Raw genomic sequence first — 72,089 nt, 5'->3', positions numbered from 1 at the left:
TTTAAATGTTAGAGCCAGAATGAATAATTTGACTGTCTGTTGCCTTTTGCATGCTGACGATGCTGTTCTTCTTGCCGATAGCAGAGAAGACCTGCAGGCGTTGGTGACAAAAGTGTATAATGTGTGCAAGAAAAGTGACTTATTGATGAATGTTAGCAAATCCAAGATTATGGTTTTTGAAAGAGAAGAATGCAGATCTGAATGTGAAATATTGGTAAACGGAGAGATTCTGGAACAGGTAGATGATTTCGTGTATTTGGGTAGTATGTTTTCTAGGGATGGAAAGATTGATAAAGATAAAGAAAGGAGAGTGAATGCTGGGAACAAAGTGAACGGTGCACTGAAATCAGTTATAGCAAATAAAAACCTATCAGCGGAAGCTAAACTGGCAGTGCACAACGGAGTCCTGGTTCCAACTCTAATGTATGGAAGTGAAACATGGAGTTGGCAAAAGAAGGATGAAAGTAGACTGAATGCAGTCGAAATGCGATCTCTCAGAAGAATGTGTAACAAAACGATGTATGATAGATGTGCGAATAGTGAAATAAGGAAGGAATGCAAAGCTGAGATAAGCATTATCGATAAAATTAAGAAAGGTGTGTTGAGATGGTTTGGACATGTAGAACGAATGAGTGAGGAAAGAACGGTAAAACAAATTTATGAGGCGAATGTTAGCGGGAAAAGAAGCAGAGGAAGACCGAGAAAAACATGGCACGATCAGGTATGCCAAATACTTGAAAGTGGTCAGGTTAGGAGTCGTAACAATCGGCGGGTATGTATGAGGGGATGCATGAACGTGGAAGAGGCGAAGAATGTTTGCAAGGACAGAGTGGTGTGGCGCTCTATTCTCTCTGCCTACCCCTGCGGGAAGCGGCGTGATGGTTAGTTAGTTAGTTAGTTAGTTAAAAACGTTCTCCTGAAAAATCAACTTTTTTTTTTATTTATGGCGTTCTTGAAAGGAGTGTATAATATTATATTTTTTTTAGTCCACTCCGAAACGGGGAAAGAAGTATATATCTTGAAATTAATCCTCTCCGAAAAGACTTAGTTTTAATAAACTAAAACCACGGCGAAACTGGGAAAGAAGTATATATTTTATAATTAATTAACACGTCGAAACGGGGAAAGAAGTTTATATTTTTAAATTAATCCACGTCGAAGACGAAATGGGGTAAGAAGTATATTTTGTTTAACAAATCCACGCCAAACGGGGAAAGAAGTATTTTTTTTAATTATTCCACGCAAAATATATATGAAAGAATTTTTGCATTTCATACATAACACATTTCATACATTTGCTTTGTTTTCCGCGTAAAAACTTAGAATCAACGTTTAAAAAAAAACTGCAAAAATTATATCATTGATTTCGAGTGTGAAAATTAACGTTTATAGAATATAAACGTTAATGTTCACACTTGATTTTATTAAAGTATCACAGAGATGAAGAATTCATCTCTGTTGATACTTTAATAAAATCAAGATAAAATTTTGTTATAGATAAATATTTTTTATTGGCCACCCCTATTTCCGAGTGTAATTCCATTTGTTCTCCGTATAAGCGATCACTTACCATTCTCCCCTCCCCACTCTTTCTACCCTCCTCCCCCCCCTCCCCCCATCCCCCGCCAGCCAGTCGGAAGAATAATGTGCATGAGTGTAGAAGTGGATAGAAACAAATTAGCATAATCTATTGTAATGTTCATACATTTATTTCACAGTCACGACGTATCGCTGGATATTGATTTATTATGTGTTCCAAAAGCAGACAATGTTGATACATTTATTTCATAGTCACAAAGTATCACATGATCTTCGTACATTTATTTCACAGTCACAAAGTATCACATGATCTTGGTACATTTATTTCACAATCAGAAGGTATCTCTTGATTTTAAATAAGAACTTATGCGTTTCAAAATCAAATAATCTTGATATATTCATTTCCTGTGACTGTTTACAAAGTATCTATCACGTGATCTTGGTACATTTATTTTACAATCACAAGGTATATCTTGATTTTGAATAAGTACCTACTTATGCGTTCCAAAATCAAATAATCTTGATACATTTATTTCACAGTCACAAAGTATCACATGATCTTCGTACATTTATTTCAGTAACAAAGTATCTCTTGATTTTGAATTATTATGTGTTTTAAAACCAAACAATGTTGATGTATTTCAAAATCACGAATATTGATTTATTATGTATTTGAAAACCAAAAAATGTTCATACATTTATTTCACAGTCACAAAGTATAGCTGAATTATGATTAATTATGTGTTTCAAAACCAAACAATCATACATTTATTTCACAGTCGTGACGTATCACTGGATATTGATTTAGTATGTGTTCCAAAATCAACGAAAATCTTGATACATTTATTTCCCAGTCACAAAGTATCCGTTAATTTTGATTTATTATCTATGAATCCAAAACCAAACGTGTCGGGTTGTGGTCCCGTGGTTAGTGTCGCGGACTGTTAAGTCAGAGTTTCTAGGTTTGAACCCACTCTACCACAATTTGATACCTATTTCTAATAATGAGCCGCTTAGGCTCACAGAAATATTATGAAATTGAAATATTTGTGCAAATAATAAAAACACAATTATATCAGTTAATTTAAAAAAAATTGATTTCAGTCACAAAGTATGATTGATATTGATTTATTATCTGTTTTCCATTTCCAAAAGTTTTTTTTCATATAAAATATAAAATTTCCTGAAATTATAGTTACACAGATTTCCTTTGGATTTTTATTACGACGTTGCATTTGAGTACACGGGTGTTTTTAAATATATATTTTTTAAAGATAAGTATAAACGTTCTTATGTATATGGCAGCGCCATCTGTTGAACGTAACAGCAACGTGAAACATTGATCACGGCGGAGAAAAATTATCAAAAAAATGCACTTATTTTTTTATTGTAACTGTTTCATAGATTATTAATATTTCCATTGCTTTAAAAGCGTTGTACTATTCGCAATACATATCGCTCACACCTTTCAATAACGTCATAAATAAAAAACCCTTGATTTTTCAGGAGAACGTTTTAAAAGTTTAAAAATATAATACAATGTATTAAAAATAAATATCAAGCCACTCATTGAACTTTTTAATGTGCAACAGATCTTTTTAGGTAAAACCTGAAGGTTTTTTCTCCATTCGAAAAATATTTAGTATTTAGAAAAAATAATTAAACAATACTTTTACTTCAAAATGCAAAAAAAAAAACACTATCTGCTCTGTAGCGGGTAAATATTAAGTTAAAAATATGCCTCTTTTGCTGATATATAGTACATTTTCTGGGCATTATGAAAACATGCACAACTGAAAATTGACGATTTTTGATTTATGACGTTCTTGAAAGGAGTGAGCGATGTTAGAAATTTGTCGTTTCCATTAAATTTATTCTCCATTTAACTAGACCGGGCCACAGCAACACAGGGTGCATGCTAAAAATTATCCTCGTTTTCTTGTAACCCAAAAAACACCCAAACATACAACCTTCCGGCTTTTGTTTTTAGTTACTATTAGTACGTGTAGAACTATGTGGAAACCGCTAATTCCATTTCCCCCCCCCCCCCTCTCCCTTATCTGTACGGCGGGGGCGAAGAGAAGTAGGTGGAGAGGATGGACTGGAATGGGGAGCTCTCGCGCTAATGACTTGTTCCCGCGGGAATACGTATCTCTTCTCATTGGCGGGAATGCCAAATATTGTAAGGGTAACGAAACTAAAAAGCCTTCAAACCTAGTATGTTATAAAAAAAAACTGTTTAATATGTTGTATTAGTCTAGTCGTTTTATATATTGCTCACTCCTTTCAAGAACGTCATAAATCAAAATACTTGATTTTTCAGGAGAACGTTTTTAAAATTTGGCGTTGTTGAAAGGAGTGAGCGATAAGTAAACATTTATTCTTCACATTCATAATCATTAATAATAATTTATTATTAGATTAAAACCAATATTTTTAGCCTTTCCACTTTTTTTATTTGACCAGCGACCGGGTTTCGTCGTTACCGACATCATCAGACTGGTGAGAGGCTATACAAATTGTTATGTTATTTATAAAAGAAGGCAGGAGTTGATAACCATGATTTGATATAATTTTATTGAGAAATTAATTTAATTTGAGTGAATTTAAGTATTGTATGATATTAAAAATATTTTTTATAAAGGTTTTATTGTATTGAAAGTACGATTTTATATAAAGTTATAATAGCTATTCTAGCTATTCCGTATTTGAAATAAAATATCATCATGCAAATTGACTACGTTTTAGTTAGAAAACGTTTGTATGGGAAAAAGAAAAGGGCTGTTTTAAGGGGTTTTCCGGCAATTATTCGAATTTTTCTCGCCGTAAAAACCATCCTTGAACTCCAACGAATATTTAAAAAAAAAATTGGCTAAATTGGTCCAGGCGTTGTTGAGTTATATATATATATATATATATATATATATATATATATATATATATATATATATATATATATATATATATATATATATAAATATATTTATATATATATATATATATATATATATATATATATATATATATATATATATATATATATATATATATATATATATATATATATATATATATATATATATATATATATATATATATATATATATATATATATATATATATATATATATATATATATATATATATATATATATATATATATATATATATATATAATTGGTTTGTCGGTGCAGCCCTATTTCGGCCACGTAGCAGCCAGTTCAGGAAAAAGAGTCGGCAATCATCGGAAAATCAACGCCATCTTTGGGTAACAGCTCAAATTCAATTTGCAACAAAATGGCGGCGCTCCAGCGAACAGCTGATTTCGTTTGCCTTCCTTATTCTTTTTATTATCTCTTTATTGCGGCTACCGTGTAGCACGAAACGATGTTTGGCTTTCGCGCAATTACAGACGGTCCTCGAAAAACAAGGAAACCGAAAAAAAACATATAACACATCAATAAATTATAAGTTAAAATAATAAAGTAAGACGAAAAGTCATAAAATGCAACTTTTTGAAAACAATAGAAATTCATTGAAATATGAATAGTAATAAACCCTTATCGCTCACTCCTTTCAACAACGTCATATATAAAAAAGCTTGATTTTTCAGGAGAACGTTTTTAAAGTTTAAAAATATAATACAATGTATCAAAAATAAATATCAAGCCACTTATTGAAATTTTTACTGTGCAACAGATCTTTTTAGGTAAAACCTGAAGGTTTTTCTCCATTTTAAAATATTTAGTTTATTTAAAAAAAATAATAAACAATACCTTTTCTTCAAAATGCAAAAACAAGACTTTCTGCCCTGTAGCGGGTGAATATTACGTTAAAAATATGCCGCTTTTGCTGGGATATAGTACATTTTCTGGGCATTCCGAAAACATGCACAACTGAAAATTGGCGATTTTTGATATATGACGTTATTAAAAGAAGTGAGTGATATGTAATTAACAATTGCCCGCCTCGGTCACCACTCTCGGCTATCGTGCTTGGGGTACTGGGCTCGATTCCCAGTGGCGGTAAAATAAATATAAGTGATTTTTTTTAAACTCTGATAATTATTCATTATTACCCTGGACTGGTAGCTGAAGCAGAGGGCAGATCACCTTTCCTACATGTGTTAACGATCAAGATAACACTGCGGTCATATGATGCAGTGCCCTATGCACCACAGGGTGCGGATAAGGCTTTAAATAAAAATTAAAATAATAATAATTTGATCAGGTATTATATTCACAACAATTTGTGTGTCCAAAACCTTATTCACATGACAAAAATTTCTCCTAAGTGGAGAAACCCAAATTTGTGAATAAGTATTTGGACACTACACTTAAATAAAATTTAGACCTAAAATTTTGTAAACTTAACATTATTTTAAAACAAACAATAGCAGCCTTACGCTTCAGGTGCCATTTCAGAGTAACCAATTAATTAATTATATTGTTTACACTAAATTTAAATAAAATTTAGACCTAAAATTTTGTAAACCCTAAATTATTTTAAACAAGCAATAGCAGCCTTACGCTTCAGGTGCCATTTCAGGGTAACAAACAAATTTATTATAAGTATTTTTTACAAAAAAATTAAATAAAATTTGGACCTAAGATTTTGTGAACTTTACATGACTTTAAAACAAAAATAGCAACCTTACGTTTCAGGCACCATTCCAAGGTAACAAATTAATTTATTATATTTTTTTACGTGGTTCCTTTTACAGCTTTATTTCAAAACAAAGAATAGCAGCATTACGTTTCAGGTGCCATTTCAGGGTAACAAATTTATTTATTAAGTAAGTATATATTTAACACTAAATTTAAACAAATTTTGGACCTAACATTTTGTGAACCTAACATGATTTAAAAACAAAAATAGCAACCTTACGTTTCAGGTGCCATCCCAAGGTAACAAATTAATTTATTTTATTTTTTACGTGGTTCCTTTTACAGCTTCAGTCTTAAATCTCCATATATCGGTGACTGATAGTATCATCTTTGACAACGATTTCCGCTAGAGCGAGACGCCGCTCTACAATCAGCGCGGTCCGGTATAGCGCCGTCCCGCTCTCGCTCGTGTATTGGATACGCAAACAGTTTAAAAGGCGTCTTTATATTCTTAATATAGGGCCGAACTGGAAACCAAAAATTTATAATAATAATAATAAAAGCCTCATCCGCACCCCAATGGTGCATAGGGCACTGCGTCATATAAACGCAGTGTTATCTTGATCGTTAACACATAAAGGAAAGGTGATCAGTCCTCCGCTTCAGGTACCAGTCCAGGGTACCTAATATTGAATAAATATTACAGCGAAAAAATCACTTATATATCTTTATTTCATGAAAGTTATTTTTAAAAAATATTTTTATTATATTTATTTGACCCTCTCCTGGGAATCGAACCCGGGACCTCCAGAACGGTAGCCGAGCGTGCTGACCATTACACTACGGATTACATTCTATCCTTATTTCACCGTTCGAACATCTATCATACATGGTTTTGCCGTACAATCGTCTGAGAGATCGCATTCTGACTGCATTCAGTCTACTATCGTTATTCTTTTGTCAACTCCATGCTTCGCTTCCATACATGTATTGTTATTAACACAATTTTTAGCGGTTTGTTTTTATCAATCCTGACCCTAATTGGTATACTCATCAGATTTATCCAATCGAACCCTTATCCGCACCCCAATGGTGCATAGGGCACTGCGTCATATAAACGCAGTGTTATCTTGATCTTTTACACATGAAGGAAAGGCGATCAGCCATCCGGATCATATTACTGTGAAAAAATCACCCCAATGGTGCATAGGGCACTGCATTATATAAACACAGTGTTATCTTGATAGTTAATACACTCAGGTACCAGTCCAGGATAATATTGAATAAATATTAGAGTGAAAAAATCACTTATATTTATTTGACCCCCCCGGGAATCGAACCCGGGACCTCCAGAACGGTATCCGAGCGCGCTGACCATTACACTATGGAGGTGAACATATACAATATATAAGTAATATAATCCGCACAGCGTCTATTTCAAATGCTAGAGTCTGCAGGTTAAAAAAAGACATACTACAATACATATATTATATGTAGTAGGTAGGTATGTCTCATTTTTTTAAAAGTTTTAATAAATAATGTGAATAAATATCTGAATCCGGTCCTGTGCGGTTGGCTGCAGCCGTCTCCGGGCTCTTTCTGATTGCTAATTGGGGCTCACAATGGGGGCTGCGTCTCCTCGTGCGGAGCCCCCTCCCCAAGGGGCTCTACCCACCCCGCGATCCCCTACCGGCAGCAATGTGAATTGTTATTCTTAATATGGAGTCAATCTACCACCGGACTGATCGACTACTCTACTAATTTGTATCTTTCTTTAAGGCCTTACTCGCAATGGTGGAATTTATTATGCGTCTGGCTTCGGTGGACACTTAACGCCCGATTTAAAAAAAATGATCAGAGTAATACATAGTAATAATAAGAATGAAATAATAATACATAGAGATTTGGATTTGAGGTCGTATATTTTATACTTATTTTTATTTTTAAAATACTCACCTACTTATTGAAAATCACGTCTTTCCACCTAAAGCCTGGTGGTGTCAAAAGTCTGCGTAATCGGAGGGCATGTATGACTAGATGTATGGATGTGTATGTCAGGACAGAAGAGTGTGGCGTTCCATCCTTTCTGCCTACCCCTGCGGGGAAACGGCGTGATGGTAGTAGTAATAGTAGTAGTATGTTTTTCCACGTCCGATTGTTTTAAAGCATGCATATTGGATATTTTTTGTTTTTTAAAAATTATATATAGAAGAATTTTATATATATAACTATATATATATATATATATAATATATATATATATATATATATATATATATATATATATATATATATATATATATATATATATATATATATATATATATATATATATATATATATATATATATATATATATATATATATATATATATATATATATATATATATATATATATATATATATATATATATATATATATATATATATATATATATATATATATATATAACGTGGTAATATTTTTCTTCGTAAATTGGGTGTAAATAATATGTAAAGTGGGTGTATAATAATAAAATAAACAATGTGTTGCTTTGTAATTAAAGTTTATAATTAAAGTTTATTCTTTATTAATCTTTACAATATTTTTCTATCTATCTATCTTATTCTGACAGTTCAGAATAATATATTTTTCTTTATATCTGATGTCTTTTGTTTTATTCAGTGCGACGCATGCGACATCTGGTGGTAGATCTGCTTTATGTAGGTACTATATGTAAGTACTTAATAAAATGTATAGGTAGGTACCTAGGTATTTTATTACATATATATATATATATATATATATATATATATATATATATATATATATATATATATATATATATATATACACATATATAAATGCTCTTTATCTTTCAATAACTCTTTCTTTTCAAAACCATGTATTTATTTCGAAGGAAAACTATTTTTTAAAATAAAAAACGATGTTTTAGTCTAAAAAAAACAATTAGGTACCCACGTCAAATATAACCTGGGCGTAAACGTATATACTTACATTTCATATGTCGCTTTATTTGCGAGTTCGCGGCAGCAACCATGGTTAATTTCAGTTAGATTTTTTTAATTAGAGTAGGATGGTTATAATCACGGGTAAAAATAATGTAAAAATCACCCCAAAATGAAGAAACCCAGATATATGAACAAGGATTTGATCACACCCAAATTTTCATTATTTTTATTTGTATTATTACCCTGGACTGGTACCTAAAGCGCTGGATTTTTTACCTTGCCTTCATTTCATTGATTGGATTACCTTGTCTTCATTTAATTAACGATCAACTTGACATTAAATCGAATTGATACAGTTCCCTATGCACCATCGAATTCGAAAAAGTATCAATAGTGGGTAATACTTCACCCTGCATTATTCACTTATTTCACCATTCGAACATCTATCATACAGTATTTTGCCCCTCATTCTTCTGAGCGATCGTATTTTAGTAATAATTATAATAATAATAACCACTATCAAAATGGGTGTAATTATCGTTAAATTTTTACTGAAAAAATAAAACACGGTAAAATAATAAAACAAATGTCCGTCTCCGTAGTGTAATGGTCAGCACGCTCGGCTACCGTTCTGGAGGACCCGGGTTCGATTCCCAGGGGGGGGGTAAAATAAATATGAGTGATTTTTTCACAGTAATATTTATTCAATATTACCCTGGACTGGTACCTGAAGCGGAGGGTTGATCACATTTCCTTCATGTGTAAACGATCAAGATAACACTGCGTTTATATGACACAGTGCCCTATGCATCATTGGGGTGCGGATAAGGGTTTTTATTTCCCATTTAACTAGACCGGGCCACAGCAACACAGGGTGCATGCTAAAAATTATCCCCGTTTTCTTGTAACCCAAAAAACACCCAAACATACAACCTTCCGACTTTTGCTTTTAGTAACTATTAGTACGTGTAGAACTATGTGGAAACCGGATAAGGGTTTTATTATTATTATTATAAAATAATAAAACACAAATGCTTTTCATGGATACGTTTTATTTATTTTTTTATACATACATCTTTTTCACAAATTCTACACAGCGTTATATTTAATCGCAATAAAATTTAATACGTAGATACATTTATTTATAATACAATTACTAAGATCATGACTAGAAAAGAATCACATAAAATATTACATACATAATATTTACATAAGTGAAGGACTAGATCCAAATTATAATTCAAATGTAACTTTATTTTAAAATCACTATAAGTATTTTATTATAACTTAATTATAATGTCTACCGGTTTTGAAGCTAACCGCTTCTTTATAAGTTAGCTTCGAATCCGGTAGACATTATAATTAATTTATAATAAAATATTTATTATAACCCTTATCCGCACCCAATGGTGCATAGGACACTGCGTCATTCGATGCAGTGTTATCTTGATCATTACTTACATAAAGGCAAGGTGATCACTCTTGCGCTTCAGGAACCAGTCCAGGGTAATATTAAATAAATATTACAGTGTTAAATAACCAATATTTATTTTCACCCCCCCTGGGAATCGAACCCGGGACCTCCAGCACGGTAGCTAAACACGCTGACCATTACACCACGGAGGCGGACAAAATATTTATAGTGATTTTAAAACATAGTTACATTTTAATTATAAAATCGAAAATCACAAAGTTAGTGCTTCAAATATAATTTATAGATTCAAATTGTAGGATTCATATGTGGTAGGTGGGTAGGGTAGGTACTATCAGCGGTGGGCTGCAGGGGGCTCGGTCCCGCGAGCCCCTTGTCAAATTTGATTTGGGCTGGCGAGCCCCTTGTTAAATTAAGAGAAAAAATCTCTGATTAAATTATTAATCTACCATTAAAAAATATGTGCAAATTAAGTGGTTTTTATAATTTTTAATTGTGGGGTATTTGGGATAGTTAAAACAAAATGATACACCCCCCCCCCAGTGAGTTTAGGTCACTCGAGGTTGCATATCCTTACTCATACTTGCTCGGGCAACTTAGGAATCTAGTCTAGATATACTTGAGATAGGGTAAGCAGTACAATCATTGGCACCTTAATTTTTTTTTACTCAATAGCTTTTTTATATTTTTATTTACACTAAACGATCTTCCTGATATTTACATATATTATATTATATATATATATATATATATATATATATATATATATATATATATATATATATTTTTATATATATATTTATATATATATATATATATATATATATATATATATATATATATATATATATATATATATTTTCCGCCTCCGTAGTGTAATGGTCAGCACGCTCGGCTACCGTTCTGGAGGTCCCGGGTTCGATTCCTAAGGGGGGTAAAATAACTATAAGTGATTTATTCACTGTAATATTTATTCAATACTACCATGGACTGGTACCTGAAGCGGAGGCCTGATCACCTTTCCTTCATGTGTAAACGATCAAGATAACACTGCGTTTATATGACACAGTGCCCTATGCATCATTGGGGTGCGAATAAGGGTTTTATTTATTTTTTATAAATATACTTATATATATATTCGATGATGTTAGATGAGAACAAAGCCATAAGTGTATTAAAAAATCGTCCAAAAATATAAGCTAAAAATATAAAAGAAAGATTGAAAAGCACAGTCATGGGCACTTTAGTACGATAATCAACATTTCAGAGTATGATTATTGGCATACAAGAATGGTTCCCAAAATTTATTAGTGTAAAATGTACTATACAAATCAAAATGTTATTTTTCCGAAATTTATTAGTGTAAAATGTGTTACGCACATCAAAATATATCGTGGTCGTACAGGACAAAGCGACCAAGTGCATTTTTTACAAAAACGTGATCATTGACTATTTGATATCTTCTTCTTCTCCGTCTTAATCCTCATTGCTGAGGGTTGTGACCCTTGCAGAAGCAATGACTCTTCTCCAGTTATCCCTTGACTGCGCTGCACGTAGCGCTCCAACCACTGAGGTGCCTGCTGCTGCCTTAATTTGATCGGTCCATCGTGTGGGGGATCTTCCTCTCCCTCTCTTTCCCTCCAGGCTACCGATCACAACTAGGCGTTCCAGGCTATCCTCGTTGCCACGCGCAACGTGTCCAAAGAACTGGAGAATCCGTCGGGTACAGATATTGGCCAGAGACAAGCCATCCAAGCGTAGTTCCTGGCGAATGGACTCATTGGTGCGTCTAGCTGTCCATGGAATTCGGAGCATGCGCCTCCAACACCACATTTCGAAGGCATCAATTTTTCTCCTTTCTGCTGCTTTTATAGTCCATGTTTCAGCAGCATAGAGAAAAATGGAGTGGACCAAGCTCCTGACAAGCTTCATCTTGGTGTTGTTACTCACACCCCGGTCTTTCCAAATTTTGTCTAGCTTAGACATGGCACTTTTGGCGATGGCGATACGACGTCTAATCTCTCCTTCACAAGTTCCTTCATTGCTGATTTGAGATCCAAGGAACTGGAACTCGTTTATTATCTCTAAACCTTCCAGTGAGTTCCCGAGATCACCAAACTTCTTAGATCGATCTATGATCATGATCTTGGTCTTGCTTTGGTTAATCTCTAGTCCCAGTGCCTTGCTCTCAATCTCTACTCGTTTAAGGAGATCTACCATCTCTTTTGGGTCTTTGGCCAGAAGTGTTGTGTCGTCCGCATATCGTATATTGGACAGCTTTACGCCACCAATGGACACTCCTCCATTCCATTCGTAGAGAGCCCTGCGCATGATGTATTCCCCATAGATGTTAAACAGGTCAGGGGAGAGTATGCATCCCTGTCTTACACCTTTCTCAGTGGGGAAGCTTGCAGTGTTTATGCCATTGATTCTTACGATTGCCTTACTTTGGGCATAAAGTCCATGGATGAGTTTTATCAAATGGGATGGGACTCCCATCTCCATGAATACTTTCCACAGATGTTCCCACTTCACGCAGTCGAAAGCTTTTTTGTAATCGATAAAGCATAAAACTGTTGGCGTCAGGAACTCTCGGCTTTTTTCGATCACTTGGCGGATGTTGAGGATCTGCTCTCTTGTTCCTCTTCCTTTCACAAAACCAGCTTGTTCCTTTGGTATTTGCCATCCAATGTAACTGTGTTACCTTGGATATCATGTAACTGTGTTGTTGATATCTTACTAGCTTAATATTGCCCTGAAAAAATCCCAAAGGATTTTAAACATGGAAGTATAATATATTGACTTGTTAAAAATGACTAACTGCATTTATGATTATTTTCTTGCCATCAAAGGTGACTTAAATGGCCCTCCTGAACATTTTACGTTTTGTTAGTTGGTCACTTTCTCCTGTACGACCACGATATATAATACATAAAATGTGCGATACACAGCAAAATTATCTGTTCTCAATATTTATTAGTGTAAAATATGTGACATTCGAATGGTGAAAAAAGAAAGAAATATGCAAGAGTTAGGTAATCACTACACAGTTAACTCCTCTATAACATTGAGATAGGTACCGCGTTATCAGGGAGTACATTTTACATGGTAATATTATTATTTATTGATTTGGCGTTTAATTTGTAGAACTCCATTTTAATTTATGTATTATTTTTTAAATCAAACACAGATTTTTTGAGTCTACAAAGTTGTATTTTATTAACAAAAACAAATAAAAAATTAATATTGTGACAATTGTTTCACCTAGTTATGGCATTTTCAAACGAATTTTCGTTTGAAAATGCCATAACTTGGCGAAACAATTGTCATAATATTATTTTTTCTGTGTTTTTGTTAATAAAATACAACTTACTAGACTCAAATAATCTTTGTTTGATTTAAAATTAATACATAAAAGAACATTATCAAACTGTATTTTAATTTTTAATTACTTATTTCTGCTGGTTAAGATGTAAAAATGTCGGGTTGTGGTCCCGTGGTTAGTGTAGCGGACTCTTATGTCAGAGTTTGTCGGTTCGAACCCACTCTACCACAATTTGATACCTATTTATAATAATGAGCCACTCAGGCTCACAGAAATAGTATGAATTTAATATATTTGTGTAATTAATACAAACACAAATATTTATCTTAAAAAATATAATTTAAAACATCAACCTTTATAATGTTCCCTGCGATAATGCGGTAGGTAGGTACCTATCTCAACGTTATAGGAGGGTTTACTGTATATTAAATTAAGACGGGTGAGTTTAGATGGTATAAAATTATAATAGAGAAAAATTGCAAACAGATTTGGCTAAAGAAAAAATTATATTATCTAAAATATACTTATATTCTGAATAACTTTATTTTAAAACACTTTCCTTATCGTTCATCGTTCACTTTGTGTAATACCACTTTAATAAACACTAATTCGTAAGTATCGGTTTCGGGATAATCATTCCATCATCAGATCATTAAAATAAAATTATTACAGTCTGACATTTCTACAAAAATTAAAATTTTACAGAAGGAAAGGAGACAAATAAATCACAACGGGAATATTTTTTAAAGTTGACTTGAAGTTAAATTTGTTTTAAATTGTAAAAGAAAAACACTTGCGAATTGAGTTATATTTTATTTTATTATAACGACTAGTTTCGGAAGCTATGCTTCCATCTTCATGTCTAAATATAAACTATATTTATGGAATTGGCGTTTAATTTGTAGAACTCCATTTTAATTTGTGTATTAATTTTTAAATCAAACATAGATTTTTTGAGTCTATGTAAGATGTGTTTTATTGAAAAACACATAAAAATTAACATTGTGACAATTGTTTCGCCTAGTTATGGCATTTTCAAACGAACAAACATTCGTTTGAATGTTCGTCCGTAATAATTTTGATGTATTTTTTAATAAAATACAATTTAAAAATGAATACATAAATATAAACTACTGTATATATTCAGTTTATATCTAGACCTGAAGATGGAAGCATAGCTTTCGAAATTTATCGTTACAATAAAATAAAATATAGTTCTAGTGGTAAAAAACAGGTGTTTTAGACACTCACAAAGTGAGTGTCGAAACAATAAATAAAAAGGTTTGTTTTACAATCTGGGACTGTAACAATGGACTTATTGTTGATTCTGGACCAAAGTTGTGAGAAATTACGGTATCCATTTAATTTTTAGAGAAATATCTACATCGTATTTTGTATACTATTGTATTTACAACCACTTTACATATCGCTCACTCCTTTCAACAACGTCATATATAAAAAAAACTAGATTTTTCAGGAGATCGTTTTTAAGGTTTGAAAATATAATACAATGTATTAAAAATAAATATCAAGCCACTTATTGATTTTTTTACTTTGCAACAGATCTTTTTAGGTAATACCTGAAGGTTTTTTCTCCTTCTTGAAAAATATTTAGGATATTTTATTTATTGTTTCGGCATTAACTTTGTGGTAAGACATGTTACAATGATTAAAGAAAACACTTCGTTTTTTACCACTTGAGTTTTATTAGAGACTACATGTTTCAGAAGTTAAACTTCCATCATTCAGGTCTATATAATAACTAAAAACTCAATATAATAAAACTCAAGTGGTAAAAAACCAAGTGCTTTCTTTAATCATTGTAATATTTAGGATGTTTAAAAAAATAATTAAACAATACCTTTTCTTCAAAATGCGAAAACAACACTTTCTGCCCTGTAGCGGGTAAATATTAAGTATAAAATATGCCGTTTTGCTGGGATATAGTACATTTTTTGGGCAATCCGAAAACATGCACAACTGAAAATTGACGATTTTTGATTTATGACATTGTTGAAAGGAGTGAGCGATATCAATTTCATATTATAGTGGAACCTCTCATACCGAGCATAATTCGTTCCAGAATCTTACTCGTTAAGCAAAACATTTTTTGTTTTGACTGGCGCTGAAGACCTGACTCACAGGTGAATGTCGTGGAAAAGAGACAGCTCTTTTCTCTGTAAGTCGTTATGCGAAATGTCGCTCACCAAGGGAGCAAATTTTTCACATTTTTTTATGTTCGTTATGCGAATCACTCGTTATGAGAGGTTCCACTGTATTTAATGACGATCTTTATATTTTATTTCGTATTTTTAAGGAACTCGATAAAAAAATCGAAGAAGGTTTATTAGTCTACGTAGATTTTATAAAAAAATCAGAAAAGGCAAAAATTTAATGGTAATTTTTTGCTTAAAACACCGTTTAGTATTGAATAAAAAAGTTTTTCTCTGAAATAAATGTATGGTTTTATAAAGAAAATGGTTTTTGAAACATAAGGAGCTTACAAAAATATATAAAAAATATTTATTTGTCGAATTCCAAAATATGTGTAGGTAGGTACTATTTTTTTTTTTTAAATGTGCGCAAAACGTTCGGGTTCTCGTGCAGCCGGTCATATACTGACTTTGTATGTTTGAGAGTAACATACAAAGTCAGTATAACATATATCCCTTAACATAAGTATTTCGTACTTACATTAAAAAGGTGTTTAACGAAGTTTGAATAAGAAAAAACCCTTTTAATATAATTTCTTATACGAATCATGTCAGGAGTCAATATTTTTTTTAAATTGATTATTTAAAAGCTCAAAAAAGGTTGGATTTTCTTAACACATTATAAATAATAATATAAACATTACCAAAAAATAAAGAAATTACTGTCATTCAAAGTATTGGAATATCACAATATTTTTTGTTTTGTGAGTTTCAAAATGTAATTTTATAATACAAAAAAAACATAAATTTCTAAAATAAAATGTAGATGCAAAACACATCTTTGATTTTTTTTATAATCCAAGTTCCTTCTAAATTATCAATTTGGAAATTCTATCAAGTAGGTAGGTACCCATACGAAATAAACACGAACTCAGTCAATATACATAATTTTTTCATCACATGTAGGATGAAAATATAACGAATTTTCACAATTTCCTCGTCGTCAGCTCACATTTCGTACCTGCGCCATTGAATATCCTATCTAAAACAAAGAAAACCTAATAAATCAAACTTTTCACACGACATACGGCCGGAACATGTCAACGCTTGCATTTCCGCTCCCTTTGACGCCATCTTGAATGCCGATCCCGACCAATCCGCGTCGGGCTGCCTCCAAATTAAAATTCGAACCCGCCAAAGACATGGTTCTGTCTCTCTCCGCGCTGTTGCGGCCGTCGAAGGTTATATTTCTCTCTCGTTCTATCGCTAGCGCTCTGTCCCTATCCAGACTGTTGACGTTCTCGAAGACACTCCTTTCGTCCCGCTCTAGAACCGTCTTATTTTCAAGGGCAATATTCCTGTCTCGGTCCAGCGGTATGGGTCTGTCTCGCTCTCTTCTCTCTGGCATTCTATCGCCATTGTTTCTGATTTCGAACGGTATGGGTATGTCTCTTTCTGGCGCTATAGCTCTGTCTCTCTCTAGCGCCGCCGGCGTCTGCGCGGGGAAGTTAGGATTGTTCTTTATTATTTGAGATTCGACCAATGGGCGGGCTGCGTTGGTGTCCGGTGCGGCGTTCGGTTCGCTTTTTCCAGTTTTGGCGGTTTTTTCTTCACTTTGACATAAGGAATGATTTTGATGGCTGTCTTTACTTCTAGCTTCCTGCTGGGCCTTTTTCGACCTCTTCCATTTCATTCTGCGATTCTGGAACCATATTTTCACCTGCGAACAATAAAATAACGACATTTTACCCCATTGCTTCATAATTTTCATTTAAAAACACTATCTACAATATAACGCTTTGATTATAGTTACTTTTACACTGTTTATGACGCGATCGACGACGCTTGGTAGATTTTCGGTTATAATAAAACACTCTCCTTATTATTATGACTGCTGTTTTCAGAATAATCGTTCCGTCATCAGGTCAAATGTAGAATTAAGTGAAATTGTTGCGGTCTGCTATTTATTTATAACTGAATTTAAAAAAGAGAAGATAAAGGAATCACAACGGGAATATTTTTAAGGTGGACTTGTAGTTCAATTTAATTGGTTATCTATTATGAGTAAGTCTTTATTAATTGCTTTACTTATTTCTAATTTTTAAAGCAATTAAAGCGAGCGATAATGAGAGTGTAATATTAGATACCATACCAGCAAAATAAAATATAAAAAAATTAAAGCAAAATTTGTGATACAAGGAAATTTGATAAATATGTAATATTTTACAACATTTTGAGTGTGTCCAAATACTTGTTCACAAAATCTGGATTATCTCCAATTACAGGAGTTATTTTCATATTATTTTTTGACATCTCATCAAAGATGAAGAAGAATATGGAAGTCTGGGCATTTACGGGGCTGACGACCGTCATAGGCTGGTTTAAGTGATCACTTTACTTTTTATTTTCTGGTCAAATTATAAGCTTAAATAATAAAAATGTAAATGGTATTTTCTGGCGGTTCTCAAGTGTGTGATTGAAATCCAGGATTTGGACCTCACATACTAATATAAGAGTTTCAGCTTGATAAAAAGCTTCTTTACATCTCACCAATAGATGTCTCTAGTGAAATTCTAGTGATTCAAGAACAAGGTTTCTAAATTGGTTCATATATATAGAACTTCCAAGAATTTGAGTAGTGTGGTTGTCAATAATGGGTAGAATAGGTGAATGTTACACGTGTGTAAAGTGATCTCTTAAACCAGCCTATGACGGTCGTCAGCCCCGTAAATGCCCAGACTTCCATATTCTTCTTCATCTTTGATGAGATGTCAAAAAATAATATGTAATATTTTCATAGTTTATGGAAAATCTTCCATATCTGTAGTAAACGTTATATAAACATTTCAATAAACAGACACATAAAACAGTTAACGACCATTTTTCGTTGGGATTTTTTACACTTAATTATTTTTTTACTAATATTCATTGCAATATTTGATGATGATTTGTGTGACAATCCCTTTAAATTACATAATGTTCATAATGTTCATAATAACATAATGTTCATAATTACATAATGTTCATAATTACATAATGTTCATAATTACATAATGTTCATAATTTCTCTGTAAAGAATACAATTTTATAAAAAAAAAATCAGTATGAAACTTGGATTGGGGATTTTGTCACGATGTTGGTTTATTGACTAAAAATTAATATGAAAAATCCTAAGACTATCGGTAACATTCTTATTGAAATATGTATGTTATTGTAATTGTTATTGTTATATCTGTGGTTTATAGAGCTATAATAGTAGTACTTAGTGTGGGTTGTTTGTTTACCACTACAATACCATTGGACTATAGACATCAACAAATAGAGCCGCCAATAATTTAGCAATGTTACCAATTTTAAAATAAGTCCATCGTTTCTGTGACGTCATTCATTACCAACTTACGAAAACAACGCAAATACGTAAATACGAAGGCGAATCTTCCAAAAGAAAATGATAAATGAAAATATTGAAACACTTCATGAGTCTAATACAATCCTTTAAAGGTTGAGTATGTTAAATTAGATATACCTCCCGTCTGAAAATAATCCATTATACTGGCTACCTCTGCCTACCCTAATCAATTCTCTGCGCACGCCACTGTGTATAATATATTTAAATGCTGTACCCTGTAACATTACATCGTCGTTTACATTTTGGATCAAGTGTAACGGCTATAATTTGTCATGACCCTTTCTTATGCAAAACTTGAGCTGTTGACCTCACACGTGACAAGGAATTTGACCTCTTTTGTGACCCAACACCTGTGATCGCTTGGGATCAAATTTATGGGAGCTCGGACACTTGATATCTACATACATAGCTTAAAGGACTGAAGCAAGTTTAGTTAGTTTAACCCTCCCTTCCCGGTGTTGTGTACCTAGTACACATTGCTTCTAATAACCATGATATCTCTATAAATATAATAAATACAAGGCTAAGATTTAAGGTATTCTTCCATAACATATTTACGCATTGATTTAAAAAATAATATTAATAATAATCAGAATATATAGGGTACATCGGAGGTATTTTGTGAATATCGGAAACAAATTCGCGTATAAACAGCGCGTGAAGAGTGTACAGGAACCGCGAAACTATATTCGCATCTCAGTCTTGCATACTTGCACTGTACAAGCGTGAGGAGCTCAAAGCTCAATGTTCTCTTGGTGAGTGGCTGCAGCTCTTGAGTTTCGACAAGAATGGACCTATGCTTGTTCCGTGAGCGTTACCACGTAGTTTTTTAATGTTTTCAGCAAATAAATCTAAATTACTATAATTTTTTACTTCATGTATAATTAATTAAGGGTATTAGCTATGAATGTCCGTATTTTTCCGATTTAAAATCGCTAATTTTTTATTGTGTAGTGACTACCCAATACCGGGACGCGCGTTTTATTTTAGAACCGGAAGGGAAAGGTTAATAAATATATTTAAAATATATTTGGACTTTTACAAAATATTTAATATGATAGTAGTTTAATTGGTATCACGAGTTTAAAAGATTATTTTAGATATTATTAAAATTAATTATGAATACAGTGTTATAAAATTAATGGTCTTCATAAATATCTTCACTAAGAAGTGAAAAAAAAAAACAATATTTTTATTATTTATTGATTCGGCATTAACTTTTTGGAATGATATGTTGATAATATGAAAATTAAACATTGTATCTACTACTTATTGAGTTTTATTTCATTACACACGACTAGTTTCGAAAACTAAATATGTTTTCATCGACAAGTGTACCTATCAGGTTCAGGTTCAGGTTCAGTGCTGCAGAACAGCGTTTATTATTTAATATAATTTTGTACTTAAGTTATACATATTTATATATAAACATATATTTATTATTTTTTTTTATTGGACACTGTCTATCCTTACTAGGTATTTGGAGATACCTGTTCTGAGGTAGGCAGGGTATGCTTATTCTTTTTATAATACAGCTTTATATATTTTTAATGATAATATAAAAGTGGTAAGACTGAAATAATATGAAATAATAATTATAAAAAGAAAGCAAATAGAGAGTTGAACTAAAAGAAAAGTAAAATCTAAAGGAGTAATATTATAAAATTAGAAAATAGGATTATATAATTATAAAACACTGACACATAGATTAATCACACACAAACTTTTATTTGCTGCTCCAGCTGGGATCTATACAGAAACATTGTTTTTTTACAATCACCTGTTGATAAAACATCTATAGTTTTCGAAACTAGTCTTGTGTAATGAAATAAAACTCAATAAGTGGTAAAATACAAGTGTTTGATTTAAAAATAATAAATTATTTTGTTACCTGCGTTTCTGTGAGCATGAGTCCAGTAGCAACTTCGAATCTCTTTGGTCTGGAGAGATATTTGTTGAGGCGAAATTGTTTTTCTAATTCGAGTAGCTGTTGTGATGTAAATGCCGTTCTGGGGCGCCTAGTTTTTCCCAGCAGTGCGTGTGAAGCACCTAGAACAATGAAAAACATATAAAAATTATTTAATGTTCTAATAAAAATAAAATAAAAATAAATAAATGAAACGAGTCACTTTTGTTTTAAAAAAAAGTTAAGTATTTTAAAAATTATATATTTACATCTCAGTACAGATGAAGAACATAGAAGTCGGTGTATCAACAAGGCTTACAACCTGTCAAAGGCTGGTTCAAATGATCGCTTTGTACACGTGTAACATTCGCCGTTTTACCCATGATTGACAACTACACTATTCTACTTTCAGTTGTTGTGTTTATAAAAAAAAAACTTGCTCAACGCAACTTTAGATGCTACTGAGAACTCGCATATGAAAAAATATGTCAATCATACGGTACATATCAAGTAAGTGGTGTGGTTGTCAATCATGGGTAGAATGGTGAATGTTACACGTGAATAAAGTGATCACTTAAACCCTGTACGTACCCAGACATCTATATTCTTCTTCATCTATATTGATATGTCAATATATATAACGGTTAAGTTGAGAAACTCAGATTTGTGAACAACGATTTCGACACACTCAAAATGTCGTGAAAATTAATACGCCAAAAAATAATACGTTATTTTGGTCAAAAATATCACATGCATGTTTTTCTGTATCATAAATTTCGCACGTTTAGCAAACATATTTATTTTCAGATTTTTTTCCCACAAGACCCGTATCAGCAGTGGGGAGTAGCACCCCCCTTCCCCCCGCCCACGCGGATCAGGAATACCAAATTGTCTACGATGTTTGTTTGCGGCGAAAATGTAGGTCCCTCGGCCAGGGTCGAAACAAATTTGACTGAGCGACCGCACGGTGTTAGCATAGGACGCAAAACGGAAACATTTGCTCTGCGACTCGGAATTAAAGGTTTTAAGGGACTAATACAGAAATTAGCGGTTTATTAAAACGTAATTAGTCGTACGAGTACGTAAATAATAACAGCTATGAGGCGAATGTGGCTGATAATAGAAGCAATGTAGGCAGTGGAAAACTTGGCATTATCAAGTGTTTTAAATACTTGGAAGTGGTCAGGTAAGGAATCAGAAAAATCGGCGTATACACGCATACGAATGGGGTGATGCATGAATGTGGACGAGTCGAAGATTTTTAGCAAAGCCAGTTTGATATGGCATTTTATTATCTCTGCCTAACGAACTATCATGTCGCTTCCTGCGGGAAAGCGACATGATAGTTCGTTAGTTAAAATATCATTTTTGACATCTAAACGTAGATGAAGAAAAATATGGAAGTCTGAGTATTCAGGCACAGGTTTCTTTCTCCCATATTCGTCTTCGTCTTGGTTGATATGTCAAAAATGTAAAAATAACTCCCAAGTGGAGAAGCATCTAGGCTTCCTGACAGATCTGCTCATGGAAAGCATTTAAAAAAAAACTAAGTTGCGAAATTTATTGAAAATGTTAAAGAATATAAAATTGTATCCCGATTTTACCGTAAATTTACATTTAAAAGCTTTCAAAATGCCTGTCACTTTCAATTTAAATAAATACAAGTTTGTAAATCCGTCACCAAATTTTCTAGAAGTATCCCGGTGCAGGCAGTGAAAGGGATTAGTTTTTAGTTCAATTAGTCAGCAAGATCCGACTCCAACTCGACGCTGGCCGGTACACAGACGCCCACAACCCTGACCAGCACAGCGGACAGAGACAGAACAGTGCAAAGACATTTACAGACAATGGTAGGTCATCGCATTTCCACTTAACCATTATTTATCGAACTGATTGCAATAAGCTATATAAGGTATCAAACGTTTTTACCTATATCACTAGTCTGTTTTTGGTTGGTTACAATATATTGCTTCTTAGCAATAAGCCCGCCACAATGTACATAATTCTTTTCTGTACACAGTATTATACATATTATCAGTCGAGGAATATCAGGTAAACATGTAAACTCGACGTTTTATTACCATATTTCTTTGCGTCAAGTATGAAGTGTATGTTGAAATGTACATCCCTGTTTGGGGTCTCGTTTCATCTCAGATAGTCAGGTCCGTGTCTATTTCCGTGTCTAGGTGAAGTTATCCAGTGACAAAACGTTATCCCTCTGTGCGTGATCCGACAGCATCACGGTCAGGGGTCGCAGGTTTAACAGTCAATCAGGATTAGGCGCAAACTACACAACGACGCACCCGAAAACTCAGGAGACATTTACATACGTTTCATCTCCACGCAAACCTTTGCCTACCTGACTTCGCTTGTGATTTAAATAGGCACATCACATATTATACACTTATAAGAAATTATCTTTGTATTTGTAAGAAACAAATAAAGCGCAATTTTCGAGATTTATAAACGATTTTTAAACAAAGATGAAAAAGAATGACTACAGAACCATGATTACTGACTTCTTCGTACCTCAGTTAAATGGCATTGATGTGACAGAGCTGCGGTTTCAACAAGATGGCGCAACATGCTACACGACGGTTTCCACCATCAATTTATTGCGGGAAATTTCATTTATATACCACTAAAAAAACTCCTTATACATAACATAAGTTACGTTAGGAGTTCGTATCGTTCTGTAATTTAGGCTGATCCTTCATGACCATGTTGTCACTTGTCACTAAGAAGTTGTCACTAAGTTTACTTGTACCTTTGGGTAGTCATTTGAGTTTACGGGACGATTTGAAACCCTTGTTTGATTTGAAATTCCATGCACAGGGTTCACATTCAACGTCCTTAGAACGATCTATAAATCTCTCCCTCCTTTCAACAACGTCATAAATCAAAAAACTTGATTTTTCCGGAGATCGTTTTAAAAAAATATAATAAAATGCATTGAAAATAAATATCAAGCCAATTATTGAACTTTTTATTGTGCAACAGATCTTTTTAGGTAAAACCTGAAGGTTTTTTCTCCACTTGAAAAATATTTAGTATATTTGAAAAAATAATTAAACAATACCTTTGCTTCAAAATGCAAAAACAAGACTTTCTGCCCTGTAGCGGGTAAATATATGGTTAAAAATATGCAGCTTTTGCTGGGATATAGTACATTTTCTGGGCATTCTGAAAACATGCACAACTGAAAATTTACGATGTTTGATATATATGACGTTGTTGAAAGGAGTGAGCGAAATGTCTTTCGTGAGAATAAGTAAGTACAATAAGGCAAAAACGATAAGTTTAAAATTTATTGTAGGTGGAAGTTCTTAACTGCTGTTCAATGGGCCATACTAACACACAGTTATAAATTCATTTACAAGCTAACTAATTAACCATCACGCCGCTACCCGCATTGGTAGGCAGAGACAATATAACGTCACAACACTCTTTCTATGCAAACCTTCGGCTCTTCCGCATTCATGCATATCCTTATCCTTATTCATGCATCAAACTAACCCTTATCCGCACCCAATGGTTCATAAGGTACTACATCGTTACTAACATGAAGGCAAGGTGATCACTCTTGCGCCTCAGGGACCAGTCCAGGGTGATAAAAAATAAATATTATAGTGTAAATTCACATATTTGTTTATTTTTACCCTCTGGGAATTGAACATGGGATCTCCAGCACGTTAGCTAAACATGCTAACCATTACACTACGGAGGCGAATTATACAAACATACCCTCCTATTATAAACACTCTTGATAAGCCACTTCCAAGTATTTGAAATACTTAAATGATACCACGTTTTCTTCAGTCTTCCTCTGCTTCTGTTTCTGACTACATACGTTTTACCATTCTTTCTTCCCTCATTCTTTCCACATGTCCAAACCATCTCAACATACCCTTTACAAAATTTTATGAAATACTTTAATCACATCACGTTTTCCTCGGTCTTACTCTGCTTCTATTTCCGACTTAGTGCGCTTCGTATATTTATTTTACCGTTTTATCATCCCTCATTCGTTGCACATGTTCAAACCATCTCTACATACCCTTATAATAATTGTATCGATAATGCATATCCCTCAGCCTTGCATTTTTCATATTCTACCATTCAAACATCCATAATACATCGTTTTGCCGCAAAAAGAGGCACAGCATAACTAGGATAGGTTATATTAAAAGTAGAAATGTCTGGAAAATAAATTAAATTGTTATCTTTTTGTATAACAATATTAAATAATAAAAAAAAACCTAAAACACAGAGCGTTTTGACGTATTAAGCATTTAAAACACTCGCTCGCAAAATAGTTGAACGTAATCGTGACGATTCAAACGAAATCAGTTCACTGCACTCGACTTGCACAAGTGGCGGCGGCCGGTCAAGTAGATGTGTAGTGTAAACAGGGCACCAATTTGCAGAAGAGCGCGAGCAGGTTTTTGCGCGCGGTGGGGTTCACATTAGCGTGTTTACACGATCAAGTCAGGACGTTTACATACCATTAGCGAATCACCGGTTGGCCATCTATAATTTACATTCCAAACCTTGTGTAATTAGATAATAATGTAGTCGTAAAAATTCGAGTGTCTGTTTATTTGAGAAAAAAAACATCGCTAATTATTTTATTTTTTTCATTAATTGATTCGGCAGTCACTTTGTGATGTAATATCTCTGTATTTTTATTATCTAAATAAATATTATAGCTTTTTTTGACATGACAGCTGAATGAATATGATCTTACATACAAATATATATAGTCTTTGCTTACTAAAATCTTTCCCAATTTCGAAATTCCCCTAAATATATTGTTCAAATTCGAAGCATCGTGCTTGAATTTAATAGAATTTCACTAGAGACATCTATAGTGAGATGAGCGAAGCTTACTAAGCAGGAACTCTTTCAATTATTGCAATAATAAGCGTAGGACTTCATGTAACGATGCAGGACATTTTGTAACGATCTAGATAATATGATAACTACGTCAATGAGATACAGTGCCCTACGCACCGTAAGGGGTGAAAATTGTGATGAAGATCCCAGAAGAGCAAAAGGTGTGAGGAAATATCATATAATATATCATTGATATTACCGAAAATGACTGCCGAAGCCATTAATGAAATTATTGAATATCACCCTATTTAATAGATTTATATTATCCACTGACACTTCGTGATGGAATTGCATTTTTAATTTATTATTAGATTAAAACCAATATTTTTAGCTTTTCCACTTTTTTTATATTTGACCAGCGACCGGGTTTCGTCGTTACCGACCAGTCTGATGATGTCGGTAACGACGAAACCCGGTCGCTGGTCAAATATAAAAAAAGTGGAAAAGCTAAAAATATTGGTTTTAATCTAATAATAAATTAATATCACCCTAGACTGCTAACTGAAGCGCAAGAATGATTAATTACCTTCATGTAATTAACAATCTAAATAATATGATAACTACGTCAATGAGATACAGTGCCCTATACACCATAAGGGGTGAATATTCTGATGAAGAATCCCCGGAGAGCAGGAGGTGTGAGGAGGTATCCAATAATATTATAATATCATTGAGACAAATGAACGCCGGGTTGATTCCGCCGAGGATTCGCCGGTAATTACATCATAACGACGCCATTTTGCCAGCTACCCTTCTCCCGGCCCACCCCTGGGCACCCAGACACCCCCATCACCCCCCACCCTTCGCAAAACCCCAACACAATGCCATGAACTAACCCCAAGGATAGAAAAATACAGTGAGATATTCACTCTTGGAATGTTGTAGGTATGTACTGGCTTCAAATGGTCACAATTTCATGTCATATCAAAAATTAGATATTTATTGTAACTGCAGACAGTTGGTAGAATTCCATATTGAATTGTTGGGTAATATATCCAAAATTAAACAAGGTTTTTTTTTTATTGAATTCTACATTTATTTATGTATAAGAAGTTGACGTCGCCCACCTTTTCAAGCTGATATACCTTGGGAATATTAGAAGGAGGGGTAGGGAGATGAAAGAAAATTCTGCACAAAAAATATACTTAAATTAATTTAATTAAAAATATCAAAATTATACGAAAGCGACTTTAACTTAAACTAATCTTATCTGCTATCTTAAATTAGCTTAAAATTAATTAATCCTATCTTAAATTAAACTTATTCTAACCTTTGGTGAAAAAGATGCGCCGTGATGATGAGGTGGCCGTGATCCTTTGTGAAAAAGCTGCGCCGTTGGATGCTGGGATGAGGTTCTTCTTATGACGGGGCGCCGTGCGATGATTCTTGCTTCTTATTTTCTTCTTCTCCTAGTAGAGCTTCAGCTCTTAATTTGAGGCTTATGACCCGGCGTGGGTCTGCTTTTGATACTCCGGATGAGTAACTCCCTTTTTTCTATCTTCTCTCTCCCTGCGTAGAGCTCCCGCTCTTCTCCTCACTTAAGTCTTAAAACCTGGTGTAGGTATGCTCCTTCTAACTGATTTCTCCCGACTGCTCGATCCCCCTGATCTCTCCCGACTGCTGCTTACAACTCCTCGATCCCACTGATTTCCCGAATGCTCCTTCCAACTCTTCTTCTTCTCTGTGTCTTCTGACTGACCAGCCGTCCGACTGGTCGATCTCCTCTTACGACTTACTCCCTCCAACTGATCCTTCCAATTGTTGGCTTCCAAGAGATTATTCCGACCAGTCCGACTGGTCGGTCTTTCCTTTTACGACTGATTCCTCCCAACTGTTGGCTTCTAAGAGAGCGATCCCACTGATTTCCCGAATGCTCCTTCCAACTCTTCTTCTTCTCTGTGTCTTCTGACTGACCAGCCGTCCGACTGGTCGATCTCCTCTTACGACTTACTCCCTCCAACTGATCCTTCCAATTGTTGGCTTCCAAGTGCTGGCTTCCAAGTCCCCGGCTTTCAAGTCTCCGACTTCCAAGTGATTATTCCGACCAGTCCAACTGGTCGGTCTTCTCTGATCCGATGGATCCCTTCCAACTGATCCTTCCAATTGTTGGCTTCCAAGAGATCGATCCCACTGATTTCTTCCCGTTATATTCGGTTTCTCTCCTTGAAGATCACGCCCTCGAAACCATTTTTCATTGGCTGACGGTGCGCTTGTATCCACCCCCAAAATTTCCAACGTCTAGACATCAATTAGCCTTAATTTTATTTATAATATAATAAAGAATGCTCTTAGGATAAATGACCGCCGGCAAACATCTATTATCCCTCAAAGGCCAGCGGGTTGGCGACAGTTTTTTTATGATTCAAACCTTTTAAATACATTTTAGTTTTATGACAGGTAAATTATAAAAGGTCGGGGCCATAAAAAATATTTGCGCGCACAGAAATTTTTTTTACCTAAGACTAATTAAATTAAACGATTGATAATTGATTATTTTTGCCAGGCTAGAGGAGAAACGTGGTTTCACCACGTCAAAGTTTTAAAAATATATTAATTTATTTTTAAAATATATTCTAAAAAACAAAAACAAAAACCTAGTTATAAAACAAATCATCTACAAATTGGCATAATTCCTTTAATAAGGGAAACAAATCTACTGTTTTTTGTCATTTCGTTATCGGGCACAATGTCGTGCCCGATTCGCTCCTGCGTAATACATATCTCTCTACTTCCGCTTGAGTCGTCCGCTCCGCCCCTGCCCTCCCCACCCCGAGGGGAGGAAGATATGGAGGGCAATTAGCTAATTTGATTTGTCCTCCGCCCCTGCTGCCGAATTGTTTTGGGACTCCGGGAGCGTGTAGTGTAGCGGTGTCGGAAATGGGAAACGTTGGAAAAATCGTGATCCCAGCTTTGGGCGAGATGGGACGAATTAGATCCTGCTTTAGACTCAACTGCCAAAGTCATAGCTAGCACGATGAAGAAGACTTTATTTTATTTAAATTGAACACTTGAATATACCACTTTAATGAGTATTATTTATATTTACGACTAGTTTCGAAAACGACAGATGTTTTCATCTTCTGGTACAAATTAAAACTAACGAACAAAAAATATATTTAGGTGTATGTATAGGACAATCCACAAAGTTAATGCCGAATCAAAAAATATTATAATAAGACTTTAATTTTATTTTACTAGGTAATACCACTTAATACAGGATAGTGACACGTGTTTCGATGCATTATTTTCAAACATCGTATGTTTGAAATATAAAAACGTTTGAAAAATATGCAGAATGCATCGAAACATGTCGGCTGTCCAAACTCAAAACACAGTAAGGAACATTTTTTGTAGTACGTTTTTTTTTGCATTTTTGGACTAAGTAGATTCTAATTGGTCCAAAAATACAAAAAAATGTCCCTTACTGTGTTTTGAGTTTGGACAGCCGTATTGGTGAGATGTAAAGAAGCTTTTTATTAAGCAGAAACTCTTATATGTGTCATTATAGGATTTTTTAAAAAGTGGTGTTTTTTTATTATTATGTTCGAACCCTTATCCGCACACCGATGGTGCATAGGGCACTACATTGTATAAACCCAGTGTTATCTTAATCGTTAACACATGAAGGAAACGTGATCAGCCCTCCGCTTCAGGTGCCAGTCCGGGGTAATATTGAATAAACATTTAAGTGAAAAAAATCACTTATATCGACAACATTTTGAGTGTGTCCAAATACTTGTTCACAAATCTGGGTTATCCTTAATTATAGGAGTTGTTTCGACATCTCAACAAAGATGAAGAAGAATGTGGAAGTTGATCAGTGTGATTTTCGATCATGGGTAGAATTGGTGAATGTCATACGTGTGTAAAGTGATCACTCAAACCAGCCTATGACGGTCGTAAGCTCCGTCAATGTCGTGACTTCCATATTATTCTTCATCTTTGTTGAGATGTCTAAATCACTTATATTTACATATATGCCCCCTCCCCCTGGAATCAAACCCGGGACCTCCGGCACGGTAACTAAACACGCTAACTATTACACCACGGAGGCATAAAATATGATTAATTTATATTTTACTTTTATGAAAAAATAATTATTTTTCTTCTCTCTTGTAAAATAGGTCTTTTGTTAATATAATAAAGCCCTTATCCGCACCCCAATGGTGCATAGGGCACTGTGTCATATTAACGCAGTGTTATCTTGATCATTTACACATGAAGGAAAGGTGATCAGCCCTCCGCTTCAGGTACCAGTCCATGGTAATATTGAATAAATATTACAGTGAAAAAATCACTAATATTTATTTTACCCCCCCTTGGGAATCGAACCCAGGACCTCCAGAACGGTAGCCGAGCGTGCTGACTATTACACTACGGAGGCGGACGAAAAACTTTAGATAGAAGATATTCGCTCGACGCCGTCAAAGTGTAGGAATATATATTTTTCATCTTTTGTGGAAGATCTCTCTTATTGTTTATGGTCTTATATGATAGGGGATTCCCGGATTAAACGGAGTGCGGTTAGCAGCTAAGTTATGCTTTTTGGCAAATTGCTCCAAAGTGTCCCCTCCCCCTTAATGGAACTGCCAGCATGTAGTAGGGTCACCATACTACACCTTTTTCTGCGGGCGTCTCTTTGACGTTTAGTTTTTTTTTCGATCTACGTACGGCCGCATAATTGAAATATCTTCTAACTTAACTAAAAAATAAGATCTTATCAAAATGTATAATTTGAATGATTTTTACAAATATGTACATACTGGATCTATGTATATGTATATCTATATATATATATATATATATATATATATATATATATATATATATATATATATATATATATATATATATATATATATATATATATATATATATATATATATATATATATATATATATATATATATATATATATATATATATATATATATATATATATATATATATATATATATATATATATATATATATATATATATATATATATATATATATATATATATATATATATATATATATATATATATATATATATATATATATATATATATATATATATATATATATATATATATATATAATGTGGATATGTATATACAGGATCTATGTATATATAACACCTGTAAACGCGATTTTTTAGTCTGGTTTCTGGATGTGATATTTTGGTTTCTCTAATGAGTTACAAATAAAGAAAAAATATATATATATTACTTTTTGACATCTCATCAAAGATGAAGAAGAATATGGAAGTCCGGGCATTTACGGGGCTGACGACCGTCATAGGCTGGTTTAAGTGATCACTTTACACACGTGTAACATTCACCAATTCTACCCATTATTGACAACTACACTACTCAAATTCTTGGAAGTTCTATATATGTGAACCAATTTAGAAACCTTGTTCTTGAACCACTAGAACTTCACTAGAGACATCTATTCGGCTGTCCAAACTTAAAACACAGTAAGAGACATTTTTTGTAGTACGTTTTTTTTGCATTTTTGGACTAAGTATAATCTACTTAGTCCAAAAATGCAAAAAAAACGTTCTACAAAAAAAATGTCCCTTACTGTGTTTTGAGTTTGGACAGCCGTATTGGTGAGATGTAAAGAAGCTTTTTATTAAGCAGAAACTCTTATATTAGTATGTAATACTAATACATACAACATACAACCAGCCTATGACGGTCGTCAGCCCCGTAAATGCCCAGACTTCCATATTCGTCTTCATATTTGATGAGATGTCAAAAAATAAGTTTATAGGACATTCTGTAGCACCATAATTTTAAATCTTTTAAGCACAGTTTCAATCAACTCTTCATAATAGTTAGTTCTGTTGTTAAACATTAAAAAAAAAAACTATTAACTACTGCTTTCAGACTCTTTTTAGCTTGTTTTCTGTGAAAAATGGGCTTCAGAGGCTTCGCAAAGCTTCAAATTTGTCGCCAAGCATTTTTTTTATTCTTTAATAAATTCACCTCAAATAAAACAGAATGAATTAACATCCTGTTTACACTAATCTAGTCTTGATGACGTAATCTAACTCACACGAGGGCCGTTTAGATATTTTATAAAAAAATATTGCGATTATTTTAATTTTGCAGACATGGTAACCCCAGCCTTTGCAATAACAACAGCGGGACGCCAAATTACTGGCAGCACCGAGAGCAAATCCGCCATTTTGCGTTTTATTGCCCTGTTTTGAGTGGCTGTCTGGGGAGCGGGCGGTGGCCCACTCATGCTGCTAGATAATATGAGGAAGTCGTAAATACGGATTAGTAGCTTAGCCGAGTGTAAACAGCCTCTCGAGATTGGAGAAGGGGCCTTTGTGCTGTAAGGTGACGCAAAAATAACAGTAAAAAATAAAAGATATATGCAAGTGTTTTGGCTGGAATTTTCACGCCTGAATTACATGTAAATTATAACTAAAATTTCATTATAATTATTTATTCGTTTTATTTATTTATTTATTTGGGATTTTTACAGCTATAACAATACAATATACAATAAAAATTAATAAATCTACAGCCAATTACAAAAATCCACCGATAATGTTATTCTTATTAGTGATATCTTATTATATAAGTGATGAATGAAAGTAATGTTTGTGGTTGGGGTGAGTGTGTGGTGTGTGTGTGTGTGTGTGTGTGTGTGTGTGTGTGTGTGTGTGTGTGTGTGTATGTAAGACGGTGTGTATGTATTATAATTATAACGAATTACATCAAATTATAATCTATTATATGATGTATCGGGTTGTGGTCCCGTGGTTAGTGTCGCGGACTCTTGAGTCAGAGTTTTTCGGTTCGAACCCGCTCTACGACAATTTGACACCTATTTCTTATAATGAGCCGCTTAGGCTCACAGAAATACTTATGTATAGTATAAAAATTGAAATATTTGTGTAAATAATAAAAACACAAATATTCATCTTTAAAAGTTAGGAAAGGTATGTTGAGATGTTTTGGACGTGTGGAACGAGTGGGTGAGGAGAGAGCTATAAACCAAATTTATGAGGCGACTGTAGTTGGTCAGCTCGCTCGGCTACCGCTCTGGAGGTCCCGGATTCGATTCCCAGGAGGGTGTCACATAAGTGATTCTCATAAGTGATTCTTTCTCTGCAATATTTATTTAATATTACACTGGACTGGTACCTGAAGCGGAGGGCTGATCACCTTTCCTTCATGTGTAAACGATCAACATAACACTGCGTTTATATAATGCAGTGCCCTATGCACCATTGGGGTGCGGATAAGGGTTCGAAGATATATATATATATATATATATATATATAAATATATATATATTTATATGTATATATATATATATATATATATATATATATATATATATATATATATATATATATATATATATATATTATAATTATATATATATAAATATTTATATATTGTTGCACAAGTGTATAAAGCGATTATTTAAGCCAGCCAAATGCCAGGTCGCAAGCCCTGGAATGCCCAGGCATCCATCTTCTTTCATAAAAACGATAGATGCTTTTCCCAAGTTCACACACCTAAAGTACCTATATATAGATGTACATATCGCTCACTCCTTTCAACAACGTCATACATATATCGAAAATCGTAAATTTTCAGTTGTGTATGTTTTCGGAATGCCCAGAAAATGTACTATATCCCAGCAAAAGCGGCATATTTTAAATATTTAATATTTACCCGCTACAGGGCAGAAGGTGTTACGTTTGCCTTTTGAAGAAAAAGCATTGTTTAATTTTTTTTTTTTATATACTAAATATTTTTCAAATAGAAAAAATAACATTCAGGTTCCAGTGACTGATGGAATAAAAATAATTTTAAAAATGTAATTTTCATGTACCTACACTGTATTTTTGAAACCGTTTTTTAAATTGAAAATGTCGCCGATAAAATGTCAATTTGTTAGTCCAAATGAAATTTTTAAATATTCCCGTGTTAAGTTAAGCGATACGATTCGGTGTCATAATCTATGCAACAATCCAACTGGCCATGGGCTGAGTTTGTCAAATATTATTAAGATTTAATTTTTATTTTTTATAAATGGTTACAAAAGTGTTTTTAACAATTTTAATTCCTGTCCGCCTCCGTAGTGTAATGGTCAGCATGCTCGGCTGCCGTTCTGGAGGTCCCGGGTTCGATTCCCGTGGGGGTTTAATAAATACAAGTGATTGTTTCACTCTAATATTTATTCAATATTACACTGGACTGGTTCCTGAAGTGGAGAGCTGATCACCTTTCCTTCATGTGTAAACGATCGAGATAACACTGCGTTTATATGAAGCAGTGCCCTATGCACCATTGGGGTGCGGTAAGGGTTTTATTATTATTATTATTATTAATTAATGCACTAGACATTTCTACTTTTACAATCTTAAAATCAATAACGCAGTTCTCTCCAATAAAGTGACTAAGCTCTTGTACTTGTAGAGGGACTTACACTTATTATTTATTGTTTACGTTTGTTGGTAATAGCATTTATTTTTATTGTATTTTTTTATAAATAAATATAATAAATAAAACCCTTACCGCACCCCAACGGTGCATAGGGCACTGCTTCATATAAACGCAGTGTTATCTCGATCGATTGCACACGAAGGAAAGGTGATCAGCCCTCCATTTCAGGTACCAGTCCAGTGTAATATTGAATAAATGAGTGAAAAAATCACTTGTATTTATTAAACCCCCCTGGGAATCGAACCCGGGACCTCCAGAACGGTAGGCGAGCATGCTGACCATTACACCACGGAGGCGGACAAAGTATAAAGTATGTAAGTATTTTTTTTAAAGTTTTTTATAAAGTATGTAAGTGTATCAGAGTCAAATTAAATTAATTTATTACACTCTGTTACAAATAAAGGTCAAGTCAAGAATAATTTAGAAAATTTAGTAATACATAAAAATTTAAATTCAGATAAAACAATAATTAATAATATACTGTTTCAAAATACGTCACCATTATTATCAATGTTTCCTTTTACAAAAAATGTTGTTCCTTAACCCCCCTCCCTATATTTATTAATCTATATATACACCTAAATATATTTTTATTCGTTAGTTTTAATTTGTACCAGAAGATGAAAACAATTGTCGTTTTCGAAATTAGTCGTAAATAAAAATAAAACTCAATTCAGTGGATTATTCAAGTATTTAATTTAATTAAAATAAGTAAAATTAAATTAAGTAATAAAAAGACATAGAAAGGAGAGTGAATGCTGGGAACAGAGTGAATGGTGCACTAAAATCAGTTTTAGCAAATAAAAATCTATCAGCGGAAGCTAAACTGGCAGTACACAATGGAGTTCTGGTTCCGACCCTTATGTATGGAAGCGAAGCATGGAGTTGGCAAAAGAAGGATGAAAGCAGACTGAATGCAGTCGAAATGCGATCCCTCAGACGAATGTGTGGCAAAACGATGTTTGATAGATGTTCGAATGATGAAATAAGGAAAAAATGTAAGGCTGAGACAAGCATTATCGATAAAATTAAGAAAGGTGTTTTGAGATGGTTTGGACATGTGGAGCGTATGAGTGAAGAAAGAACGGTTAAACAAATTTATGGAGCGAATGTAGTTGGAAAAAGAAGCAGAGGACGACCGAGGAAAACTTGGCACAATCAGGTATGTCAAATACTTGAAAGCGGCCGGGTCAGGAGTCGTAATAATCGTCGGGTATGTATGAGGAGATGCATGAATGTAGAAGAGGCAAAGAATGTTTGCAAAGACAGAGTGGTGTGGCGTTCGATTCTCTCTGCCTACCCCTGCGGGGCTGCGGCGTGATGGTTAGTTAGTTAGTTAAAATTAAATTAAAATAATATTGATTTATTTGAGAAATGCAAAACGCCGTTTGAAAAACGCGTCCCGCGATCGGTTGAGTTGCCATTAAACACTGCTTCGCAAAATAGGTAATTTCAGATATTCGGGAGGGTAGTTAATTTGCGATGGGGCCCAGGGGGGCGCGGGGGGCCGAGGGGGGCCGAGGGGGCGGGGGGCGGTCTGCGCGCCCCCTGCATCAATATTCATACCGCCACCGAGAGGATTGGTCAAACAGAAACACTTAATTGTGAAACGGAGCCCTCCAATGATATTTAATACCTATCTACAATGTGCCAGCGGTTGACACTGTCAAATTGAAGCTGGTTTTAGAGTATTATAATCGAAAAATCATTATGTCCGCCTTTATTAAAAATAATTATGTCCGCCTCCGTAGTGTAATGGTCAGCACGCTCGGCTACCGTTCTGGAGGTCCCGGGTTCGATTCCCAAGGGGGGTAAAATAAATATAAGTGATTTTTTCACTGTAATATTTATTCAATATTACCATGGACTGGTACCTGAAGCGGAGGGCTGATCACCTTTCCTTCATGTGTAAACGATCAAGATAACACTGCGTTTATATGACACAGTGCCCTATGCACCATTGGGGTGCGGATAAGGGTTTTATTTTTTATATTATATAATCGAAAAAGGATATTATAAGCGTGATAATAACAATTAACCCTTACTGGTCCAATGTCGAATCTCATTCGACATTGATTTTTTTCTCTTAGGTCCGGATGTTATTCGACATTTTTTTCATCATCAGTATTGTTTATTTAAATTCCAAGCTTACATTTTGTCACTCGTATCTATTACAACAGTATGTGGTGCAGAGGACAAAAGATTTTTTTCCAATTGGAATGTAACTGTCTACCTAGATTTTTTTTTTAATTTTAGGGGGCCGGAAAGGGTTAATTTGGATAATTCATATACGAGCTTATTCTACGCTCTTAAAGAGACATTAAGAGATTACCTATACCGCAACAAAGCTGCGCTTTTAATAAAAAGGTGATATGTTCCTCTAATAATTTAAAAAATAATATATATTGTTGTCAAGCAGGTAGGTATTGAGTTTTTAAAAAGTTAATAAAATTTTTAATATCACGATTCAACCACCAAGTAGTTAAATAAAATAAATATCGCCCTCGGTACGACACGTAAAAATGCGCTCTATCCTCCAATTTAAGTAGTTTTCAAAAATCGTATTGAATAATAAAAAACCATATCCGCTCCCTAGGTGGAGCATATGGAGTCCACAAACTGTCTCCAGGCTTTTCTGTCGGCTGCCAGCTCCCTTGCATCCTCCCAAGTTAGATCCGCGTCCCGAAGTTCTGACGAATTTTTGACATGACAATTTTTCGGATAGCGGCCCCTTTGAACGGTGGCGTCGAATCCAGCATTCCCGCACAGAGATTTAAAGAGAATCTTACATTTTTCTAGCATCCCTTCAATATTTTTCTCAATTTGTACGAACCGCCTTCCCCCCGTGCGAGGGAAGGGTGATTTTCCCCCACCCAGGCCGCCAGTGGGGGGCGGTGTCGGGGGCGCCTACCCTTCCGGTAATTTATCGTGCCACCGATACCGCTGAGCGCCTACAAATCGACGCGATTATGGTAAAAATCGGTTCGATCTCCGAATTGCCGCGAGAATATCTCTGAATGCCGATCAAAGGCGGAATACATTGCGCTGAAATGGTGGATGGCTTACATTTGAGAGCACCCAATGGTGCATAGGGCACTACAACGACAAAATAAGTACTATGTTGACCAGGGTTGCCAATCTGTGGGGAATTTGTGGGGATTGGCAATGTGTGGGGAAAATGCGGGGATATATATATATATATATATATATATATATATATATATATATATATATATATATATATATATATATATATATATATATATATATATATATATATATATATATATATATATATATATATATATATATATATTTATATAGGGTGTCCCATAATCCGACGTATTCCTTTTAAGGGGTGTTAGGCCAGCTTGTAACTCACCAAAAAATGAGAATATTACCTCAGTAAAAGTACCTTAGTTTTCCACATTCATGAATTTCCCGAACAGATCAGTTTTTTGAATGCCACTTCTTCAAATTTTCATAGATTAGAATTCCAATTTGTGTTTCACAATAAGACACAAAAATTATTTAATTTAACATATACGCTTTTTGCTTTACGAAACCAAAGCAATTGTTCACATCGGAATTCCTAATAAATGAAATAATTATAAAATCAGCTCATTTTGCATTAAAAAGCAATATCTTTTTTCTAATGTAAAACATAGTAAATGTTGTACTCTTTTTAAAATGACATAAATTGAATAATATTTTGAAATAATTTGCCAGGTTAGCGTCATATATATTTTTTTCATGGTAAAGAGTCAAAGTTACCTAAAGAATTATTTTAAAATCATTGACCGGGCATTATTATATTTTTTTCCGCCAAGGCAAGCCGGTTTTGGTAATATTTTGGACTGTTTATCAACAGTATATGTATTCAGTATTGTGAAACATAAATTAGAATCCTAAAATGACTCATGAATCACCAAAAAATGAAAATATGACCTCAGTAAAAGTGCCTTTTTTTCGAGATATTTCCACTTTCATGAATTTCCCGAAAATCTCTTCTTAGATCAGTTTTTGAGTGCCACTTCTTCAAATTTTCATATTTTAGGATTCTAATTTATATTTTTACAATTAAACACAAAAATTATTTAATTTAACATAAAAATAAATTGGAAATATCTGGAAAACTAAGGCACTTTTACGGAGGTCAAATTTTAATTTTTTGGTGAGTCATGAGCTGGCCTAACACCCCTTAAAAGGCATACGTTGGATTATGGAACACTCTGTTTATAATATAACCAACTAAGTATCATGCCAGGGGTAGGCAGAGAGAATAGATCAAGCCAAATTTTCCTCGGTCTATCACTGCTTCTATAATTACCAACCACTTTCGCCACATAATTTTTTTTACTGTTCTTTTTACCTCTTCTATTCATATGCCCAAACCATCTCAACACACCTTAAAACATTTTTACTAATATACCCGTATAATAATAATATTCCTATGTAATTATGAAGCAGACTCTTACGTATGTCCGCCTCCGTAGTGTAATGGTCAGCACGCTCGGCTACCGTTCTGGAGGTCCCGGGTTCGATTCCCAAGGGGGGTAAAATAAATATAAGTGATTTTTTCACTGTCATATTTATTCAATATTACCCTGGACTGGTACCTGAAGCGGAGGGCTGATCACCTTTCCTTCATGTGTAAACCATCAAGATAACACTGCGTTTATATGACGCAGTGCCCTATGCACCATTGGGGTGCGGATAAGGGTTTTATTATTATTATTAATTATGAAGCAGACTCTTACAAAGTGGAATGATGCAGAAATTTCCTCTTAGAATGTCTCGTCTTTGAACAAATTCTAGGGGCGGGATTATGGGGGTAGCAGAAGGCATAAGGGGTGGATTCTCCGAGGGAGGGCGCCATAGATCAGTAGCCTGAAGTATTTATGGTCGACTGGGGTGAAATCTTGGAGCTGTGAGATATTTGATTCCGAATACATAAATATATATTTCCAGATATTAACAGAATAAATCGCATCATACCTAACTAACTAACTAACCCTCACGCCGCTTCCCCGCAGGGGTAGGCAGAGAGAATACAGCGCCACACCACTCTGTCCTTACAAACATTCTTCGCCACTTCCACGTTCATGCATCCCCTCATACATACCCGCCGATTGTTACGACTCCTAACCTGACCACTTTCAAGTATTTGGCATACCTGATCGTGCCATGTTTTTCTCGGTCTTCCTCTGCTTCTTTTGCCGCTAACATTCGCCTCGTAAATTTGTTTTACCGTTCTTTCCTCACTCATTCGTTCTACATGTCCAAACCATCTCAACACACCTTTCTCAATTTTATCGATAATGCTTATCTCAGCTTTGCATTCCTTCCTTATTTCACTATTCGCACATCTATCATGCATCGTTTTGTCGCACATTCTTCTGAGAGATCGCATTTCGACTGCATTCAGTCTACTTTCATCCTTCGTTTGCCAAATCCATGTTTCACTTCCATACATTAGAGTTGGAACCAGGACTCCGTTGTGCACTGCCAGTTTAGCTTCCGCTGATAGGTTTTTATTTGCTATAACTGATTTCAGTGCACCATTCACTTTGTTCCCAGCATCATACCTATCTTATTGAAAACGATGTTTGCAAACGATACTTCGACTGTGGCCAAATCTTAGTTCACAAATCTTGTTTTTGTCTACTTAGGAGGTAAAAACAATTAATTCGGATAGTTTAAATAGTGCCATTTTCAAAGGAATATAAGGTCAAAAAACCCAGGAATACATAAAACAAAATTTACTATTATTATTATTATATCGTAGTCATACAGGAGAGAGTGACCAAGTGCATTTTTTACAAAAACATCATCATTGACTATTTGATACAGTGGCGTGCCTAGGGTTTACCAGTAAGGCAAGCCCTTTATTTTTCACATTCGTGAATACATCGCTCACTCCTTTCAAGAACGTCAAAAATAAAATAAAAACTTGATTTTTCAGGAGAACGTTTTAAAAGTTTAAAAATATAACACAATGTATTAAAAATAAATATCGAGCCACTTATTGAACTTTTTACTGTGCAACAGATCTTTTTAGGTAAAACCTGAAGGTATTTTCTCCATTAGAAAAATATTTAGTATATTTAATAAAATAATTAAACAATACCTTTTCTTCAAAATGCAAAAACAACATTTTATGCCCTGTAGCGGGAAAATATTAAGTCAAAAATATGGCTCTTTTTCTGGGATACAGTACATTTTCTGGGGATTCCGAAAACATGCACAACTGAAAATTGGCGATTTTTGATTTATGACGTTCTTGAAAGGAGTGAGCAACATGATGTACCTATAATTTCTTCACCTCATATCATTCCCAGTATAGTAAGCACCCAGAAAGTATTATAAAAATAAACAATGTATTGTAATCATTGTAAAAATGTGCATACATGTAACTTTTGTAAGGTATAGCCATCACCTTGAAATAAAGAAAATGTTCACTATAATAAAATATCATCCTCTGATATCAACCATCACCAATAAGTATTTATTGTAACTGCAGACAGTTGGTAGAATTCCATATTGAATTGTTGGGTAATATATCCAAAATAAAACACGGTTTTTGTTGGATTCAATTCTACATTTATTTATGTATATCTTAATACGTGACGCGTTTCGTCTTCTTAGGACATTATCAAACACTGGTTTGATTGATCGTTTTTAAGGTTTGAAAATATAATAGAATGTATTAAAAATAAATATCAAGCCACTTATTGAACTTTGTACTGTGCAACAGATCTTTTTAAGTAAAACCTGAAGGTTTTTTCTCCATTTGAAAAATATTTAGTATATTTAAAAAAATAATTAAAAAATACCTTTTTTTCAAAATGCAAAATCAACACTTTCTGCCCTGTAGCGGGTAAATATTAAGTTAAAAATATGCCGCGAGTGTTTGATAATGTCCTAAGAAGACGAAACGCGTCACGTATTAAAACATACATAAATAATAGTACATCTGAGGTTCGATTTTCGGATACATCAATAAATCCTAAAAATCGATCATGTACATCATTTCCAGAGAAATATCTAAATATCATTCATAATTGTTCTCTATAACTAATATCTGGCGTCTCATCTATAATTACTGATACAAAAGTGGACATTTTTATTTCCGATTCTATCTGATTCCTCATTACTTCCGATACGCTGTAAATAATATCTTTTTGTATTTTATTAGAAAGGTAACTAGGACCCTGTTTGTCGCTTTCGACATTATAATGACTTTTCATTAAAATGACAATACGTTTTTTCTTAACTTTTTTCTTAACTTTTTTTTTTGAAATTCCGAAAGCGATTCGGATTATCGGAGTTCTGATAATTGAAGCTCAAATCCACACGTTTATTAATTGATTCACCGATATTTCAAAGATATTGCGAATCCAAAATCATGGTTTTTGAAAGAGATGAATGTAGATCTGAGTGTGAAATATTGGTAAATGGGGAGATTTTGGAACAGGTAGATGATTTCATATATTTGGGTAGTGTGTTTTCTAGGGATGGGAAGATTGATAAAGACATAGAAAGGAGAGTGAATGCTGGGAACAGAGTGAATGGTGCACTAAAATCAGTTTTAGCAAATAGAAATCTATCAGCGGAAGCTAAACTGGCAGTACACAATGGAGTTCTGGTTCCAACCCTTATGTATGGAAGCCAAGCATGGAGTTGGCAAAAGAAGGATGAAAGCAGACTGAATGCAGTCGAAATGCGATCCCTCAGACGAATGTGTTGCAAAACGATGTTTGATAGATGTTCGAATGATGAAATAAGGAAAAAATGTAAGGCTGAGATAAGCATTATCGATAAAATTAAGAAAGGTGTGTTGAGATGGTTTGGACATGTAGAACGAATGAGTGAGGAAAGAACGGTAAAACAAATTTACGAGGCGAATGTTAGTTAACGGCGTGATGGTTAGTTAGTTAGTTAGTTAGATATTTCACAAAACTATTATTATATAAGTAATTTCGTGTCGACCTAACTAAAATCCAGGGGTGAACTTCTTGCCAAAAGTGTTGTGACATAATTTAATCCAATTTCAACCCTTGCGAGTTTGTTTAATTCATTTTTTAACCCCCCGACAATTGACGGGTAACCCTTTAAAAACACAATAGGGAATTACAAATGTTCGTTTAATATTTATGACGCTAAATACGTCAACAGAGCCTAAAGGGTTAGGATTTATTTTTGAATTTTTAAAGATAATCGCACATTTTTTTCTTTTTCATTTCATTCAAACCCTTATCCGCACCCCAATGGTGCATAGGGCACTGCAGTATACAAACGCAGTGTTAACTTGATCGTTAACACATGAAGGAAAGGTGATCAGCCCTCCGCTTCAGGTACCAGTCCAGGGTAATATGGAATAAATATTACAGTGAAAAAATCACTTATATTTATTTGACCCCCCTTGGAATTGAACCCGGGACCTCCAGAACGGTAGCCGAGCATGCTGACCATTACACTACGGAGGCGTCAACAATTTTTTCTAGTAGATATTATTTCATTCGTATTTCTTCAGTTTTATTGGATTTGTCTATTTGTATATTTAAAAAAAAAAACTTTCAAAGTAACAACTACGCCTCTGCCCGCAGTGATAGACGTAGAGAATAGAACGCCACATCAATCTGTGCATCAATATATGTCTCATCAACATAAATGCATCTACTCATAATAAGAATAATAAGAATAAATATTTTTTAATACTTGATAATGCCAAGTTTACATCGGTCTTCTTCTGCTTCCATTACGAACCATTTTCGCCTCATAAATTTGTTTTGCTATTCTTTCTTCGTTCGATTCACATGGCCAAACCATCTCAGCCTTGCATTCTTTCCTTATATCACCATTCGAGCGATGCATGATAGATGTTTGAAGAGAGTGTAAAATGAACAGGAAAATTAATTTATGAAGCGAACGTAGTAGAAAACAGGAGCAGAGCAAGACCGAAGACAACTTGGCATGACCAAGTATTTAAAATACTTGAGCGTGGTCAGGTCAGGAGTCGAAAAAATCCGCGGGTATGTTTAGTCCGTCTCCGTAGTGTAATGGTCAGCACGCTCGGCTACTGTTCTGGAGGTCCCGGGTTCTATTCCCAGGGGGGGGGGGCAAATAAATATAAATGATGTTTTCACTCTAATATTTATTCAATATTACCCTGGACTGGTACCTGAAGCGAGGAGCTGATCACCTCTCCTTCATTTGTTAACGACCAAGATAACGCTGCGTTTATATGATGCAGTGCCCTATGCACCATTGGGGTGCGGATAAGGGTTGGAAGTTAAAGAAGAAGATGTAAGAGGAGATGCATGAATGCGGTAAAGGCGAATATTGTTTTGCAAAGGCAGATTGGTGTGGCATTCTATTCTTTCTACTTACCTATTCGGGCTAGCGGAATGATGGTCGATTGGTCAAAAAAAAATGATGTAATAGCGCTCTAATGAGGCGAAACAAGCGAAAATAACTGTGAATTTCTTGAACGCTGCCCCCACAAATAAACACACGGATCGAATCCGAAGGGTGCCCAATTAATTGCGGCCCCAAGGGCTAGTGTTTGAATAATAAACGAATTGTAGAATGTTTATATTTATAATTGGCAGTCATTAGGGATTATGTAGGGTGGATCGGTACATTGGTAGGGACGTGTGGGGTCATTGGAGACAAGCGAGTGGGGTGAATGGAAACGGGCGAATGCAAGTGTGCGCGGGACAATGTGAACAGGTGGCGAATGGCATTAACTAAGTGTAAATATTTTTGTTATCTATTAGATTTTTACTGCCTGAGGGGGGTCTTTATAGACGTATGATTTTAAATTATTTTGACGATTAAATCCATGTAATTTTTTTTTAAGTCTATACGAAAAAAGGAAATATAATTTCACTCATGTATATATATATATATATGTATATATATATATATATATATATATATATATATATATATATATATATATATATATATATATATATATATATATATATATATATATATATATATATATATATATATATAAATATATATAACGTGGTAGTATTTTTCTTTGTAAATTGGGTGTAAATAATAAAATAAACAATGTGTTGCTTTGTAATTAAAGTAGGTACCTAGGCATTTTATTACATATATATATATATATATATATATATTTATATATATATATATATATATATATATATATATATATATATATATATATATATATATATATATATATATAAATATATATATATATATATATATATATTTATATTTATATATATATATATATATATATATATATATATATATATATATATATATATATATATATATATATATATATATATATATATTATATATATATATATATATTTATATATATATATATATATATATATATATATATATAAATATATATATATATATATATATATATATATATATATATATATATATATATATATATATATATATATATATATATATTATGTCAATTAAGTGTAAATATAGTTAGCTTATATTAGTGTAATATAAGCTAAACTAAAGAAGTAAATTAAATATAAAACCAGTGGTGCATAGGGCACTGCATCGCATTGACGCAATGTTATCTTGATCATCACTTACAAGCTAGGTGATGACTCCTGCGCTTCATGGACCGGTCCATGGTAAAAAATGTATTAGAGTGATAAATAAAATCGTTTAGTTGGATTGAGAAAAGCTTTTATTAAGAAGAGATCCTTTTCTATGTGTGCAGTTTTTTAACACACTCGAAATTTGTACACACTGAAAATTTTGTGAAAGTACATTTTGTTTTTTTTTTTTTTTTTTTTTCCACATAGTACTTGAACAGCCCTCGTAATACCAAAAAGGACTCCATAGATTAATTTTCGACATATTTCGCAATTTGGCCAAAGCGATGTTCTCGCGACCATCCCCTAAATAATACTGGTTTTACGCTAATTGTATGGGGCTGCCTCCCCCATTAAAAACACCATTATATTATGCGTTATGGGATTTATTGCGCCGTCATACTTAGCTGCAGTAATTCATTGAGGTCGTTTTAAATCAGGCTCTTTGACAGATTGTCCCTTCAGTAACTTTGAAGATAAGAATTCGGCTGAACTAGGTATAATTGAAAAGATTGAGAATAGTGCTTTGAGATGGTATAGACATGTGGAGCGAATGGATAACGAGAGAATGACTAAGAAAGCATATATCGCTCACTCCTTTCAATAACGTCATAAATAAAAAAACGAGAATTTTCAGTTGTGCATGTTTTCGGAATGTCTAGAAAATGTACCATATCCCAGCAAAAGAGGCATATTTTAAACTTAATATTTACCCGCTACAGGGTAGAAAGTGTTAAGTATTTTTTTTAAATATACTAAATATTTTCAAATGGAGAAAAAACCTTAAGGTTTCTCCTAAAAAGATCTGTTACAGAGTAAAAAGTTCAATAAGTGGCTTGATATTTATTTTTAATACATTGTATTATATTTTTAAACTTTATAAAAATTCTCCTAAAAAATCATGTTTTTTTTATTTATGACGTTCTTGAAAGGAGTGAGCGATGTGGCGAATGCGAGCCGGAAAACAGAACGAGGACGGCCGAAAAAGACGTCACGATCAGATCAATCAGAACCTAAATTTTTCGATGTGATGTCGATGTGATGAATGTCAAAAGTCTACGTAATCATCTATGACTAGATGTATGGACGTGAAGGAAGCGAGGAGTGTATGTCAGGACAGAAGAGTGTGGCGTTCCATCCTCTCTGCCTAGTTTGTAAAATAGTAAACTAACTATCACCGGCATTATCTTGTTTGTCAACCATCTATTACCAGCGCTCTTCGTCACATTCATCTCGACCGTGGCAATTAGTTAAATGTATGTATTTGTTATTATTTATGTGTGCTGCATTATCCGCTCCGGGCGAGGGTGGATTAAGCTCTGCGCCTGCGCATATGTCGTGAAATTGGTGCAAATTAGCACCCGAGGGGAGCGCCCCCGGCCGAGTGTCGGGGGCAAGGTGCATCAATTGTTGCTGTGCGACAACCCTGCCTGAAGCGGACCACTGCGTCGATGGAAAAGGCGTTATATATTTTTTATTATTCATATTTGAAGTAAAAACTTTATATTTTCCATTTCGTTATGAAATATTTATATATATAATATAACTTAATAAATATAAGTCAATATTATATAGCTGAGATAAGCTTAATCGATAAAATTAAGAAAGGTGTGTTGAGATGGTTTGGACATGTAGAATGAATGAGTGAGGAAAGAACGGTAAAACAAATTCGTGAGGCGAATGTAATTGGAAAAAGAAGCAGAGGAAGACCGAGAATAACATGGCACGATCAGGTATGCCAAATACTTGAAAGTGGTCAGGTTAGGAGTCGTAACAATAGGCGGGTACGTATGAGGACATGCATGAATGTGGAAGAGGCGAAGACTGTTTGCAAAGACAGAGTGGTATGGCGTTCCACTCTCTCTGTCTACCCCTGCGGGGAAGCGGCGTGATGGTTAGTTAGTTTTTAATATAACTTTATTAAGTCCCGAAAAAAAGCAATTACCTTCGAAATCGGCAGACATTATAGTTATAATAAAATATTTATAGTGATTATTAAAAAAAAAAAAATTATATTATATGCATTATGAAATTTTAAATCTAATTAATTTAATAATTTGATAGGAATCATGCGCTGATATATTATTTCCTCGTATGTGTGTTTGTGTCGGTGTTTGTGTATGTGTGTGTTTATGTCGGTGTTTGTGTGTGTTTGTTTTTGTGTTTGTGTTTGTGTTTGTGTTTATTTTTGTGTTTGTGTTTGTGTTTGTGTTTGTGTTTTTGTTTGTGTTTGTGTTTCTGTTTGTGTTTGTGTTTGTGTTTGTGTTTGTGTTTGTGTTTGTGTTTGTGTTTGTGTTTGTGTTTGTGTTTGTGTTTGTGTTTGTGTGTGTTTGTGTCAGTGTTTGTGTGTGTGTTTGTTTTTGTGTTTGTGTATGTGTGTGTTTGTGTCGGTGTTTGTGTGTGTTTTTTTTGTGTTTGTGTTTGTGTTTGTGTTTCTGTTTGTGTTTGTGTTTGTGTTTGTGTTTGTGTTTGTGTTTGTGTTTGTGTTTGTGTTTGTGTTTGTGTTTGTGTTTGTTTTTTGTTTGTGTGTGTTTGTTTTTGTGTTTGTGTTTGTGGTTGTGTTTGTGTTTGTGTTTGTGTTTGTGTTTGTGTTTGTGTTTGTGTTTGTGTTTGTGTTTGTGTTTGTGTTTGTGTTTGTGTTTGTGTTTGTGTTTGTGTTTGTGTTTGTGTTTGTGTTTGTGTTTGTGTTTGTGTTTGTGTTTGTGTTTGTGTTTGTGTTTGTGTTTGTGTTTGTGTTTGTGTTTGTGTTTGTGTTTGTGTTTGTGTTTGTGTTTGTGTTTGTGTTTGTGTTTGTGTTTGTGTTTGTGTTTGTGTTTGTGTTTGTGTTTGTGTTTGTGTTTGTGTTTGTGTTTGTGTTTGTGTTTGTGTTTGTGTTTACCTACATTCAAAGTGTCTACGTTAGAGGAGTCATTTTCTATAAATATCGAACACAATCCACGTTCTTTCGGGAACTTGCGTTTACCAAGACGGGAGATATAAAAGAAATTAATATGCCTTTATGTGTTTTACCATGCTAAAAATAAATTACGAAAATAAATGTAGACAAGACACTAATGTAGGTAGGTAACATAAGATATTTGTGAAATTTAGAAAAAATTAATTTCATATTAGGAATGTGTACATTCCATTTTATTTATTTTTCTTTTAACTAGACTGAGCCACAGCATCTTGTTTTTTTACAAAACTACTCGACCTTTCAAAATGTTCGTTAGATTATCCCTGTGGTAATAAATTTGCTTCAAACAAATAATATATGGTTCATTTCCATATTTTATACAAGTTTTCTTTGAATCGTATAAACTATTTTTGTCCGAATGGATATTCTTTATATTTTCGCAAAGAATATACAGAACGCCAAAAATAATTTATGCTACCTTAAAACAAAACAAAACTTGTATTAGTGTATTTTTAATCGGCGCAGTGTCCTAGCATGATCCTGAATGCGTTCACACCGAGGGTAGAGCCATTTAACGCCCTGACAATTATATGCGGTGAAACTGGTCATGGGCAATCATTCCTCGAAGGGTGGCGTCGGCAGTGCAGTGCGCTAAGTGTTAGGGGTGGTGTCAGCGCTGGGTCCCGACTAAACACTTGCACAGATGAAATAGAAACTATTTAGTTTCTAATCGATTTATTTTATTTTTAATTTTGATGATTCCGCCGGCAAAGCAGTGTGTGACAGAGAAAATCCAAGATGGAGGCGTTACAGATTTGATAAACATAAGTGTCATTTCTTTGTTCTACAGAGCAACGCGTGTATTTTGAGTCTGATATTTTAAAACGTATTTTTATTTATTAATGTACTTACTCCAGCCAATGATAGGTCGTTAGCCTTATAAATAAGTACCCAAACTATATAAATAAGTACTTAACTAGTTCTAGTACACAATAATGATACACGATTTACACACAATGAAGGTTTGATAGTCCCAAGAATTAACAATAAAAATATGGTTATTAATAATATTATCTGGTCAAATTATAAGCTTAATAATAAAAATGAAAATGGTATTTTCTGGCATTTCTCATGTGTGTGATTATAATCCAGGGTTTGGACCTCACATACTAATATAAGAGTTTCTGCTTGGTAAAAAGCTTCTTTACATCTCACCAATAGATGTCTCTAGTGAAGTTCTAGTGATTCAAGAACAAGGTTTCCAAATTGGTTCATATATATATATATATAGAACTTCCAAGAATTTGAGTTATGTGGTTGTCAATAATGGGTAGAATTGGTGAATACACGTGTGTAAAGTGATAACTTAAACCAGCCTGTGCCAGTCGTCAGCCCCGTAAATGCCCAGACTTCCATATTCTTCTTCATCTTTGATGAGATGTCGAAAATAAAATAAATATGGGAGTCTAACACTGCAATATATCGTTCCGAACATTTTCAATTTGTTGCCGACGGAGGTTGGAGGTCATAATAAAATATGGAACAAAGGGAAAAATATGAAAATTGTAAAATAGTTTATATTCTAATTTTTTATCTATTTTTTGTATGTATATAAGTTAAAATACAAGTATATAAAAACAATAAAAATGTATGTAAAAAGATCTCCACCGACAAGACACACAAGGTGGCTTGGTGGGTCTCTGTTTTTTTTTTTTAAATATGTTAAAAAAAATATTTAATTAAATGTATACTTTTTGTGTAAATAAAAAATTAAATAAAATACTTTATCTTATATACTTTAACTTTTTGATTTTATTAGTATCACATTTTGAAGACGTCTTTTGGTCATAGGAATTGGGGTGAATATCAATTCGGCTAATAATACAAAGTGGCTCGACTAGTCCCATGGGGTGGCCACACTATAATCGCAAGTGCCAACACTGTAGTGTGTTATGTTTGCTTCCAATTTATTAGGGAAAAATGCAGCCACCCTAATGCAATAAAATGCAATGCTTCACTGGCCCATTTGTTAGTTTTTATTTATTTATAATATTTATTTCATCTTATTACATTATTACAAATTACATATCGCCCACTCCTTTCAAGAACGTCATAAATCAAAAAACTTGATTTTTCAGGAGACCGTTTTTAAAGTTTAAAAATAAAATACAATGTTTTAAAAATAAATATCTAGCCACTTATTGAACTTTTTACTGTGCAACAGATCTTTTTAGGTAAAACCTAAAGATTTTTTCTCCATTTGAAAAATATTTAGTTTATTTCAAAAAATAATTAAACAATACCTTTTCTTCAAAATGCAAAAACAACACTTTCTGCCATGTAGCGGGTAAATATTAAGTTTAAAATATGCCTCTTTTTCTGGGATATAGTACATTTTCTGGGCATTCCGAAAATATGCTCAACTGAAAATTGACGAATTTTGATTTATGACGTTCTCGAAAGGAGTGAGCGATATTACAAATAAAGGCTTAGATTTCAACCGTTCAACTCAGAATGCGCTCGGCCCCGCTCAGGGCTTCACTTGTCTTCACGCTCAATTTTTTTAAAATTTATATTTGATTTTTTTATAACATTTTGAGTGTGTCCAAATACTTGTTCACAAATCTGGTTTATCTCCAATTTTGTCCGCCTCCGTAGTGTAATGGTCAGCATGCTCGGCTACCGTTCTGGAGGTCCCGGGTTCGATTCCCAGGGGGGGTCAAATAAATATAAGTGATTTTTTCACTGTAATATTTATTCAATTTTACCTTGGACTGGTACCTGAAGTGGAGGGCCGATCACCTTTCCTTCATGCGTAAACGATCAAGATAACACTGCATTTATATGAAGCAGTGCCCTATGCACCATTGGGGTGCGGATAAGGGTTTTAATAAAATAATAAATTTTTCATATTATTTTTGACATCTCGTCAAAGATAAAGAAGAATATGGAATTTCATTCATTGATTCGGCAGTCACTTTGTGGTAAAATCTATCCATTTTTAATTAATGTTTTACTTAGTACATACGGTGTTTGAAAATGATGCAGAATGCATCGAAACACGTGTCACAGTAGATTCTAAGAAATAGTGGTATTTACTAAGTAAAACATTGATTAAAAAAAGAATATGGAAGTCTGGGCATTTCCGGGGCTGACGACCGTCATAGGCTGGTTTAAGTGATCACTTTACACACGTGTAACATTCACCAATTCTACTCATTATTGACAACTACACTACTCAAAACGTTGGAAGTTCTATATACATATGAACCAATTTTGAAACACTGTTCTTGAATCACTAGAACTTCACTAGAGACATCTATTGGTGGGATGAAAAGAAACTTTTTACTGAGCGGAAACTCTTTTATTAGTATGAAAGGTCCGAATACTGGATTATAATCACATACATGAGAAACGCCAGAAAATATCATTATCATTTTTATTATTTCAGTTTAGTTTTCAGTTTTATTTGTTAGTTTTTTTTTAAACATTGTTATTGAATCACTAGAACTTCACTAGAGACATCTATTGGTGAGAAGAAAAGAAGCTTTTTATTGAGCGGAAACTCTTTTATTAGTGTGTGAGGTCCGAATCCTGTAAATTTTGTTTTTTTAGAATATACTTATATTGAAAAAATATTTTTAAATTTTTTATCTCCTAACCTTTCAATAACTCTTTACATTCATCACATATTTACTTCGAAGACCTTATTTCAACTTATTTTTTAATACAAAAACTGTGTTTAAGAAAAAAATTCAATGACGTTAAATGTTACCTAGGTTTAGAAAAAAAATTGTTGCGATTTAACGAATACTGGGCCTTAAACGCGAAAGCTAAACCGTCTCACGATTTCATCGACTACAACAATTGCCATCGGTCAAGTGATCTGACTAATTTTTTAATCGATTATTTTTTTATTACATTTTATCATTTTATTATATAAATATATCAAAATTCGATAAATACCTGTTGGGTCGGAGAGCCAATGGCAGTTCATGTCTGCTCGGCAAGTACGGTAAGTCATATCCGGGAGAGAAAAAGAAAAAAAGAGTCAATTTAAATATTTGAAAACCGAATACCGAACATAGAATGCAAAAAAAAACAGAATACAAGTATTTATTGACTTGGCGTTTATTTATTTATTGACTTGGCGTTTAATTTGTAGAACTCCATTTTAATTTATGTATTAATTTTAAATCAAACACAGATTTTTTGAGTCTACTAAGTTGTATTTTATTAACAAAAAAATATATTGTGACAATTGTTTCGCCTTGTTAGGGCATTATCAAACGAATGTCTTTTATGATACGAATACGTTTTTATTTATGATACGAATACGTTTTCAGAATACTGATATATGAAAATAATTTTATTTATGATTGAACGATTTTATTTATGATACGAATACGTTTTCAGAATACTGATATATGAAAACAATTGAAATATTACAGGTATTTTAACGCTTTTATTTTTCACACGAATACGCAGAATAGTGAATAAACCTAAGATTTATGAACAAGGTTTTGGACACACTCAAAATGTCGTGAACAGCAAAATGAATATTTACTTTTGGTTTATCATTTTTTGACATCTCATCAAAGATGAAGGAGAATATGGAGGTCTGCACATTTACGGGGCTGACGACCGTCATAAGCTGGTCTAAGTGATCACTTTACACACGTGTAACATTCACCAATTCTACCCATTATTGACAACCACACTACTCAAATTCTTGGAAGCAATTTTGGTATTATCAGTTCTCGAATATAAAGTTTTGGTATTATCAGGTCTTGAATATTTAGATTTGGTGTTATGGGGTCTTGAATTGGTGTTATCAGGTCGTGATTATTCAATTTTGGTGTTACAAAGCTTCGAATATTTAGTATTGTACCAGGTCTTGAATATTTAAGACCCGATAGCACCAAAACTGAAAATTGGTGTTATGAGGTCTTGAATATTTAGTATTGGTATAATGAGCTCTTAAATATTTAGTATTGGCGTAGTGAGGTCTTGAATATTAGGTAGGTATTGGTGTAATGAGGTCTTGAATATTAAGTAGGTATTGGTGTAATTAGCTTTTAAGTATTTAGTTCTGGTGTAATGAGCTCTTGAATATTCAGCATTGGTGTAATGAGGTCTCAAATATTCAGCATTGGTATTATGAGGCCCTCCTACCTGTCAGGTCCGGCAGCCGGTGGTAGAAGAGGCCCGCGCGCGCCAGCCACTGCATCTGCGCGTGGTGCACGGGGTGCTGCGCAGGGTGCGCGGCGTGCGGGGGGTACTGCAGCGCGGGGGGCGGGGGCGCTGAGTACGGCAACAGCAGGGGCCCCCGTGCCAGAAGCCCCGGACGCGGGATCAGGCCTGCGGCGGGAAAAGTGTCGTTAGCATTGGCCGATTTTCTCGTGAACGATCACGATCGATCAGCGAGTGTTTTTGCCTAGAATTTTCACTCATGAATTACATGAAATTGTAGTAATATTAAACATAAAGAGTAAATCCACTCACGAGTAGGCATAGGCTATGAAACTTATAAAGTTGAAGCCTGAGTAGGGACATGATGAACGGTGTTGCATAAGCCGTAGCTAGATCTCAGAGTCACTTGGACGTTAGGTAATTAAAAAAAAACTCGTGAACGATCACAAAACAAACTATCAGAGATTTTAGTCAATAATCACGTTATTAAGTATTATCAGTATTTTATGTGGTATATTTATATAACTAACTAACTAACCATCACGCCACTTCCCCGCAGTGGTAAGCAGAGAGAATGGAACGCCACAACATTATGTTTTCGCAAACATTCTTCGCCTCTTCAACATTCATACATTTCCTCAAACATTTTTCAAACCCTTATTTGCAGCCCAATGGTGCATATGGCACTGCATTATATAAACACAGTGTTATCTTGATCGTTAACACACGAAGGAAAGGTGATCAGCCCTCCACTTTAGGCACCAGTCCAGGGTAACATTGAATAAATATTAGAGTGAAAGAAATAAGTTATATTTATTTGCATTATAATCAATTGCTTTGTTTCTTCAAACCCTTACCCGCACCCCAATGGTGCATAGGGCACTCCATCATATAAACGCAGTGTTATCTTGATCGTTAACACATGAAGGAAAGGCGATCAGCCCTCCGCTTCAGGTACCAGTCCAAGGTATATATTGTATAAATATTGGAGTGAAAATATCTCTTTATATATTTATTATTTTTATTTGACCCCCCTGGGAATCGAACCTGGGACCTCCAGAACGGTAGCCAAGCGTGCTGACCATTACACTACAGAGACGGATTGCATTGTTTACTAAGTTTAATAAAATTGAGTGTTAGGAGAAAACTATTTGATCAGATTAACATATACCTACAAAATTGAAAAAAATATATTTTAGACGGTCCCTTGTTACTGTAAATGATAAAAATATATGCCCTAACCAGAAACACCGAAACCGTCAAATATTTTACTGTAATGACACTAATGTGTAAAGGCAACTAGCCGTAACTCAAGTTGCGGCTGTTTGGCTCAATACGGCTTAAAGCATTCTTATAACTGGCCTCTACCATATACAATCACAGATTTTGCTCCATCTCTTTCCTTTACCGAGATATTCTTTATCCAAATAGCCAAAAAATTGTATTAATTTGAGACATCGCTCACTTCTTTCAACAACGTCATTTATCAAAAATCGTCAATTTTCACTTGTGCATGTTTTCGGAATGCCTAGAAAATGTACTATATCCCAGTAAAAGCGGCATATTTTTAACTTAATATTTACCCGCTACGGGGCAGAAAATGTTGTTTTTGCATTATGAAGAAAATGTATTGTTTAATTATCTTTTTAAATTCACTTAATATTTTTCAAATGGAGAAAAAGCATTCAAGTTTTACCTAAAAAGATCCGTTGCACAGTAAAAAGTTCAATTAGTGGCTTGATATTTATTTTTAATACATGTTTTTAATAGATTTATATTATTCACTGACACTTCGTGATGGAATTGCATTTTTAATTTATTATTGGATTAAAACCAATATTTTTAGCTTTTCCACTTTTTTTTGACCAGCGACCGGGTTTCGTCGTTACCGACATCATCAGACTGGTTATCATCACCAGACCAGTCTGATGATGTCGGTAACGACGAAACCCGGTCGCTGGTCAAATAAAAAAGTGGAAAAGCCAAAATTTTTTTCTTTTTAATCTAATAATAAATTTAATACATGTATTTCTAAGTAAGTGGCTTGATATTTATTTTTAGTACATATGTTTATTTTTAATACCTACATGTATTGAGCCTACAGCTATATCCTTTTGACAGATTATGGAATACCTACACTATTTTAGACATGTGTGGAAAATCATATTTTTAAACTTTTAACGATCTCCTGCAAAATCAAGGTTTTTGATTTATGACGTTGTTGAAAGGAGTGCGCGATGTATTATGTACAAATAAGCTACAGCCGTTAATAAAGGGAAAAAAATACAGAAAATACAAAAAGTTGGGTAGACACTCGACTGCGTAACTGGCGTCGCGGGTTACCTCCCGCCAAGTGCAAAATAAATTCAAAACTATTTATTTTCAATTGGTCTGGGTGTTTGTGATGTACTTTTCACATTTACCTTCCCTATCCTTACTATCCTACCTACAAACAAGCCTCTAATAGAGGCTTTGCAGGTTATTCCTTAAAATAAAAAATAAAATAATTAATAAAATAACAACCAAATAAATTTTACTTATAGTCCATTGTTTGATTCAACATCGGTTAAGCAGGATTCGTAGTATCCAATTCGAACCCCGCCCACTCCTTTCATCCCACGAGTATGTAAATTGATTCATTAATATGTTTAATTATAGTGCATGTTTTAACAGCGTCATGCTGTGGTAATGATTGTCCTGACGAAGAGACGGGTACGTCTCGAAACCGGAAGACATAAAAAATCTCGGTGAGTGGTTATATACTTATATTATTAACATTTTTGTAAAAAAATAAATAAGTAAAAATGACTAACCACAAAGTGTTAATATGAATAATATTGAGAATTTTTTTAAAAATGTTCGTTACTCACCCGTTCGCTGATCAGGGTATTCCTGCGTTTCCATCTCGACTCCAGGTGATATGGGTGGACTATAACTCCCACCGGATCTATGGTCTTCCGACCCCTCTCCAGGCGAAGCACTCCTACGGGAACTGGCTGGACTCCTGGCTCCAGAATTCCCGCTCTCTCTTTCGTACCTATCAATGGTGTTGGAGGCAATCTGCCTCTCGAAGTTATCCTGCTCGAAATCCCTGTCTACTTCAGGGTCTTGACTCCTGAAGCTTTGAGTCTGGAGCTTCATTTCAGGAGATATTAGCTCGCTTGGTTGATTCGGAAACTGTTGGGTGAAGAACTCTTGCCCTGGTTGGAACTGAGGCATGCTGTTTAGCTGTTGGTGATGATGAATGATGGCCAAGTATTTCTGTTGCGACATCTTTTCCTGCAGGGTTTGTTGTTGTTGGTGAAACAGGTTGTTGAAATGAGGAGATGCAGGGTCTGGTGCGTTGTTTTTGGCCAAAAGAGCTTCGATGCAGAATGATTTCTTGGTGTTGCTGATGTTGTTTTGATGTCTGTTGATGATTGTGTTTTCTTCTTCTATGATTTTTGGACTGCCAGAGGGCGCCATCTCTCTTTCTTCGCCGAAACACGTCCCTTGGTACTGTTGCAATTTGGATCCGACACCTCTGTTCATGCTATCAACTATTCTTTCTTCTTTGTATATATCCCTTTCTTCCTCGCTGTCTTCGGCCACTTTATCACTTAGATTATTGTACAGTTTCGCGTTTTCAAATTGGTTTTTCACTATTATATTCTTTATTGGCGATTCAATTGTAGACATTATTTTGTTTGTTTTTTTTTATTATTAGCAAACTTTTCACTTCATTACTCGACAAGAGTTTTTCATTTTTTCATTTTTTCAGTTTTTTTTCTATTCTAATTTTTAATATTATTCACTTATCTAAAAACTACTAACAAAATATTCAAAATAATTCAATTTTAAACTTTATTACTAAAACTTACGTTGATGACTTTATAACGTGATCGGGTTGTGGTCCCGCGGTTAGTGTCGCGGACTCTTCGGCTGTCCAAATTTAAAACACAGTGAGGGACATTTTTTTGTATTAGGTTTTTTTTTGCATTTTTGGGCTAAGTAGAGTCTACTTAGTCCATAAATGAAAAAAAACTACTACAAAAAATGTCCCTTACTGTGTTTTAAATTTGGACAGCCGTCTTGAGTCAGAGTTTCTTGGTATCTCTACTACAATTTGATAGCTATTTCGAATAATGAGCCGCTTAGGCTCGTAGAAGTAGTATGAAATTGAAGTATTTTTGTAAACAATAAAAAACACAAATACTTATCTTTTAATGAAATAAAAAAAGAATAATAATATCAAATAAAAATAACGATTTCCATACTTTAAAAAAGTGCTATGAAATTAGATTTTTTTTAATTACATAGCAATTTCCACACACATTAAAATAGGAATATTTTACTAATATATTTATCTGTGCTTATAAAATTTTCAGTAGTGAATTTGTCAATAATTTGTAGTATGGTGAATGTTACACATGTGTAAAGCGATCACTCAACCAGCCTATGAGATGTCATTACCCCTGTAAATACCCAGACATTCCTATTCTTCTTCGTTAAGATGTTAAAATGTACAAGATCATCTTTGATTTTGCTTTGATTTTGCGTCTTACCGTCGGAAGCTGAATGCGTCAGTAGACAGAAAACTTAGCAATGAATTTTTAATATAATTTGTTATAAATAACTGTTGTATTTTGGGTAGCTTTAAAAATACAAAGGTACTCAGGATATTTTATTATTAAAAATATTTTAAAGAAATATATTTGTAGGAAAATACTTTTAAAAAATACTCAAAGACTGAAGAAAACATTTATTACTATAATTCTTATTTGAAGCACTAACTTTGTGATTTTCCATTGTATAATTAAAATGAAGCTTTGTTTTAAAATCACTATAAATATTTTATTATAATTTAATTATAATGTCTACTAGTTTCCAAGCTAACCGCTTCTTTACAAAGTTACATATTTATTATAAATTCATTGTATTTTATTTATTGTTTCGGCATTAACTTTGTGGTAAGACATGTTACAATGATTAAAGAAAACACTTGTTTTTTACCACTTGAGTTTTATTATAGACTACATGTTTCAGAAGTTAAACTTCCATCATTCAGGTCTGTATAATAACCTGTCTGTTATTATACAGACCTGAATGATGGAAGTTTAACTTCTGAAACATGTAGTCTATAATAAAACTCAAGTGGTAAAAAACAAGTGTTTTCTTTAATCATTGTTAAATTCATTGTGTTTATTGTATTGTTGTATCTTTTGTATTGTTTTTAGGGATCAACCTTATTAATTTATTATGAACTATGTATCATCCACTATCATTTTTAAGACGTGTAAACTAAATATGCTATAATTCCTTGTACATAATAGGCACGGAATTTTTTTTAAGGCAACTAATAAATATATTTAAAAAAGACAAATCTCAAATCTCGTAACACCTCCCATATCTTCACTGGCTGAAGTGTTTAGGACGAATTCAACGAAACTCAGAGAGATGGTCTAATAGAAAATATAAACACATTTTGATGTATTATTTTTTGACATCTCATCAAAGATGAAGAACAATATGAAAGTCTGGGCATTTCCGGGGCTGACAACAGTCATAAGGTGGTTTAAGTGATCACTTTACACGCGTGTAACATTCACTAATTCTACCCATTATTGACAACCACACTACTCAAATTCTTGGAAGTTCTATATATATGAACCAATTTCGAAACATAGTTCTTGAATCACTAGAACTTCACTAGAGACATCTATTGATGAGATGAATAAAAGCTTTTTACTAAGCAGAAACTCTTATATTAGTATGTGAGGTCCGAATCCTGGATTATAATCACATACATGAGAAACACCAGAAAATATCATTTTCATTTTTTGTTATTTAAGCTTATAATTTGACCAGATGATTTATTAACAACATTTTGAGTGTGTCCAAATACTTGTTCACAAATCTGGACTATTTCCAGTTATAGGAGTTATTTTTATATTATTTTTGACATCTCATCAAAAATGAAGAAGAATATGGAAGTCTGGGCATTTACGGGGCTGACGACCGTCATAGGCTGGTTTAAGTGATCACTTAATCGGTATTAAGTGGTCAAATAAGCGTCATTAATGCATCAAAATACTCTCAAGGAATTGTGGTATTTTAAAAGTAATTTCATAGTAGTATTTCTCAAGTGAAACGTAATTAAAAATGGATAGATATTATGACAGAGTGACTGTTGAATTAATAAAATAAAATAAAAATCATGTACCTATGTAAGTGCTTCAAATAATAATCCATTCACTGAAAAACTAATTTATATATTAGCCTGAAAACCGTTTTAATCGTAAATACTTATACCTACGAGAGTTTACATAACTTTTCCAACCCTTATCCTCACTCCAATGGTGCATAGGGCACTGCATCATAAAAACGCAGTATTATCTTGATTGTTAGCACACGAAGGGAAGATGATCAGCTCTCCGCTCCAGGTACCAGTCCAGGGTAATATTGAATAAATATTAGAGTGAAAAAATCACTTTTATTTCTTTGACTTTGACTGGGAATCGAACCCGGTACCTCCAGTACGGCCGAGCGTGCTGACCATTACACGACGGAAGCGGTTATTTTTTTCTTATTAAAAGAATAAAAGAAAAGAAAAATCCACGTGTATAAGAAGCGGAGGGGTAATCACCTTGCCTTTATGTAAGCAGCGATCAAGATAACACTATGTCAACACGATTTAGTGCCCTATGCACCATTGGGTGCGTATAAGGGTTAGAAGAAGATATAACTATTTATAACTGCCCTATGCAATAATTGGTAGCAGTAGATTAATTTATAGGTAATTTAATATGAATATATATTTTTGTAGGATTATTTTAACGTTTTTTTAAACAAAAAAACAGCAGAACTAATCATTGCAATCATTGTGGTCCCGTGGTTAGTGTCGCGGACTCTTTAGTCAGAGTTTCTCTACCACAATTTGGTACCTATTTCTATCCTATCTATACTATCTATTCTATACTATCCGCTCTACCACAATTTGGTACCTATTTCTAATAATGAGCCGCTTAGGCTCACAGAAATAGTAAGAAAATTGAAATATTAATGTAAATAATAAAATAAAAAAAACACAAATATTTCTCTTTTTAAAAATAAAATAAATTCGTACATTTTGCAAAAATAACTGCTGAAAAATTTAGAAAATTATTCAAAAGAATAATATTGGGACATTTGAAAAAATTATTAAAATAATAAAATAAATAAAAAATCTACATTACACCAAAGTGCTCAAAATTATAGAAAAGTATTCTAAATCATAATTCTGGGACAGTCGAAAAAACTACTACAACCACTACTACCATCACTCCGTTTCTCCGCAGGGGTAGGCAGAGAGGATGGAGCGCCACACTCTTCTGTCTGACATACCATATACTCCTTACTTTCTTCACATCCACACATCTAATCATATATGACCTCCGTTTTCGAAAAAAAAAAATTAAATAATTCAAACAAAAATCCACGTGTAAATAATTAAATATCCACGAATAAATAATAATTCAATAATAGTGTCGTGTTGTGGTCCCGTGGTTAGTGTCGCGGACTCTTGAGCCGTTTTCTCAGTTCGAACCCACTCTACCACAATTTGATACATATTTCTAATAATGAGTCGCTTAGGCTCACAGAAATAGTATGAAGTAAAAGTATTTTATGTAAATTATAAAAAAAACACAATTATTTATTAATTTTAAATGAAAATTAATAAGTTCATTTAAATAAATCACTGTTCACGTTTTTTTTTACCCATGGTTGAAAAATTGCGCGAAATATTGACAGATGTCAGATTTGACAGCTGAGTGTGGATTCCGACTTTACCGACCGGTGGCTGAACGCTTACTGGATGAAACGGTTGGGGCGATACGCGACTGCCTACCCACCGATGTACTGTACACTAGGGTACAAAAATCTACGGACACTTGCAGTCATACATCGCTCACTCCTTTCAACAACGTCATATATCAAAAGACTTGATTTTTCAGATCGTTTTTAAAGTTTAAAAATATAATAAAATGTATTAAAAATAAATATCAAGCCACTAATTGAACTTTTTACTGTGCAACAGATCTTTTAAGTAAAACCTGAAGGTTTTTTCTCCACAACATTTTGAGTGTGTCCAATACTTGTTCACAAAATCTGGATTATCTCCAATTACAGGAGTTATTTTCATATTATTTTTTGTCATCTCATCAAAGATGAAGAGTATGGAAGTCTGGGCATTTATGGGGCTGACGACCGTCATAGGCTGGTTTAAGAAATCACCTTACACATGTGTTTTTTTTTCCATTTGAAAAATATTGAGTTTACTGAGTATAAAATAACAAAACAGTACCTTTTCTACAAAATGCAAAAACAATACTTTGTGTTCTGTAGCGGGTAAATATTAAGTTAAAAATATGCCGCTTTTGCTGGGATATAGTACATTTTCTAGGCATTCCGAAAATATGCACGACTAAAAATTGATGATTTTGATATATGACGTTGTTGAAAGGAGTGACAGGTATGTGTAAATAAAAGTAGAATTCAATCCAATAACCGTGTTTAATTTTGGATATATTACCCAACAATTCAATATGGAATTCTTCCAACTGTCTACTCAACATGTCATTCCATAAAGTTAACGCCAAATCAATAAGTAATATATATAAAGCTTAAATAACCTTAATAAAGCTGTCCGTCTCCCTAGTGTAATGGTCAGCACGCTCGGCTAACGGTCTGGAGGTCCCGGGTTCGATTCCCAGCGGGGGGTCAAATAAATACAAGTGATTTTTTCACACTAATATTTATTCAATTCTACCCTGGGCTGGTACCTGAAGCGGCGGGCTGATTACCTTTCCTTCTTGTGTTAACGATCAAGATATATATAATATAAATAAAACCCTTATCCGCACCCCAATGGTGCATAGGGCACTGCTTCATGTAAACGCAGTGTTATCTTGATCATTTACACATGAAGGAAAGGTGATCAGCCCCCCGCTTTAGGTACCAGTCCAGGGTAGTATTGAATAAATATTACAGTGAAAAAATCATTTACATTTATTTGACCCCCCCTGGGAATCGAACCCGGGACCTCCGGAACGGTAGCCGAGCGTGCTGACCATTACACAAGGCGGACAAGCTGTTTATATAATGCAGTGCCCTATGCACCATTGGGGTGCGGATAAAGGTTTGAATTGAATTTAAAAAGCTTAAATGGGAATGGATAGAATTTACCACAAAGTGACTCCGAATCAATTAATGAAATCTATCATAAAAGTAATAAAAATTATACTGTGACCCTAAACTTTTAGGCAGTACTGTACAAGCCAAATATCAGATTATTATCTGTGAAGTGTAGCTTGAAATTGACAATTGGGTTCATATTAATATTATAAATTACAATCTATTTATATTCGTGTTTATTGAGAGGATTTACGATAAGGCCGACATTCAAACTAAATTATATTAATTAATATCGAATCAATCATTGAATTCAATATACTTACTCAAGACAGTTACAAATCAATTATCAATTAAAAAAGAGTTTATTTTTTGATATCTCATCAAAGATGAAGAAGAATATGGAAGTCTGGGCATTTACGGGGCTTACGACCGTCATAGGCTGGTTTAAGTGATCACTTTACACACGTGTAACATTCACCAATTCTACCCATTATTGACAACCACACTACTCAAATTCTTGGAAGTTCTACATATATATGAACCAATTTAGAAACCTTGTTCATGAATCACTAGAACTTCACTAGAGACATCTATTGGTGAGATGTAAAGAAGCTTTTTATTAAGCAGAAACTCTTATATTAGTATGTGAGATCCGAATCCCGGATTATAATCACACACATGAGAAACGCCAGAAAATACCATTTTCATTTTTATTATTAAGCTTATAATTTGACCAGACAATTTATTTACAACATTTTGAGTGTGTCCAAATACTTGTTCACAAAATCTTTTGATTTTGTGAACAAGTATTTGGACACACTCAAAACGTTGTAAAAAAGAGTTTATTTGTTACTAATTATGTAATAAAAAATAAGTATATTTCAAGTAAATTTTGTGTCCCACAACTATTGTAAAACAGTATTATAATGCTTTAAGTATATATCGCTCACTCCTTTCAAGAACGTCATAAATCAAAAACTTGATTTTTCAGGAGAACGTTTTTAAGGTTGAAAAATATAATACAATGTATTAAAAATAAATATGAAGCCACTTACTGAACTTTTTACTATGCAACAGATATTTTTAGGTAAAACCTGAAGGTTTTTTCTCCATTTGAAAAATATTTATTATATTTTTAAAAATAATTAAACAATACCTTTTCATCAAAATGCAAAAACAACATTTCCTGCCCTGTAGCGGGTAAATATTAAGTTTAAAATATGCCTCTTTTGCTGGGATACAGTACATTTTCAGGGCATTCCGAAAACATGCCCAACTCAAAATTCACGATTTTTTATTTATGACGTTCTTGAAAGGAGTGAGCGATATGGTAAAAGTATTTGATAATGCTCTTTTGAAAAAATGCTGAAATTTCAGTATTTTAAGTGATTTTAATTAACAACGTTTTGAGTTTGTCGAAATACCTGTTCACAAAATCTGGATTATCTCCAATTACAGGATTAATCACATACTTATAAAATAGTTTCTGCTCAATAAAAAGCTTCTTTTCATCTCACTAATACGGCTGTCCAAACTCAAAACACAGTAAGGGACATTTTTTTTGTAGTACGTTTTTTTTGCATTTTTGGACTAAGCAGATTCTACTTAGTCCAAAAATGCAAAAAAACGTACTACAAAAAAATGTCCCTTACTGTGTTTTAAGTTTGGACAGCCGAATAGGTGTCTCTAGTGAAATTCTAGTGATTCAAGAACAAGGTTTCTAAATTGGTTCATACATGTAGAACTTCCAAGAATTTGAGTAGTGTGGTTGTCAATAATGGGTAGAATTGGTGAATGTTATAGTAATCACTTAAACCAGCCTATGACGGCCGTCAGCCCCGTAAATGCCCTGAATTCCATATTATTCTTCATCTTTGATGAGATGTCAAAAAAATAATATAAAGTACTGTAATTATTCTTGATTTATAGTTAGAAAGTGACATATTCTAGATATCAGTATGGTCCGCGAGATCATCGCAGAGGTTTGGCATTCTTGTAGAAGAAAAAGTCCATAAAATGATCTATTGGGTTGATGCAAAAGTTTTGACCGTTTTTTACATATAATTTTTTTAAATTTTTTTTTAATATGTATTATTTATTTAATAAATTACATAATTTCCATAAGTTCTTATAACCTTCTCCCATCTTTCTATCAGCTTATTAATACCAGTAGTAAAAAATTCCGTGGATTTTGATGCGAAAAATGAAGTAAGGGATGTTTTTACCTGCTCTATTGTATAATTTTTTTCGTCATTTAATTTTTTTTTCAGTGATCGGAATAAATGAAAATCAGAAAGAGCAAAATCTGGAAAATACGGCGGATGCTTGATAACATCCCAATTTAACTCATTTAGCTTGTGTTGGATCATCATAGCCACATGTGGTCGCGCGTTGTCGTGATGAAACACTACCCCTTTTCTTTTTACCAATTCTGGTCTATCCTTTTGAAGGTCCATGTTCAATTTGGATAATTACTGACAATATCGTTCTGTTGTACTTGTCTGATCGTGTTCCAAGAGTTCAAAACACACGATACCCTTATCATCCCACCAAACACAAAGTTTAACTTTTTTTTGGGTTTCGGCCTTCGAAGTTGTTAATGGGGCTTCTCCAGGTATAGCCCACTGTCTTTTTCTTGTCAAGTTGTTGTACACGACCCACTTCTTATCTCCCGTCACCAAATGATGCGAAAAAGGTTCATGTTTTTGTCTCGCACTCAAAGCAACGCACGTTGAAACACGATCCAATAAATTGGCAGCCGACAATTGATGAGGTATCCAAAAGTCGTACCGCGAAACCATTTCCATACGCTTCAAATGTCTTAATACGGTTGTTTGGTTGGCTCCCATCATTGACACAATCTCCCTGATGATTAGACGTGGATTGGAGTCAATTATGACTTTTAACTTGTCATCATCAGACTTCAATGGCCGCCCGGTACGTGGTTTATCAATGAGTGAAAAATCTCCAGATCGGAATTTTGCAAACCATCTTCGTACCTATCGAACTTTGATGACATCTGCTCCATACACTTCACAAATGTTTTTGGTTGCCACACTCGCGGTATTGTCTTTACGGAATTCATAAAGTAAACAATGACGTAAATGCACTTTATCGAGCGACATTTTGAAAAAATACAAGGGGTCATAACTGTACTCTGGCTAGGCCAAAACTGAATAGAAAGTAGAGGAAAAGCATCCGTTATACAATGGAATCATAAAAAAGAAGACATTTTTCATAAATTAAGAAAAAAAATTTTTTTTACCTGGGATCATAAAAAACGGTCATTACTTTTGCATCAACCCAATATAAACCTTATTCATACGCAACGTAAATAATAAATGTATTTCCCATCTAAAAGAAATATTAAAAATTGCTCTTATGAAAAAATTCTTAAATATCAGTATTTTCTTCTTCTCCAACCCTTATCCGCACCCAATGGTGCATAGGGCACTGCATCATATAAACGCAGTGTTATCTTATCGTTAACACACGAAGGAAAGGTGATCAGCCCTCCGCTTCAGTCCAGGATAAGATTAAATCAATATTATTGAAAATTCTGAAATTTCAGTATTTTCTTCTTCTCCAACCCTTATCCGCACCCAATGGTGCATAGGGCACTGCATCATATAAACGCAGTGTTATCTTATCGTTAACACACGAAGGAAAGGTGATCAGCCCTCCGCTTCAGTCCAGGATAAGATTAAATCAATATTAGAGTGAAAAAATCACAATATTTATTTGACCCCCTTCTGGGAATTGATCCCAGGACCTAGCACGGTAGTCGAGCATGCTGACTTTTACACTACGGAGGCGGACAAAAGGCGGAGGCGTACAGTTTTACAAATATAAATAATAAATATAAAATGATAATTTAAATAGCGCTATTTTCGTAATATACTACCTCAAGGGCGCTTCACTGTGAATGAATTGGGGAAAATATTATGGTGGAAATGATTTAGCAAACATATGTTTTTGTCCTCTTTCTGAGAATCGAAGCCGGGACCTCTAACACGGTAGCCGAGCGTGCTGACCATAATGTAATATTACGGAGATGACCAAAAGCTAACCGCAACGCCACAGAAGCTAGCAATAATAATACTCTTCTGAAAAAATGCTGAAATTTCGTCATTTTCAGTGATTTTATTTTTCAGCGACTGTATTAGCTGAAAAGTGTCGGTGTAATTTCATCGGCGGTGTTCAGTATACACAATACGGTGTGGCCACCCGGTACTTGGAGCCCACCCCCTCCCCCTCAGCCCCCTAGACGCCCACCAACCCCTTCCCGGTATTTAAAGTTCCAGCTTCCGCTAACAAGCTCCTCCCAAGAGCAACAGTGCTCTCCCACCGATAGCGCCACAGGTTCTCAACATGTTCTTACACAGTGGAACCTTTCAAATCCGAAGTAATTGGGACTGGGGCCTGTTCGGATCCGGAAAAGTTGGGATTAGCCAAACAAATTCGTAATACATAGTACCTTGCATAGCTCCAATGTTCTCTTCGCCGTCTTATTCCTTATTACTGAGGGTTGTGACCCTTGTGGAAGCAATGACTCTTCTGCAGTTGTCCCTTGACTGCGCTGCACGTAGCGCTCCAAACACCGAGGTGCCTGCTGCTGCCTTAACTCCATCGGTCCATCATGTCCATCATCATCGGTCTTCCTCTCCCTCTCTTCCCCTCCAGGCTACCCATCACAACCATTCGTTCCGGGCTATCCTCATTTCCACGCGCAACGTGTCCAAAGAACTGAAGAGTTCGTCGTGAACAGACATTGGCCGAAATAGTAATAATATTTTTTACTGTTAATATTCAACTTGTTAAAATAGAAGTATCTATAAAAAATGTATTTCAGGCTCTCTCTCTCTAAAAAAAAATATTTGGAATTATTTGGAATGAATCTCACCCATGTTCAAAAGGAATAAGCTCGATACTTCACCAATTTCTCAAATGATGGCGTAATAATCAGCCATACTTCAGGAAAGTACAGAAAACCTCACCGGTATGCAGAAGGATCTAAGACTATTCAGCTGTCCAAACTCAAAACACAGTAAGAGACATTTTTTTTGTAGTATGTTTTTTTTGCATTTTCGGACTAAGTAGATTCTACTTAGTCCAAAAATGCAAAAAAAAAAAACTACTACAAAAAAATGTCCCTTACTGTGTTTTAAGTTTGGACAGCCGATTACTATATTTGGATGTTCATAATGGGCAGAATGATAAATGTTGCTCAAGTCGCTCACTCCTTTCAACAACGTCATATATATAAAAAAAATTGATTTTTCAGGAGAGCGTTTTTAAAGTCTTAAAATATTATAAAATGTATTTAAAATAAATATCATGCCACTTATTAAACTTATTAAAAAATAAACATTAAAAAAAAATCACACCATTATACCATTAATCAAATAAAACAATAAACCTTGAGTGTAAGTCCCTCTCCAAGCACAAGAGCGCAGTCTCTTTTTTGGATAGGCACAGCGAAACTAAAATTATAAGTACGCCATTTCGCTTACTCCTTTCGACAACGTCATTTATCAAAAATCGTAAATTTTCAGTTATGCATGTTTTCGGAATTTCCAAAAAATGTACTATTTCCCAGCAAAAGCGGCATATTTTTAACTTAATATTTACCCGCTACAGGTCAGAAATTGTTGTTTTTGCATTTAGAAGAAAAGGTATTGTTTAATATTTTTTTTTTAATATACTTAATATTTTTCAAATGGAGAAAAAACCTTCAGGTTTTCCTAAAAAGATCTGTTTGCACAGTAAAAAGTTCAATAAGTGGCTTGATATTTATTTTTAATACATTTCATTATATTTTTAAACTTAACTTTTAAATATTCTCAATATTATTAATATTTAAAGCATTTACTTTGTGGTTAGTCATTTTTACTTATTTATTTTTTTACAAAAATGTTAATAAAATTAGTATATAACCACTCACCGAGATTTTTACGTCTACCGGTTTCGAGATGTACCCGTCTCTTCGTCAGGACAATCACTAACACAGCATGCAAGCATTTTCGGGTCGACCAAAAATCGCATGTGTTAGACATTTTGTGTAGTTTTGAGTGTGTAAATGGTGCTATGGTGGTGAAGGGTAGTATTGTTTGCATGCTGTGTTAGTTATTGTCCTGACGAAGAGACGGGTACGTCTCGAAACCGGTAGACGTAAAAATCTCGGTGAGTGGTTATATACTAATTTTATTAACATTAACTTTTAAACTTTAAAAACGATCTCCTGAAAAATTAGTTTTTTGATATATCGCACACTCCTTTCAAGAACGTCATAAATCAAAATACTTGATTTTTCAGGAGAACGTTTTTAAAGTTTGAAAATATAATACAATGTATTAAAAATAAATATCAAGCCACTTACTGACATTTTTACTGTGCAACATATCTTTTTAGGCAAAACCTGAAGGATTTTTCTCCATTTGAAAAATATTTATTTTATTTAAAAATAAATTAAACAATACATTTTCTTCAAAATGCAAAAACAACACTTTCTGCTCTGTAGCGGGTAAATATTAAGTTAAAAATATGCCTCTTTTGCTGAGATATAGTACATTTTCTGGGCATTCTGAAAACATGCACAACTGAAAATTGACGATTTTTGATTTATGACGTTCTTGAAAGGAGTGAGCGATATGACGTTGTTGAAAGGAGTGAGTGATATGTATAAATGTATGGAAATTGTATAAAATGTACTGTACATATAATTTTAAATACTGTGTCAATCTTTCATAATACTCTATAGATTATACGTTTTAGGAAAATTAAAAAAAATATATGTAGTCGAATAACTATTTTTTAGTTTTAAAAAAAAGTCTTCTACCTTTGAGAGCCTGCGGGCTTCGTCCGAGGCTGTGTGTCTTGTATCACATACCAGATAATGCCCCGTTTCCCTCACTCCCGTTGGACGCCCGCAGCGGCGTGCGAGAGAGAAGAAACAGAGAAGGGATATGATACCTTTATGTTCAATATTTGGGGTCGCCTTAAAAGTGATCAAGTGCATACTTCTGTCCCCCTCCCACTCGGACAAGCGGCGCGCAGCCGCTAGGGAGGGCGAAAGAGACGGGAGATTGGAAATCTGGAATAGGTTATAATACTGAAGTGTTGTTAGGATTTTATGGCGCGGTGGTTTAGTGGAAGGTTTATAGTTGATTTTTCCTCTTTTACTGCCGAAACAGCTGTTACAAATTGGGTTTATTATCTTATTCGATTGTTATTACGTCAAGAGACTCCCTAATCATGACATCTCAACAAAGATGAAGAAGAATATGGCAGCCAGGGTATTTGCAGAGCTTACGACGTGTTTAGGCTACAACATTTTGAGTGTGTCCAAATGCTTGTTCACAAAATCTGGATTATCTCCAATTACAGGAGTTATTTTCATATTATTTTTAAACATCTTATCAAAGATGAAGAAGAATATGGAAGTCTGGGCAAAAAGCAAAAAGCTTCTTTACATCTCACCAATAGATGTCTCTAGTGAAGTTCTAGTGATTCAAGAACAAGGTTTCTAAATTGGTTCATATATATAGAACTTCCAAGAATTTGAGTAGTGTGGTTGTCAATAATGGGTAGAATTGGTGAATGTTACACGTGTGTAAAGTGATCACTTAAACCAGCCTATGACGGTCGTCAGCCCCGTAAATGCCCAGACTTCTATATTCTTCTTCATCTTTGATGAGATGTTAAAAAATAATGAGTTTAGGCCAGTTTAAGTAAGTATATCCACATATGATTTTTTGACATCTCAACATAGATGAAGAAGAATATGGAAGTCTGGGCATTTACGGGGCTGACGATCGTCATAGGCAGGTTTAACCCTTTCCGGTCCCCCAAAATTAAAAAAAAAAACTAGGTAGAAATCCTTTGTCTCTGCTCCACATACTGTTGTAATAGATACATAAAGGGAAATGCCCCATAACACACCCGATGACGTAAAATTTGATGACTTAAAGCGGTGTCCGTTTTTCGTTTTATTAAAATGTCTAAAGTTTAAACCTTCATATCTCCCTTAGTTCCCTACAGATTTCAATAAGAATGCTACCGATAGTCTTGTGATTTATCATATTAACTTATTATCCAATTAACCAACATCATGAGAAAATTCCATTGAGTAAAATGGGGCCATTTCTGTTACTACAGCGTCTGAATGGCATCTCCTGTAATATTTCTAAAAGTGTAAGCTGCTCCATAAGTTTTAATATTTTCCCCCGGATATTTGCATCTAAAGTCCATAATTTTTTGCATGTATAGAAATATTGTGATATCGCTCACTCCTTTCAAGAACGTCATAAATCAAAAACTGTCAATTTTCAGTTATGCATGTTTTCGTAATGCCCAGAAAATGCACCTACTATATTCCAGCAAAAGAGGCATATTTTTAACTTAATATTTACCCGCTACAGGGCAGAAAGTGATGTTTTTGCATTTTGAAGTAAAGGCATTGTTTAATTATTTTTTTAAATAAACTAGTTATTTTTCAAATGGAGAAAAAACCTTCACATTTAACCTAAAAATAACTGTTGCACAGTAAAAAGTTCAATAAGTGGCTTGATATTTATTTTTAATAAATTGTATTATATTTTTAAGCTTTAAAAACGTTCTCCTGAAAAATCACGTTTTTTGATATATGACGTTCTTGAAAGGAGTTCTAAAGTTTAGCTGTTATTTGCGAAAAATGCATCAATAATGCATCACTTTAATGCAACTCAAGTTAGCTTGTTGCGTGATGTGGTCCATTTCCGAGAAATGGACCGTTTTCAAGAGAAGTGCACTCGAAAAAAAAATACATGTTAAATGCATCCCTACTCGTACGACCATGTCAATACAGTGAATACAATAGACAATAGCGACTCAAAAACATGTGCTAACTCTTACTTCTATTCGTGCGATTTATTATTAAAACTTCATGAAAAAATATCCTTGCAGTAAAAAACAAATAACATTATTAAACTTTATGGAGTACAGAGGCAATTTTAAAACCCCAAAACACGCTAGCTCGCATCTAGTCCATTGAGAAAGTTGGGGCTTCTGCGCCCGGGTACCTTGCCGCCCTCATGGAGTACCTAGCTGCCAAGGTGTTGGAAATGCCTACCAATGCCTCCAGTGACAACAAGAAGACCAGCATTACCTCCGCCATCTGCAGTTGAATATCCACAATGACGGGACCTTAACAAGCTTTACACAGTGAGGCGTCCTGTCCAGCATCTTGGCCAAGCTCCAGCCCAAGAAGACCGACCGACTCCACTTTCCTGCCTTCAGACTAAGCCGATTGACGACGTTTTTCATTAATATATTTTTTTAATTTTATTACATTATCATTTTCATATCATAATCCATACCTGTATAAGCGCCCTTGAGGTAGTTTTTTACGAAAATGGCGCTATATAAATCATCCAGTTTATTATTATTATTATTACGCCATTTTTGCATCGAATGAGCAATATATAACTAGTATAAAATGACCGTTGCAATGATCTTATTTCGATTTGACCGACATACGGATATAAACTAGTTTAAACGTGTTTT

The 72,089-nt window shown here is 34.0% G+C and overlaps 1 protein-coding gene across 1 annotated transcript; it reads right to left on the bottom strand.

Annotated features, from left to right (window-relative positions):
* Window positions 1–16,854: 16,854 nt before the first annotated feature.
* Window positions 16,855–57,198, bottom strand: exex (motor neuron and pancreas homeobox extra-extra). Its single transcript, XM_088257025.1, has 4 exons — window positions 56,264–57,198; window positions 53,376–53,561; window positions 21,310–21,467; window positions 16,855–17,729 (listed from the first exon to the last, which is right to left on the bottom strand). The coding sequence occupies exons 1-4, from the start codon at window positions 57,069–57,071 to the stop codon at window positions 17,085–17,087; spliced, it is 1,797 nt and encodes a 598-aa protein (XP_088113151.1). The 5' UTR covers window positions 57,072–57,198; the 3' UTR covers window positions 16,855–17,084.
* Window positions 57,199–72,089: the final 14,891 nt, after the last annotated feature.

The sequence above is a fragment of the Brachycentrus maculatus genome, unplaced genomic scaffold, assembly GCF_059751285.1.
Source record: "Brachycentrus maculatus isolate JH-2025_06_01 unplaced genomic scaffold, ASM5975128v1 h1tg000070l, whole genome shotgun sequence".
Taxonomy (NCBI): Eukaryota; Metazoa; Arthropoda; class Insecta; order Trichoptera; family Brachycentridae; genus Brachycentrus; species Brachycentrus maculatus.
Note: the sequence above shows the minus strand (reverse complement) of the source record. Positions and strands in the feature narration are given on the sequence as shown.

Excerpts from the sequence above, each read along its gene's own strand:
- exex (XM_088257025.1), bottom strand. The coding sequence starts at position 57,071 with ATGTCTACAATTGAATCGCCAATAAAGAATATAATAGTGAAAAACCAA. Across the intron at positions 21,468-53,375 it reads CCGGCTGCCGGACCTGACAG|GTGCTTCACACGCACTGCTG; the intron begins GTAGGAGGGCCT and ends TCATTGTTCTAG. Across the intron at positions 17,730-21,309 it reads TCATGCTCACAGAAACGCAG|GTGAAAATATGGTTCCAGAA; the intron begins GTAACAAAATAA and ends TATTGTTCGCAG.